The sequence below is a fragment of the Necator americanus genome, chromosome I (assembly GCF_031761385.1).
Source record: "Necator americanus strain Aroian chromosome I, whole genome shotgun sequence".
Classification (NCBI taxonomy): domain Eukaryota; kingdom Metazoa; phylum Nematoda; class Chromadorea; order Rhabditida; family Ancylostomatidae; genus Necator; species Necator americanus.
In genome coordinates, this window is record NC_087371.1 from 35,597,844 (window position 1) to 35,651,727 (window position 53,884).

At 37.9% G+C, this 53,884-nt stretch overlaps 8 protein-coding genes across 13 annotated transcripts; 5 read left to right on the forward strand and 3 right to left on the reverse strand.

Annotated features, from left to right (window-relative positions):
- Positions 1–6,028: 6,028 nt before the first annotated feature.
- RB195_007890 (uncharacterized protein) lies at positions 6,029–6,933 on the forward strand (the record flags this gene model as incomplete). Its single annotated transcript, XM_064181765.1, has 2 exons — positions 6,029–6,085; positions 6,493–6,933. The coding sequence occupies 2 exons, from the start codon at positions 6,029–6,031 to the stop codon at positions 6,931–6,933; spliced, it is 498 nt and encodes a 165-aa protein (XP_064038530.1).
- A 4,797-nt stretch (positions 6,934–11,730) lies between these two features.
- On the forward strand, positions 11,731–12,012 carry RB195_007891 (uncharacterized protein; the record flags this gene model as incomplete). Its single annotated transcript, XM_064181768.1, has 1 exon — positions 11,731–12,012. One exon carries the CDS (start codon positions 11,731–11,733, stop codon positions 12,010–12,012), a length of 282 nt encoding a protein of 93 aa, XP_064038531.1.
- A 2,668-nt stretch (positions 12,013–14,680) lies between these two features.
- On the forward strand, positions 14,681–27,252 carry RB195_007892 (uncharacterized protein; the record flags this gene model as incomplete). 4 transcript variants are annotated; one of them, XM_064181769.1, is made up of 16 exons in its annotated part: positions 14,681–14,741; positions 14,829–14,898; positions 14,956–15,037; positions 15,120–15,193; positions 15,262–15,379; positions 16,391–16,482; positions 16,538–16,595; positions 16,742–16,847; positions 16,944–17,053; positions 17,116–17,206; positions 17,722–17,798; positions 18,686–18,774; positions 18,829–18,951; positions 19,604–19,759; positions 22,732–22,803; positions 22,955–23,123. In XM_064181769.1, the coding sequence occupies 16 exons, from the start codon at positions 14,681–14,683 to the stop codon at positions 23,121–23,123; spliced, it is 1,548 nt and encodes a 515-aa protein (XP_064038532.1). The 4 variants fall into 4 exon arrangements, with proteins under 4 accessions (XP_064038532.1, XP_064038533.1, XP_064038534.1 ...); XM_064181771.1 differs by lacking the exons at positions 22,732–22,803; positions 22,955–23,123 and having other exon boundaries at positions 19,604–19,763; XM_064181772.1 differs by lacking the exons at positions 14,681–14,741; positions 14,829–14,898; positions 14,956–15,037; ... (9 more) ...; positions 18,829–18,951; positions 19,604–19,759 and adding exons at positions 25,163–25,305; positions 25,467–25,586; positions 26,410–26,490; positions 27,025–27,252 and having other exon boundaries at positions 22,757–22,803; positions 22,955–23,046.
- Positions 20,544–20,908, reverse strand: RB195_007893 (uncharacterized protein; the record flags this gene model as incomplete). The annotated part of the gene is made up of 2 exons (XM_013436709.2): positions 20,544–20,708; positions 20,786–20,908. The coding sequence occupies 2 exons, from the start codon at positions 20,906–20,908 to the stop codon at positions 20,544–20,546; spliced, it is 288 nt and encodes a 95-aa protein (XP_013292163.1).
- Positions 27,253–27,856: 604 nt separating the features above from the next.
- On the reverse strand, positions 27,857–32,131 carry RB195_007894 (uncharacterized protein; the record flags this gene model as incomplete). The annotated part of the gene is made up of 5 exons (XM_013436707.2): positions 27,857–27,967; positions 29,627–29,712; positions 29,782–29,914; positions 31,873–31,959; positions 32,042–32,131. 5 exons carry the CDS (start codon positions 32,129–32,131, stop codon positions 27,857–27,859), a joined length of 507 nt encoding a protein of 168 aa, XP_013292161.2.
- A 6,913-nt stretch (positions 32,132–39,044) lies between these two features.
- On the forward strand, positions 39,045–42,763 carry RB195_007895 (uncharacterized protein; the record flags this gene model as incomplete). The annotated part of the gene is made up of 12 exons (XM_064181773.1): positions 39,045–39,165; positions 39,257–39,348; positions 39,604–39,705; positions 39,759–39,826; positions 39,882–39,998; positions 40,332–40,402; positions 40,880–40,965; positions 41,048–41,146; positions 41,209–41,297; positions 41,356–41,412; positions 41,523–41,617; positions 42,693–42,763. 12 exons carry the CDS (start codon positions 39,045–39,047, stop codon positions 42,761–42,763), a joined length of 1,068 nt encoding a protein of 355 aa, XP_064038536.1.
- Positions 42,764–43,579: 816 nt separating this feature from the next.
- Positions 43,580–48,780, forward strand: RB195_007896 (uncharacterized protein; the record flags this gene model as incomplete). 2 transcript variants are annotated; one of them, XM_064181774.1, is made up of 13 exons in its annotated part: positions 44,028–44,319; positions 45,426–45,484; positions 46,060–46,192; positions 46,260–46,417; positions 46,486–46,609; positions 46,741–46,845; positions 46,996–47,075; positions 47,150–47,272; positions 47,351–47,517; positions 47,887–47,983; positions 48,040–48,129; positions 48,303–48,400; positions 48,516–48,780. In XM_064181774.1, 13 exons carry the CDS (start codon positions 44,028–44,030, stop codon positions 48,778–48,780), a joined length of 1,791 nt encoding a protein of 596 aa, XP_064038537.1. The 2 variants fall into 2 exon arrangements, with proteins under 2 accessions (XP_013292160.2, XP_064038537.1); XM_013436706.2 differs by lacking the exons at positions 44,028–44,319; positions 45,426–45,484 and adding an exon at positions 43,580–43,729.
- Positions 48,781–49,130: 350 nt separating this feature from the next.
- RB195_007897 (uncharacterized protein) lies at positions 49,131–53,223 on the reverse strand (the record flags this gene model as incomplete). Of its 2 annotated transcripts, none has more annotated exons than XM_064181775.1 (11): positions 49,131–49,286; positions 49,808–49,935; positions 50,035–50,125; positions 50,185–50,328; positions 50,422–50,563; positions 50,638–50,738; positions 50,929–50,988; positions 51,096–51,244; positions 51,311–51,386; positions 51,507–51,726; positions 53,108–53,223. In XM_064181775.1, 11 exons carry the CDS (start codon positions 53,221–53,223, stop codon positions 49,131–49,133), a joined length of 1,383 nt encoding a protein of 460 aa, XP_064038538.1. The 2 variants fall into 2 exon arrangements, with proteins under 2 accessions (XP_064038538.1, XP_064038539.1); XM_064181776.1 differs by having other exon boundaries at positions 53,108–53,211.
- Between the last annotated feature and the right edge of the window lie 661 nt (positions 53,224–53,884).

Below are 53,884 nucleotides of genomic sequence, written 5' to 3' on the forward strand. Positions count from 1 at the left end.
TAAAAAAAAACTGTGTCTGTTATTTGATTTAATTTAATGTCTATTATTTAATTAATTTATTTTATTGACAAATTTTGCAGAGGAAGTTACACATGAAAGAAATTTTAGAAGTGTTTAGAACTGTTTGTTATTTTTTTCTGTAGGTCTCTCTGAGAGCACGCCTAGATTTCTTGAGAAGTCGAAGTTGATGCCGATAACTCTAATTTACGGATGAGGTTCATATTTTCCCAGGAGGCGAACATAAGCGAAGGATCTAAGGCTAGGACACATTTGACAGGCAAGGGCAGGGACCTTCAGGGAATCTTCTCTTGACCTCCAGCCTCACACGTACATTATTGTCTTGGTAGAACAGATAGGAAGGACATGTGCCACGGAATCGTTGGTTCGAATCCGTCGTTGACCAACTAAGTCTTCCATCTTTCCAAGTCTTAAATCCGTTATAAAATTATAGCAAAGCCACAGGATAGCGACAAGTTTCACTCACAATGAATTTGGAGCCAATTTTTGTAAAATTTTCTGATTCTGAGACAAAGTATGTTTTTTTTCCTTCATTTCTTGTGCACCTTTGCTGTACGTGAATAAATAAATAAATAAATAAATAAATAAAAATACGAATTGAAGGGATATAAGTTCTATTTTCATATTAGTAAAGCACATATATCCTTTCACGCCTTACCTTACATTTCTGTTTTGGATCATCCAAGTTTCAATTTTTGAACTGATCAAAATTCTTCTTTGGTTCCAAATAAATCACTATGAAGTTCATTACTTCAATCAAAAATTTAAAAAAAATCAAATCTTAGCATTGATCAAAGATCAATATTAAGATCTATAAAATTTTTATTCAATTCTTCCATGTGCTTCTGGTAAAAATGAGGCAGTGACGTCATTGTAGCGGAGGAGGGGGTATTTTAAATCGATATTCTGCTATAAATATAAATCGATATTCTGCTATAAATATAAATCGATATTCTGCCAAGTGTAAATATTCTGCTACTTGATAATTGCCTAATTATGAACAATGCGTCACAATCACACAATGTTTTTCTCCACGGGTTGTTGTTGTTGTTGTTATTTACGTAACATCAGTCGAAGTGATTTTTGTTCGAGAAGAAGACGAAGAAGGAGGAAGTGCATCGGGTGAGTGCACCGACCCATCATCGACCGTAGATCTCCGCCAGCAATTACCCGCTCGTAATCTCGTGAAGAAGAAGAGCCCGTACGTAACGTGTGCGGAACCTCGTACGTACGTACGTACGTACGTCGTACACGCTACATGCACTTTGCACATCGTGTCACATCAGATGTTAGATGACGATAGACCGATAAGCGACTTAACATCTACGTATGTACGATGTTATTACGATGTGTATCCGGACTCGGTCCATTAAACTCTCCCGCTGAAATCGAGTATAAACGCTGCAGCTAATGAAGATTGCACTCTACGTACATACGTTCACCACCTACGTACGTTCGTTTGCGATAAAAATTTATGTGTTTGAAAGCGACCGACCGATCGACCGTTGGCCGGTCGACTCCCAAAACTCGAGGCGAAGGGAGTAGGGGATTTGATTGAGGGATTTCGATGGAAAAGACGTTTTGACGTAAAATAGAATGTGTTTAATTTAATTTAATTATTATTTTATTACTATTATATATTTTTATAATTATTTTATTATTTTATTACTTTATTTAACATTTAATTTACTGTACATTACAAGGTGAATTTGAAGAAAAAATAAAGTTACAAGATCATTAAATGCTGAGTTTAAGTCAAACATCGGCAATTCTCGCGGATTTGTGGGATTTTCGAACCAGGAGACCTTCTTTTAAGGTATATAAATGTTTTACAGTGTACATTCGCTATAATATGAAAAAAATGAAAAGAAAAAATTCGGAAGTTGAATTTTGAAGAAAACATAGAGTTGCAGGAACATAAATGAATAATAATAATAAATATAAATGAACAAATATGCTTGCCGAAGAAACGAGTGCTTAATTGAAGCGAAACATAGGGGAATCTTGTGGATTTGACGGGTTTCGGATGAGAAGAGGTTCTGAAATGAAATAAATATATTAAATTAAATGAAAAATGAATGAATGAAACAAGTAAACATGTTAAATTCTATATTCTGTATAATATGAAAGAAAGGAAAAGTAAAAATTTGGAATTTGAAGTTCCGAAGAAAAATAATATCGCCAGGAATTTCAAGAAAGAATATGAGGTTGCAAGAGCATTGAGTTCTGAGTCAAAGTTAAGAAATTTTATTGAAGCCTAGAAAACGGTTTTTTTTTCTCGATCACTCATTGTTTTTCCCTATAATTCAATTTTTTTGTAATATTATTTAATTATAATTTTTATCTGGTCAAAATCAGCCTACTCTTTCTTCCTACAAAGAAGCCTAAAAAGCTGCGGATCATGAGAATGAGTTCCTGAAACTCTGCTATTTCCTTTTATTCGACTTATTTCATTCAAAATAATTTACCTTGGGAGGAAATTTTCCAAGAATTTGCACCTTTACCAAATGGTAAAAGAGTAATCATAATTTATTTGATGAGGACTGAATAAAGAATCGAAGAAGGAGAAGAAAATCAGGAACAGGAAACTTTTAAAAACAATTTTTCTGGAATTATAAATTGTAAGCTGGAGAATCCCATTCTATTTATGTTTTCTACAAGCATTGCATTTGACTCCCCGTAATCGATTTGATTGAAGTTGTTAGAAATTGTTGTAAATTTTCTAAAAACTTCACCACAGGAAATATTTTTTATCCCGTAACAATCGAATGAATTATTCTACGTACTTGTAAGAGTTAACAAATTGTAGAGACACAGAGACTGATTGTAGTTGATTCGTTTCGAGCTTCGATTACAAAAAAAAACGAAATCAATACTAATTTTTTCTGAAGAAAATTATTTTAAAAACTTTTTTCCAAGTTTTTATGTTTTTTTTGGTTCTCTATGCTCACTCTTGACTAAATATTGGACAAAAACAGGACAAATTTCGTTCTTTTTCGACTCCAGCCTAAATTATATGCCAAGAATTAATTATTATTATTTTGTTTAATTTACATTTTCGACAGAAACCGAATAAGTTTTGTCATTTTTAAATTCCATTCTTGATTTACATGCTACAGTGTAACTGAGGTTTTTTCTTCGAAATTTCTTGGCAACCTCAAAAATGTGGACTAAAAATTTTCGTCATTCTTTGCAAAAAAAGGGAAAAATCACAGAATTTCCATCGATACAGTAGGTTTTTAATCGTCATTGATCTCAGAATTTTGTGCTCGTTTAATACTGGTGAGGAAAATACCAAGAATTCGTAGTGAACACGACATTGCGTGTACCCGGAAGTGTGATAAATAACGTTAATCTGTGATAAATAGCGTTAATCAATGCTAGCCGGCATGAAATGATAAGTGGTGCAGTAAAAATTGAGTAAATAGTCGTTAAATGAGTCAATCGTAAAAGTAGAGCAAAACATGGGTGAATTGAATTAAAAACTAAGCAGCTAAATGTAGCCGATTTTACATGAATCTGTCCATTTTTCACATTGGATCCCAATAATCTGAATAAAATTCCTTGACGTTAAATTTTTATCTTCTTATTTGCAAGTAAAAAAAGTTTTGAAGCTTTCACTCTGAAAAAAATAGGGGCAACAAGTGAGAAAACTAAACGGATAGTGTTAGTAGATTAAATTGAAGTTAGTTAGAGAGAAATGTAAAATCCCCTTTGATATTCCACGGGATATTTTTTTGTAATTTTATGGAAGAGGATCCGCAGAAATACACTTGAAAAGGATATTTGGAGGTAAAGAAATTTCTCAGCTATTTTTCGAAGATAGAATCAGAATTAACAATATCCAATCAATAAGCTCACGATTTTTTTCATGCCGGGTTCTTGGAAGCAGTTTTTGTACACTACTCTGGAATTTGGGGTCACTAAAGAAAAATTGGATCTTTTCTCTAATACAGAGAAAACAGTTCAGATTTTTTCTGCGAGAGGATCGTACTTTCCAGAAGCTCTTTGTATTCCTACGTATTTTTTTTTTTTGTAGAATATGAAGATTTATAGAATTTAGACATGAAATGCAAAAGTTCGCAGCGAGCAGGATTCGAACCTACGCGGGCAGAGCCCAATTGATTTCTAGTCAATCTCCTTAACCACTCGGACATCGCTGCACGTTCGGAGATCCCGAGAAACCCTTCTAATACCTTATGATCGGTTCAAGAACATTGGCGAGAGCAATTTTTTCAATTTTCGGGAAATTTTAGGTGAAATTTTATGTCTAGTTTTTCCCATGTCTGAATCTTATGTTCTGGTTTTTAAAAACAGCAACAATTTGCAATACTTTTGGAAATTGAACTGCAAAGTTTTCCTATTTTTTTTTAAATTGGTAGTAGTTTTAGAATTCGCAACTTTCATTCATCCATATTTTACTCCTCTACCTCCTCACTTTTCTTTTCACATTACGAGGAAATTAGGAAAACGCCTTTAAAACGTCCTACATAGTAATTGTCTACTTTTACTGCAATATAATACATGACCATAAGTTTTTATGATTTCCGCTACCATACGATTCGATGGCGTCCGAAACTGGTTAAAGGGATAATTATGTCGTAAATTTCACTAGTCGTGTGGTCCTTGGCTACGGTAATTACAGTAATTGTCACGACCTTATCACTCACAACCACCTGTCCATTGTGAAGATGACCTCGAATAGAATACTTTGCGGGCGTCACGCTGAAAAAAAAACACAGAGAGAATGTTCGGACCAACATTTTTCATTACTGCTACGGAACAATGAGAGAATAACACTAGGGACTGTTCCATTAATCCTAATTGAATTTAAAAAAAAGAAAGATTTTTAGAAATCCAATTAGGATTATTATTAATTTGGTTTTTTTTAAAATTACAAATCCGTTTGTTATAGAACTCTCTTTTTGCTTAAAGATCACAGATCGAGCCTTCGGATAGCGAGAATTTTCGATCACTTTTCGCATTTTTCTAAAGCTAAAGCTTAAAAGGATTTAATTTCTGACTTCGATATCTTGTACTACACATATATTGATCTTTCGATTAGTTGAAACTTAAAAATGTCTGATAAATCGTCCAAGTGCTGTTATCAAAGTCTCTTTCATCAACGCCGATGTTCTACAATATTTTGAATTACTAGATTTTTATTACTAAACTTCATTATCCTATTATATTTTATTATTTATTATATATTTTATTTATTTTATTATTTATTTTATTATTAATCATTTTTTATTTTGTTTATTATTTGTTTTTTGTTTTATTATTTTTTACTATTTTTTAATATTTTATTATTTTAGGCATCTTAATCAATAGTTTTCCAGGGAAGTTTTTTTTTCCTGAAAAGAGAAGAACATCGAAAAATATTTTCTAGTGAGTATGAGGCTCAAAGAAATATGTCTGACTTTTATTTATACATTCATTTATTTGTTTTTTTTTTCACTATTTTTTACTTTTACCTATTTAAGATTGATATTCAAAACCATTGAACTCTGAGCATTATTTTCTCGGAGACGCAATTGAGCGATGGTTTAAATTTACGAAGAAGGGCTTTAAAAAAGAAGAAAATTTCCATGAAAAAGACTTAAATTTGAACGAACTAGACGTTTGGCTTCTCCGAGTGACGTACGTGTCTTTCTGGATTCTTGTTTACTGTAGCTGTGTAGGGTAAGGCCTCATTACATATAATTAGGTCCTAACCTAACACAAATGAGCTAAACCCTTTCATTTCACCGCCGTCAATGAATGAATGAATGAATGAATGAATGAATGGCTTAGCACATGGCCGCTGGGGCTTGGGCCTATTCATTACCACCGAGAGAACACCGAATTATCCTGGAAATGGGAACAATGTTGTGCTAAGTTGATCCACGTTGAAATTACGTGAATCTCTCATGATCGTTTGACCTTTCTCAGCGGGATGTCGACTTGAGGCCGAATTCGCACATAATTCCCCACCTAGACGGATACACTTGTCGACAAGTGCGCAAACATGCTGATCCTCGAATCCGCACGTTGTATAAACATTCCATGGATAGAGGAAAAAATAGTGCTTGAGTTTTAATACAAATTAATTCAACAGTTTTCCCTCAGAATTAGAATTTTCAGAATTTTTCTTCCTCAAAAATTATTTCCTGACAAACAACTTGAAGATTTTGAAAATTTTGAGAAAAATTTGAAAGTTTTAAAAATAAAAAAAAATCTTAAGAATCAAGAAAAGGATAAGGCGAAAAAGAAAGAAAGAGAGAAAAGAAAGAATAAGGAGAAAAAATCTCGACAAATTTTTTCTGACTTGCTGCCGCTGAAAATAAAGCGATTAAAGAATCAGATTTTTTCAAAATATTACTATCTACTGGGAATAAATTGAACGCTGAATTTTAGTGTACGGAATAATTCAACAATTTTGCAAAATTATCTCCGAAAATATTTTCTGCTATTAGATGAAGATTTTCGGAGATTTTCCTTGATTTGCTTACCATCAAGTACACAATCGAACGATTGAATAGTCTTATCGCCAAATTATTATTATTATTATTATTATTATTATTATTATTATTATTATTATTATTATTATTATTACTATTATTATTATTATTATTATTATTATTATTATTATTATTATTATTATTATTACTATTATTATTACTATTATTATTATTATTATTATTATTATTATTATTATTATTATTATTATTATTATTATTACTATTATTATTATTATTATTATTATTATTATTATTATTATTATTACTATTATTATTATTATTATTATTATTATTATTATTATTATTATTATTACTACTACTATTATTATTATTATTATTATTATTATTATGTAATGCAAGAAAAAATATAGCGCTCAGTCCTAAAGCACGATCTAATTCAACTTCAGTTTAAAAAAAAATCAGAAAAACTGGAACAATATATAATATTTACAACAACAATATGTTAGCAATATATTTGAATAACTCCAGACCAATTTTATAATTGAATATTTTGAGGGTATCGTTATTTCTCATCCATTTTTTGGCATTTATGACGGACATGGAACATATAGATGGAAAAAATCCTCAGAAATACTCATCTAATAACAGGAAAAATTTTCCCAAGTGCTCATATTTCTCTTTTACACCGTTAAAGGTACGATAAGTAACATTTATTCGGATAACTTCGGATGCTTGGTCAACCGAGTATGATGTGGAACTCGTAATTGAGTGATTGGGTTGGATTCTCTGACATTTTCCAGGATTCCAGGATGAAGACACCGGAGGACACGAATTGATGGTATGAATCTAATTTCTCGAACAGCGTAGAACGTAATGCTTCCTGAAAAAAAATGATTTTCGAGTGGAAGTATCTTGAAAAACAAATCATTCAAAAATCAAATAAAGTTAGAATTAAAATTAACTGAACAAATTATCCGAAAACTAGATAAAATTAAAAACGGAATTGAAATCAATCAAATTTTTTAAGGAATAAAAATAAGAATTAAAAATAAGAGAAGACAAAAAGGAAAGGAAAGGAAGCAGCACTGGTGGAAGAACAAATCATAAAATGCTTTGCACATTTACGTAAACATCAAAATATTATATAAAAATAAATATAATTTAATATAATTCAAATAGTAAAAATGAATAATAAATAATAAGATAATTTAAATAATAAATAAATAAAATTTTTAAATATTAAAATATTTTAAAAAAATGAACATAAAGCAAATATAAAATAAATAGAATATAATATAATATAAATATGTATTCAAGATCGATAAGTAGTTATAATCGGATGAAAGTTTACAAATGATAATTTTTTAGAATTCGTGTATAAAAAATTTTTTGAGTTCCGAAATATTTTGGAGATAAACGCTGAAATTCAATGGTAAACACCCTCCTTAAATGCATTTAGAAGTCGGGAGCGATTATTTCTTCTCAAACAAAGAAAAAACATAAGAAATTTGTATGCTTTAAGGATTTATATGTGTTTTGTGCACTTGACCATATTTGCGCACTTAACAGCGTTCTACAAATATTTGCATCATCCACTTGTGTCCATAAGGAAATAATTTTCTTTTTTTTTTGTAGGGAATTAAGAATTTTCGATATTATAACCTGCTGAGAAATTGCAGTTGGTTTATTGTTGTTTTCTTAACTTTCAGTAGGAAGTGTTCCTCAAAGAAATGTCAATATATAAATAAATAAATATATATAAATAATAAATATACACGGTAAAATATAATTAATTCTTTGTTGCCGCATTTTTTCGCCTTCTATTGAACAATTGGCGAATTTACTGTAGTTTTTGCAAGGAGAAAATATCCTTAAAAATGTGAGAACTCTTTCTGTGAAATTTTTAAATCTGTTTACACATCATCATGCATATGTATGTGCATGTGTAAATGTAAATAAGTAAACAGTTGCAGATGCGTTTAAGATTTCGTTAAAAAATGAGAAAAAACACTAATTATCACTTTCAAATTTGTCTCCACCACCTGTAAAGCATTTACGGAATTGAATTTAGTTTACGATTGCTTAGGCAGTGATGCGCCAAAGGATTATCGATTGAATTTTTATCAAAAAAATATAATTGTTGAAAAAAGTACTGAACTCCTGCTCTTTCTTTTCCGAATGTAGATAGATGAAGAATAATATTTTTAATTTAATTTATATTATTATTTATTTGCATTATTATCTATTTATGTTATTATTTAATTTTTGTTTATATTATTATATTATTTATATCATATATACTCATTTTTTATTGTTTTACACAGTACTTTATCCTTCTAAAGGTGCATCCTTGCAATCTGAGTTAAGCTTTAAATATGAAAAATATAATATAGTATGGATACTGTAAATATTTCTTTTTTATTGGTAGCAAATTTCACATAAATGGTGATGAGCTCACATTTTTTCAATTGTTCTCTTATTTAAATTTCATCTAACATGTTCGGATTTATTATTCACGTGTTATGGGAATTTTAATTTGTTGTTTATCCGTGTTTAAGGACAGAAATTCTTTTGGGAAACACGTTAAGTGCTTTAAACTCTTAATACATTGCATATCTAAACCACTCTAAACCTTTAAATAGTAGTTTATCGAATTATCTACTATATAATAACGGGCTTATTCTGTCACGTGTGTCTGTGTGTGTGTGTGTGTGTGTGTGTGTCAGTCACGAAATTCAAAATGAGGGGTGCGACGGGTCCACCGGCGTCGAGTTAATGCCTCGAAGCTAGGAAGCTATAAAATGAGGTGCGACGGGTCCATCGGCGCCAGATAGCCTTAGAAGGGGGTGCGACGGGTCCATCGGCGTCGGATACCTATAGAAGGGGATGCGACGGGTCTATCGGCGCCAGATAGCGTTAGAAGGCGGTGCGACGGGTCCACGGCGTCGGATACCTATAGAAGGGGGTGCGACGGGTCCACGGCGTCGGATACCTATAGAAGGGGGTGCGACGGGTCCCACGACGTCGGATACCTATAGAAGGGGGTGCGACGGGTCCATCGGCGCCAGATAGCCTTAGAAGGGGGTGCGACGGGTCCACGGCGTCGGATACCTATAGAAGGGGGTGCGACGGGTCCCACGACGTCGGATACCTATAGAAGGGGGTGCGACGGGTCCATCGGCGCCAGATAGCCTTAGAAGGGGGTGCGACGGGTCCATCGGCGTCGGATACCTATAGAAGGGGATGCGACGGGTCTATCGGCGCCAGATAGCGTTAGAAGGCGGTGCGACGGGTCCACGGCGTCGGATACCTATAGAAGGGGATGCGACGGGTCTATCGGCGCCAGATAGGGTTAGAAGGCGGTGCGACGGGTCCACGGCGTCGGATACCTATAGAAGGGGGTGCGACGGGTCCCACGACGTCGGATACCTATAGAAGGGGGTGCGACGGGTCCATCGGCGCCAGATAGCCTTAGAAGGGGGTGCGACGGGTCCATCGGCGTCGGATACCTATAGAAGGGGATGCGACGGGTCTATCGGCGCCAGATAGCGTTAGAAGGCGGTGCGACGGGTCCACGGCGTCGGATACCTATAGAAGGGGATGCGACGGGTCTATCGGCGCCAGATAGGGTTAGAAGGCGGTGCGACGGGTCCACGGCGTCGGATACCTATAGAAGGGGGTGCGACGGGTCCCACGACGTCGGATACCTATAGAAGGGGGTGCGACGGGTCCATCGGCGTCGGATACCTATAGAAGGGGATGCGACGGGTCTATCGGCGCCAGATAGCGTTAGAAGGCGGTGCGACGGGTCCACGGCGTCGGATACCTATAGAAGGGGATGCGACGGGTCTATCGGCGCCAGATAGCGTTAGAAGGCGGTGCGACGGGTCCACGGCGTCGGATACCTATAGAAGGGGATGCGACGGGTCTATCGGCGCCAGATAGCGTTAGAAGGCGGTGCGACGGGTCCACGGCGTCGGATACCTATAGAAGGGGGTGCGACGGGTCCCACGACGTCGGATACCTATAGAAGGGGGTGCGACGGGTCCATCGGCGCCAGATAGCCTTAGAAGGGGGTGCGACGGGTCCATCGGCGTCGGATACCTATAGAAGGGGATGCGACGGGTCTATCGGCGCCAGATAGCGTTAGAAGGCGGTGCGACGGGTCCACGGCGTCGGATACCTATAGAAGGGGGTACGACGGGTCCACCGGCGTCAGATTGCTGCGCCGGCGTCAGATGTCCAGAAAAAGGAGTGCGACGGGTCCACCGGCGTCAGATACCAATAGAAGGGGGTGCGACGGGTCCATCGGCGACAGATTCCTATAGAAGAGGGTGCGACGGGTCCACCGGCGTCAGATACCTATAGAAGCAGGTGCGACGGGTCCACCGGCGCCAGATACCAATAGAAGGGGGTGCGACGGGTCCACCGGCGTCAGATTGCTGCGCCGGCGTCAGATGTCCAGAAAAAGGAGTGCGACGGGTCCACCGGCGTCAGATACCAATAGAAGGGGGTGCGACGGGTCCACCGGCGACAGATACCTATAGAAGAGGGTGCGACGGGTCCACCGGCGTCAGATACCTATAGAAGCAGGTGCGACGGGTCCACCGGCGCCAGATACCAATAGAAGGGGGTACGACGGGTCCACCGGCGTCAGATTGCTGCGCCGGCGTCAGATGTCCAGAAAAAGGAGTGCGACGGGTCCACCGGCGTCAGATTGCTGCGCCGGCGCCAGATGTCCAGAAAAAGGAGTGCGACGGGTCCACCGGCGACAGATTCCTATAGAAGGGGGTGCGACGGGTCCACAGGTGTCAGATCCCTAGAGAAGGGGGTGCGACAGGTCCACCTGGCGTCGAAATAGTGCGCAATAACTTCGTGTGCATGACGCAAAATATAGATGGTTGCAGCCATTTCATAGCCGTGGCCACTGTATCGCTTTGCTTTACACCCTATATGACTCCTCCGCGTGTCCATCTCCTTCTTCGTTCGCCTCAAGTTGGTAGCATGCCGCTCTCAGAAAGTGGAAACCCGCATGCAAACGGGTGCTTAAATAGTGGCAAGATGTTTATGTGATCTGACGTGGAACGTTATCTTTATCAGTAGGATGATGTCTTTCACGTAATTTTACCCCTAACGTCATTCTTTGATAACTGTTTATAGAACAGAGGAGGAAAACCCATATTTCGCGTGATACTTTTAAATTTTGTCTACAATATATTGATAAGGAGTGTTTGAAGCTGAAGTTCGAATGTTCTCAAAATGTAGAACTGACGCGTTTAGGAAGATGTCTATGAAATGTTTCGCCCTTAGTTATAATATAAAAAAGGAAGAAAGATTGTTGGAGATGCACAAGTCCAATTTCGTAGAAAACGGCACTAATATTAATTTTCGTTCATCAGTGAAGGCGAGCGAAGCAAACTCCACAGAAAGTCTGAAGTCCGGCTTTAGCCGGACGTTCAGACTGGTTAGATTATACGCGGGATACTGTAGCTGCTGTAGATTGACTTCATGCTGTTATCGTTTTGTATAAATTCATGTGGTTTGGAAAATAAATAAAGAATAAAGAAATTTCGACTCCTTTTAATTCACGTGAAATTTTGAGTAAAGTCCACATTCCTTACTGTTCATTTTTATCTTTCTATTTCTTAATTTTCCCATGTCTTTTTTATATCTTTTTTCGTACTTTTTTTTTAAGAAGTTTTTTTAATGTTGAATGTTATGTCCTTTCTTCTTTTTCTGATTTTATGGCTGCAACCACCACTTCTCTGTTCATTTTTATCTTTCTATTTCTTAATTTTTTTTAATGTCTTTTTTATATCTTTTTGTTGTGTTTTTTAAAATCTTTTTTAATGTTTACTGATATGTCCTTTCTTCTTTTTCTGATTTTATGGCCGCAGCCACCATTTCTATTTTATCATATTTTTTAAAAGAATTACGCCTCCAGTTCTCGACGTCTGACTAATTGTGCAACGATCAGGATTTTTCCAGAACGAAATCTCTTGTTTTCGAGCTACATAGTGCGTTCGAGAACAAAATCCATAACAAATCCAGAACATAGCAGTCAGTGCACAATGGAAATAAGGCCATTTGGGGAAGAAATCGGGCGAATTTGCTCGTTTGAATTGGTGACTTCTTCTCTACGGGGATCGATTGGCGATGTAGGGGATTTTATTGATCGCTTGGATAACTGGATGGTGATTCTCGAACATCTGCCGACATTCACTCATTGTGGGTTCAGCAGATGACTCTTAGATTGGCATTGATGATCGCCGATCGAATTGAATGGCTTTCTAATTGCATCGTAGCGTATCTGAAGAATATTTCCTTGAGGTTTTCGTGGATGACGGGAAAATTCTTTAGGGGTTTTCAGGGGAATTCTTCAATGGATTTTTTTTTTCAGTGGGTTTCCAAGGACGATACCACTTCCATCAGAATCCAAAGACGAGTCATGCTTGCACACAACTCGTTTCCTCGTGGTTTTCGTGGACGATGGAAAAATTCTTCAGGGATTTTCAGCGGGATTTTTCCAGATCTGAAAGAGAGGCGAACTAGAAATGGAAGGAAAAATCTTTACTCTTCCAGAACTCACAAGGATCTCGTTTAGTTTTTTCATCGTGAAGCTACTTTTACAATACCGTAATGGATATTTAGAAAGAGAGATTTTTTTTGTTTATTACTAAAAAGCGGCTCAATTTTCGCTCGTTTTCTCTGGAATGGTGATCAGCAGAGTGCTTGTCGTAGATTTTCACATTCGATGAATTGTAGTATTCTAAAGAATTCTGGCAGCGAATTCAGGCACGGCTTATTACATCCACAGCAAATAATTGATCCAGAAAATGATCTATTCAAAATCATACCATCGTTGGAACACAAATTAAGCCATCCGGAACAGGTGTCGATTGTACGGTGATTTATGTGTCGGTGATTGCGCCAATGTGGCGTCACATCGACGACGTCACAATGAAATCCTATCCCTAATAATCGACCAAATCCTTAAACGGGGATTCAGCTGCTTGCCATAAGAAGGGATTTTGAGGATTATAAATTCGAAATCTTCTAGTACTTCTAAATTCTAATGCACAAAAATAAAGCATTTTAAAAGTATTATCTCTATTACTTGACTACTATATTGTATATTATACTACTACTATTTGACGTTTTGCTTAGACCTACTCAAAGAAAAATTGTACTTGAATTCGCTAAGAATTCTTCCGAGAAAAAAAAACACTCCTGAGTCCGCTAGAAATAGCAAGGATCTGTGTCTGGACTCATGACAACCGTTGCAGCCTTGTAGACACAATAAAAAAAAAATTTTTTTTTTTTTTTTTTTTTTTTATTTTTTTTATTTTTTTTAAAAAAAAAAAAAAAAATTTTAAAATTTTTTTTTTTTTTTTTTTAATTTTTTTTTTTAAAAAAAAAATTTTTTTGTTTTTTCCCCTTTTTTAAAAAAGGGTTCTCCAAAAAAAACAATACCTTTAGTCTCAACGAACCTGTAGACTCGTCTAGTCAATGTTTTTTCTATTTTTTCTTAGAATTTAGAATGTATCGGATGTTATTCTCGCACATATTTGGATATGCCCCTGTTAGATCACACAAATACACAAGATTTTATTATATTTAATTTTTTTTTACTAAAACCAACATCCACCACAAAGAACTGAAAGATTAGAGGCAAAAGGGCCCTTTTGCACGATTTTTTTAGCATTTATCATTTACTTTTATCATCTGAATTTTTAGTGAATTTTTAAGCAGTGATAATTTTATTAAATATTTACATAATTCGAAAGATAAGAAGAAAAAAAGCGTTTTGTCCAAAAATACAAAATAAGTAATAAAATTAATAATAATAAGTAATAATAAAATAAGTATTAAGCGGGACAGGCCTTAAGGGGATACATATGTCGGGTTACTAGAACTTCACTAATCCTGTAAGTGGTATCAGTACTGAGCATTACGGTAGTCCGGACTGAAATTTCCGTATCCTAACCACAAGTCGTCTCAATGGTGCTTTTCTCTTGTGAATCCACGACAATTCGGGATGCTTAACATTGAATGGCCTACGCTTAGCGAAAATCCTGAAAATGATACTAGAGAGGGATGATCCAATCAAGCTTATCGAATACTGTATAAAAACAGCGAAAACAGATGAGATCACTCATTTATTCTACTAACCTCACTGACAGTCACTCGTGTAAAAAATGTTTCTGATATCCAGACAAACGCGAATCTCGCCAAGATACCTTTTACGTTGTCGAAAACGTAAGTTTTGAGGTTATAGGGTTTCTTTAGGCTTAGAATTTTCAAAGATTCCAGTGTTTCCAAGAAAATTCACGTGGAAATTTCTAGGATTTTCTCAAGCAATGCTAGTCTCAAAACCACCTATGCATATCAAAGCAACTGCGGACATGGTGATGAGGTGGGGCTTCGAAGTTCACAACCCACAGGAATCAATCAATGATCCTATTTTTTTCAGAAGACAAGCAAATCGAAGAAGTAGGAAACCATATTGGGATCATATAGAAAGGCGACCGTTACGAGATTTTGAAGCTGACGAAGTAGTTGAAGTTCCTTTGCGAGAATATTTTGAAGAAAAATCAATTATTGATTATTATTGACTAATTACTGGCTGATTTACAGAGTCAAGTGGCCTTGTTACCTTCTTTTGGAAAAGAAGACGTGGATAAACACAAATTTCAAGTCCCATATCCAAAGTTGGCTTTTGATCATCTGATGAAGAAGAGAACTTCCATTAATTTTTATCAAAATTTTAAATATTTAGAGAAATTGTGGATTATTTGGACAAGTACGTCATCGGTCAAGAGTTAGCAAAGCGAACATTAGCTGTCGGCGTTTATCAACATTACAAACGTTTAGAAAACAACACCGAGATAAAAAATGTGGGTTTAACAGCAGTTTCATTGCTGACTCTGAATATCTTTTTGAAAAAAGGCTTATAAAGATGAAACGACTCGAATGGATGGAATTTAATTAATCGAAAGCATCCTGGAGAAATAGCCTCTATGGGTTCATCTATGGGTTGGTTAAGAGAGGCAAAGGTGACGCAGGATAATGGTAGATACATCACCTAGATAATCAAAAATAATAGTGAATAATAAGAATGAGTAAGGTGTGACGCAGTAGGCTGAAGGTCCGTAGTAGCCACACGATCGATGGTTCGAAACCGCTCTAGTGCCAACCAAGCGTTTCATCCCTCTGGGGTCGATAACCAGTCTGGAAGGATAAAAAACTTGACGTGATCATCGGCTGAGATCCGGAAGTCACCGTAGAGGTTAGACACCCGTTCCAAAACCTCAACTATTACGAATAGCAATAGAAGGCGTAGGCGCATTTCAAGTGGATAGATACGCAGTGATTTTATCCTAATAATGAGTCATGATTAAAATCAAAAAGAGGTTTGAGTTAGTCACTGCTGGTTGGTTTCCAGGAATCACTTCAAAGGCGTAAGCAGACCTTAGAAATCTAGAGACATAAGATTGCTTAACAGGGAAATTCTCTGATGAGAAAACTTATCAAACACAGCGAAGAAACTAGTCCAAATTCTTCACTTTCGAAATTTCATTTTGCCAGAAAACGTTTTTGAAAATAGGCCAATAGGTGTAAGGAGTTGCTTAGTTAGGCGAATTGATCTAAGATCCATCTGATTCTTTGTTTTTTGGACAACATTTATTGTTTTTACTTTGGCAGTTACTAACTAGGTACGGACTGCAGAAATGCAAGAGGGAACACCGAATATTTCTCTTTTCGAACTTTCCCTTCAAATCCTTAGAATATAAACGACAAACGTGAAAGATTCAGAGCGATCTCATAAAAAGGAAAAGGGAGAAAGAGATGAAATCTAACCAAAGAAAATAATGTAATTACATTTCCTTTATTTTTCTTGCTTTCAGCAGGAGTTCATTAAAAATGTGATTGAATCTTCAATTAACTCTGACAAAAAGAAATCTTCTACTGATGGAGAGGAATATGACGAATATTACAGGTATTTCCATTGTTGTGATTAGTGAAATATTTTTAAAATATTTTTTTCATTTTAGTTCGGAAACACCTCCTCCTCCAAAACGGAAAACAACCTATGAACGGTTGAAAGAAGAGGTTAGAGCAGTCGCTATTCACAAGATCAAGAATAAATAAAATAAAGATAAAATTAGATTATTGACATAAATATATAAATGTGTACAATATAAAATATAAAATCATTAATAATACTTCAATTTAAAAAAGTACTATTCATATCATAGGTGCCTCTTACCATGGAAAAATCTAATATACTACTACTCGGGCCTTCTGGAAGCGGAAAAACTTACCTAACACAATGTCTTGCACGACTTCTGGACGTCCCCATAGGTATGTGACGAGATCATGGATTTCTTGTGCCGCTTAGTACTCCTCATACGATTCTACGGAGCTGTGAGATGAAAAAAATGGAATGACTTTTTTCAGCAATGTGTGATTGCACTACATTAACACAGGCCGGATACGTAGGTGAAGATGTGGAAGCAGTAATCCAGAAGCTACTCCTGAATGCACATGGAAACGTTGAGCGAACGCAAGTAAATAATAATAGAAAACATCCCAGAAAAATATTGAAAACAGTGTCTGCGTTCGTTTACAGCATGGAATCGTATTTCTGGATGAGTTCGATAAAATACGATCATCCAGCGATCCAATACATTCGGTGGGGAATCGTGATGTGAGCGGTAGAGGTACGCGAATCGCGTTTTAACTCTTGAATGATCACAAAAATCCCATAAATCCTCGAAAAAAAAATGGTTAAAGCACAAAAATATTTTAATTGTTGTGAAGAGAAAAAACTAGATCCAAGACCTCAACATACTCTATGATTTATTATTTATTGCTATTTTTGCGATTTATTCGATTGATTTTTTTATTTTCTCTACGATTTTAATCAATTTTTCCGCGCACAATAAGGTGGTGCAGGTGAGAAAATTTCGTAGGGTCCCGAAAAAATAGGAAAAAAAGCTGAAAAAATAAATATGATTATTTCGAATTAGAACCGTATCGTACTGTATATTTCATCTTTTACTTCTTCTTTTTCTCACTTTTTTCTCTCGTTTTTTTTCAATTCAAAACAATTATGTTTTAGATAAGCCCATATACATGTACATGAAGGAAATATAGGTGTACATGAAAAAATGGGAAATTTCCAGAAATCACACTGCAAAGTCGTACCGTATCGCACTCATTACACAATATTTAGGTGTACAACAAGCGTTACTGAAGCTGGTCGAGGGAACAGTTGCAAAGGTGAAACTTCCTGGACATATGGGAAATAAGGTTAGGATCAGCGCTCTAGAGGAGAATTGTTTCAAAAACTCACGGAATAATGGTTTGATGAAGTGAAAATGCGCAAAGTTTCTATTCTTTGAAGAATCGAAATTCGAAAAAAAGAAAGAAATAAATAAGAATAGGAAATAAAAATAATAAGAAAATAATAAGAAAGAAATAGAAAAGAAAAAATCTGAAGAATCGATCGAAGAACCTATGTTAATCCGCGAACAAAGTAAGCAACGGTAAGTAACAAAGCGTCTATTTTTCTTTAAGTTAAAATTGCTCTCTTTAAAGCAAACTTACAATATTTATTTGTATAGTAGAATCATTCATGGACCAATTTGTGAACCTTTCATCATCGACACATTTTTATCACAAAATTCCTGGAAATTAATCTCAATATTTCTTTTATTGAAGGGCGGGTGTAGCGCAGTAGGTGAAAGGTTCCGCTGCCTACACGATCGATCGGAGGTTCGAATCCGCCCTAGTGCTCACCAAGCCTTTCATCTCTCCGGGGTCGATAAATTGGTACCAAACTTGTCTGGGAGGCGAAAAACACTGACTTGACCCATCGGCTAGCCCCGCAAGTCATTCTATAGCTCAGTTACGAGTTCGTGAACTTCAAGCAATTCGGAATTGAAGTGAACGTGGTGGTACGGGTCCCAAGTGGATTGATTAACGCCAGTACTTTATCCGTTATCCCTATCCTTTATAGCAGAATCATTCATAGACCCATTTATGGCCTATCTATCATCATCGACCCACTTGTATTTCACAAAATTCCTGGAAATTCATTTCAATGTTCCTTTTCTAAACGAATTAACAACACTAAGAAGATATGTCAACATTTTGACTCTTCAAAATAAAAAGTGCAAAGGGAAAAAAAATTGTAGGTTGATGTGGACACCACAAACATTCTTTTTGTCGCGTCCGGTGCATTCTCGAACGTGGAACAGATTGTAGCTCGACGAATTGATAAACGGTGAGAATTATTCATGATCCGTAATGCAGCTATGCTACCTAAACGTATTCCTAGAGTGCTTGGATTTGGAGCAAACTATGCAAGTGTGGCTGAGGATCTCTCCTCGGGTGATGCGACAGTTGCTGGTCAAAAGCGAAGTGAACTGCTACAGTTAATGGATCAGTCAGATCTAATGAAGTACGTAGATTTTGCGAGATTTAATTTTTATTTAGGATTTAATCTTTTCCGCAAATATCGCTTTAGGTATCGTAACCATTTACGGTAAGGTAAAAACGTTGCATGAACCCCGGTGCAGTTACGTAAGCGATCACCCACCTCTCCGTAATCTACGGTCCCGTACACGAATACTCCACCTGAAATCCGCGCCACCTCAGATTCGTGAGGTGATGCCTTTAAAAAACGCGAATCCTCCCAGAACCTCGTCGCGCTCGAAACGATGCGGTGGTCCACGTCGCGATGGTCCCACCACGACGCAGCGGGACCTCTAACCGCTACACTACACCCGCCCCAGCGGATTGATACGCCAGAGATTTTATCGGAAGAGCGCGACGAGTTTCTGGGAAGATAAAAGCACTGACTTTGCTCCACGTTGCGATGGTCCCACCACTATTCCACAACCGCGACGTTCGACTCGCGCCGCTTCGAGCGCAACCGCGTACGCAACTGCACCGTATTTCATGACGTCCTTACCGGACTGTACACTTTTACTCAAACATACAGTAGACGACAATAAATCCTACTATCTTTTTGTTCTAGTACCTCAACAATATATTTTAGTTAATTACCATTTTCATCATTCATTTTTTCATTTTTCGTTGTTTTTTTTCAGATACGGTATGATCCCGGAGCTAGTAGGAAGATTCCCGATTCTCGTACCATTTCATTCGCTAGACGAAGAAATGTTGACTCGAGTTCTACAAGAACCTGGGAATAATTTGATCTCTCAAGCACAACAGCTTTTTGCCATGGATCACATACAATTAAGGTAGATTCCCGCCACAATAAGGCTTTTTGATCGTGGATTCTTCCGAACACATTGAAATTTTGTTTTATTAACAAATTAGATTGATATTAAAATGAGAAACGATTAGTTTTCCGAACTTTTTCTTGTGAAAAATGTATGGTTACAGTTCCTATACATGGGAGGAACTAAAAGATAAATCTCTGGCGCGTAAATCCCCTGAGGCGGGTGTAGCGCAGTCGGTAAGAGGTTCCGCCACTTGCACGATCGATCAGAATCCAAAAGGTTCGAATCCGTCCCAGTGCTCACCAAGCCTTTCACCGCTCCGGAGTCCGGATAAATTGATACCTGACTTGCGTGGGAGGATAAAACACTGACTTGACCCATCGGCTAGCCCCCGAAAGTCATTGTAAAGGCCAGTTACACGCTGCTAGACCTCAAACGATTCTCAATCCTGAATTCGAACGTGGTGGCGCTGGTCCCAAGCGGAACGCTGATTAACGCCATAGACACTTTATCCTTATCCTTATACTTAACAACAGGAAATAAAAATACAAATAACTATGTTGTAATATTGTTTTTTTTTTCTTTTCAAAATTTTTTTCTATATCTGATCTTGCAGAAAACCGCTAGCGTTTACTTTTGAGCACCATCTGATAAGTTTATTAATATTTGCGATAATGCGATACTTTTTCAATACTCTACTATTAATTACTATTACAGTGAACGAGTAGTATCTCATAATGCTGTAGAATTTATTAGATTTCTCTTGAAAACATATCAAGGAATTGTTTTGTGGATTTTTTTTTCATGCAGTAGGAAATAAATGAGTACAATCATTGTTAACGATCATTTCTTTGAGTTCCTCATTACTTTTCTCTTTGATTTCCTTCATAACGATAGGACAAACATTGCACTTCAAATTCTTCTTTTTAAATAATTGAGAAATATCCTTGCAAAATTTCTCGAGACACTAAAATCAGCGTATTAACGGGGGTGATGCATTGTAAGTTGTTGCTATGTACATACATAGAACAAGAGTAAACTTACTTTTTCTCTTCTCTCACCGTCTTTCGGACATGCTGGATGTACTCTACCGAGATGTTTTGCTACGGTATGAATACATATGACATTGCAGTAGTTACCAATATTTTTGAGAAACGGCATTAACATTTCCCCGGTAACGATGAGAGAAAATAAAATCGAAATCACCAGGAGCAGCTTCATAGTGTTAGGAAATAATGAGAAATTCGTCAGAGAACCCGTATATATACGCTGATTAATGCGCCAAAATGACTTAATTAAAATCTTATTAATTAACGATAATGAATCGTATGTATTTTCTGATGTACAAAATTATTATTCTGCTTTAACCAAGTCATAGAACAATCATATCATAAAATGGTGAATAATATATTTGTCTAATTTTGTTGCGGATTGAATGTGGCGTGGCTAAAGTAAGGGTTTCAGCTGCACGACCACAGGTGTATAGTTGGGTCAAAACGACATGAAGCACGGACCGTTACGCAAATGACCGCACTCTGAAGCGGTACGGTCGAGACAGCGGTTGGAATCGAGGTGGGATCATGGCGAACTGCAGAGGTGAGTGGCGGCAGTGAGTGTCCTTACGCGATCCCAACCGCTACGCTCCACCGCTCAGCTTCGAGCGCAAATGTCCGTGCTTCTTGTCGTTGTGACCCGACTATAGTCGATGGTTGGACGTAACTGCAGAAAAAAAAACCAAGACCTCTCATCTTCTCTGGATCGATAAATTGGTGCCGGATTTCCCTGAGAGGACAGAAACACTGGCGGCGTACATGGGCTAGTCTCTGGAAGTTATTGCTTAGGCTGTACATGAGGTTATAGGTGTGAAGCGATCATGAATTGAAGTCGAACGAGTCGGCGCAGACCCAAAGGAGTCAATGGAGCCGTACACTTTATCTTTTAACTTTTTTGTCTCCTCTTCCTTTACCTCACGTTTGAGAGGAAGTCATTAAGCGACCTAGGAAGGATAAAGGATAAAGTGCCTGGCGTTAATCGATCCGCTTCGGATGCGCCACCAGGCTCACTTCAATTCAGAATCGTTTGAGGTTTACGAACGTGTAACTGGCCCACACAATGACTTGCTGGGGCTAGCCGACGGGTCAAGTCAGTGTTTTTATCCTCTCAGACAGTTCTGGTACCAATTTATCAACACGAAGCGATGAAAGGCTTTGAGAGCACTAGGGCGGATTTGAACCTTCTATCGATCGTGCAGACAGCGGAACCTCTAACCGATTGCGCTACACCCACACAATTGAAAGACTTATTTGCAACAGATCTTTCACTGTTCTTGCAGCATGAGCGTTTGCAAGCATCTCTCGCTCCGCTAATAGAAACCGCATGTAAGATTGCAAGACGAAAGAGGGTTTCAACCAAAGAGAGAGATTGAATTGAGCATTTCTTCCCGACACGGTAGTTCTGATGCAGTGCAGTGACGGACATAACTGTCTGAGACGAGTTTCTAGAATATTCACTAGATGACAAAGCGGCAAAGAAAATGAGCTGAAAAAAAATCCCGATCCCTCCTCTTGTTCCACCCTTTCGTTCCATCAGTGACCCTATTCATATGTTAAAAACCGATGCCGACAGAACGCATGAACTCGACTAGAGATCAGGCAGTGACTTCACTGGTCGGATGGTTCGAAACCGCCTTAGTGCCAACCAAGCCTTTTGCCCCTTCAGGGTCGATAATTCGGTACTAAATATGTTTCGAAGGATAAAAAACATTGCGTTAATACATTTCTGGGCAAGCTCTGAGGCTGCACACATCCGTTCATGAACCTCAACGAATCCGAATTCCAGTAAGAGATCGTTAACGTGGATTCGAGGCAGATTAAGAGACTTTTTCCTTCTTATTGTTGTTATGAGCGAAAGTTCTTGAAATTTATGGATCTCAAAAGCAAAAGTAACTAAAATTTATAAAATTTATAAAATTTTTTCTATTAATAATCTAGATTCACCCATGGAGCTGTACACGAAATGGCACGACAAGCTGTTCAACGAAAAACCGGTGCTCGAGCATTAAGGTTCGGTGTAAGAGCGAAAATTTAATATATAAAACAAAATAAGTTATAAAATTATAAAATTAAAGGAAATTAGAAATTAAAGAACTAATAGAGAGAAATAAAAAATTGTAAAATTATAAAATGCATTTAAAAATGCTACCACATATTTCAGGTCAATTATGGAAAAAGTTCTTCTACAAGCAAAATATGAATGTCCAGGAACAGCTGTTCAAACTGTTGTGATTACTGGTGCGGTTGTACGGGGTGAATCCACCTACGTTACGCTATCAGGGCCGACAAAAAAAGATGAATGTGATACAAATACAGTGGAGCCGAAATGAACTACTGGTCATATAGTATTTGTTGACAAATAAAAGTTAAACAGTTTGCGCTGAAATGGAATAGGATTTTTTTTCGGAGATTATGGATGCAAATTATTCTAAAATTTCATTTTTCACGCCATGCTTGCCCAAGTACCTGTTATGGGGCTATAAAAGTTCGATAATGAAATATTTGTTATTTTCTGCAAGGAGTTCGATTGGAGCGCGCCAGCCCGGTGCACGCGCCGCTTCTTCCGGACCGTTTTTTACGGCAATTAGGAAGAAATGGACGGAATCACACTCTCTCCATAATCTACTAACTCGTATAAGAATACTTCACCTGAAATCAGTACCACCTCAGATTCGTGGGGTGATGCCTTTAATACCCTGCTTCCAATGCGTCGAGGATTACTGCAAGAAAATTCCTGCATCATTTGAGATGATTTGGGTTCGTTGTAGTGTTTGTCCTTGTTGCCTTTGTTATTTGGAGAATTATAATCGATAAAGGATGAAGTGTCAGGCGCTAATCAATCCGCTTCAGATGCGCCACGACGTTCACTTCAATTCAGAATCGTTTGAGGTTTACGTGAACGTGTAACTGACCCATACAATGGCTTGCGGGACTAGCCGACGGGTCAAGTCAGTGTTTTTATCCTCACGGACAAGTCTGGTACCAATTTATCGACACCGGAGGGATGAAAGGCTTGGTGAGCACTAGGGCGGATTCGAACCTCCGATCGATCATGCAGACAGTGGAATCTCTTACCGACTGCGCTACTCCCGCTCTTGAATTAGAAAACTACGTACCTGTAGACGAAAATCGATCAATTCACACATTTTGCCCAAAACTACTCCACCTATGGTACAATGTGTAGCGGAAGGAGTTGCATTCGAAACGAATTCAGTTCTAATGGCTTACAAATGTTAGCGAACCTATTTCTGTAGCGCACATAATGGCTGACTTGCAGCCCAATGGCAGTAGACTTCAACGATGGTCCTACCACGCAGACTCTAAGTATAGCAGGTGCGTGAGATGCACCACAGGACTTGCAGAACTGTGCTCGGGCGCTTTCGTACCGTATACGTATACCTCTTACATAAATACATCTCCGCAATGAAACAATATATTAGTACATTCAACAGTAATGGTACAGGTGCTACAAGGTAAAGAAATGATAAGCTGTTGTTCCTGCTTCTTCACCGCCCGTATCCGTACAATCCATCGTATCGTGCGCTCTGACGGTTATTATATATTGCCTGTTGTGGGACGGGATTATTGTACACATTTCGATTATCGAACAATTGTCGACATTGTTGAGGGCATACCTGAAAAAGTTCGAATGGTCCTCATTTTGAAATGACCACTATCTAGAAAACTCACCATCATTGACATCGGACGAGAGGTGTGCTTCTGGATTTGTCCGTAAGCTCCGAGTGGGCTGGACTGGACGAACTGAAGTTCTATTGTAATTCCTCAGTACTGCCATAAATACTCCGCATCGACATCAGGCTCGAATGAAACCATTTTTCCTCTTTTCCTTTCCCTTTTTTGTTCAATGTTTATATAAGGTTGATAAGAAAGCTTTGTCAGGGTCTTTGAAACATCCAGAGCTTTCGATCCTTTATCTATATCCATCATATATTATGGGATAGTTGTAGAGAATTCTGGAAGCTTCTCCGCAAAAAGTATGTATAGCCGGGTGTCCTTCCTTAAAGACATCACTCCACGAATCTGAGGTGCTACGGATTTCAGGTGGAGTAATCGTACACGGGATCGTAGATTATGGAAAGGGGATGATTCCGTCGATTCCTTCCTAATTGCCGTAAAAAAACGGCCAGGAAGCTACAGCTTCAAGCGTTCTGGCGCACTATTTTCTACAAGGAGTTCGACTGGAGCGCCAGCCTTGTGTGGCGCCGCATCTTCCGGGCCGTTTTTTACGGCAATTAGGAAGAAAAGGACGACATCACCCTCCGCCCCATAATCTAATATCCCTTATAAGAATACTCCACCTAAAATCTGCACCACTTCAGATTCGTGGGGTGATGCCTTTAACTTCAAGCACGAAGCCAATTTCACAGGAGCAACTTTGAGCCATCATCTTCGATGAATGGCACCGTGACAGTGGAGCGACGCCAAGTCAGTCTCCAATATCAACAGCGCGTTGGAGGACAGCACTATTATCATCAGTACTGCCCACCGCTGGTTCGCTCGCTTCTCAAGGGGACACAACATCTTTGAAGAGAAGCTCTAGTCTGGACCCTCCCCCCACACTGTGGAAGAATCCGTGTTCCTCTACGCAGAGACCCGCCAGCCCACTCAAAATTGGACGTGGACCCTAAGAAGGCCCTGCTCTGTTGCTTTAGGTATTCGAAGCGAATAATGTCCTACGAGCCGCTTCTGCAAGGACACCGTTACCTCTGTCATTTACGCCACTCAACTCCAGAACCTCACGGAACCTGTTCGAGAAAGCGGCCGACGCAAGCGTTGGTGCATCTCCTTAATGATAACGTCAGACCCCATGTAGAAGACCAGTCAAAAATTGGAGAGCTAGCCTGAGACAAAGTACTCCTCTTCTCCTGACATAGCCCTCTCATTTATTACGTTTCCTTAAAGCTTTCCTGGCTAAGAAATCTTTCGCCAAGATTGATGAAGTTAGGTTCTTCAACTTCCAGCCTCCTCAGTTCTGGGATAAGGGGATCGCTTACTTCCTTAATAGGAAGAGCTCTATAGTGACTAACAATGGTGATTATATTGTTGATTGATTTTCATTGTATACTGGATGTAAAATTAAGAAGTAAAATAACAAAACTGACAAGACTTTCTTATCAACCTAGTATATATGTGTACATTTAGCTTCTAATGAGCAAATTTTCCCGATGAGGTAACCTTGTGATTAAGAATGAATGTAAAGTAAAATGAGGGTTGAGTCTCTATGTTTTGACTCAGATCTTCTAAGTTTTTACAGCTGGAATTTCAGATTTCATTAACACTTCTTTTACATTCTTGCAGTGCAGGGAAACTATGGATTGGATTTTCCAACGGTGATATTTGAATGTTTGTTCGCTAAGTGTATTCCTTTTGGAAGGTTACCTTCAACAATATTGGTGTTAATGGTTCAAATGGGAACTACCGCACCGTTCCACGATATAAACACTGCAACAGCATATAGAAGGGAAATTCCATAAATTGCATTTTTACGATCGATTACAGAATTTAATGGTAGCGTAGCACGAATCTGACGTTCTGAGGTCCGCAGCAGAAGCTAGAGGTGGGGTTGCAGATTGCGGGATCTAACGAGAAGAATAGGGGGAAGAAGAGGAGGACGAGGAGGAGAAGGAGGAAGACGACGAAGAGAATGAGGAGGAGGAAGAAGAGAGAATTGAGGCGGTTTCACTCATTCCTCCCTAATCATCGTAAGAAATGGCCCCCGCGGATCTTAGAAAAATCCACTTTGCTTATTTCGAGGTACGTTAAAACGCTCCTCTTTCCACACGTTCCGGTCCCCTTAGCAGTGTATTCATTAAAAAGTTGTGTTGTTTTGAAATTTTACCGTATTTCGGCAGATACTTCCAGAACACCTTAATATTTTGCTTGAATAGGTAGGTGAAAAGAGAGAATACATCACTGATCATCGACCGATCACAGTTAAAAAAAGTCTCGTCTTCCACACCGTTTCTTACGACGATCAGGGAGAGATGAGCGGAACCACTGCTGATCCTCCAATCTACAATTCTAATTCTAGATTTTTCCTGTTTTTTTTTCTCCAGATTTCTTCTTCGCTACGTCTCCATTCATGGTCTTTCTAGGTCTGGCCGCTCATAGCAGTAGTAGTTAGTTAGTTAGTTGGAAAAGTAGTTATAATAAACAGAGTTGAAGAAACAAATTGGACGATTAATAAATAAATCAAATAATATAATTCAGCAAATACTAATAAATAGTACTATACTGGATATTAATACCGAAGAAGAAGAGGAACAGGAGGAGGAGGAGGAGAAGGAGGAGGAGGAAGAGAAAAAGGAAGAAGAACAAGAACAAGAAGAAGAGGAAGAAGAAGAAGAAGAAGAACAGGAGGAGGAGGAGGAGGAAGAGGAAGAGCAAGAGGAAGAAGAAGAAGAAGAAGAGGTAGAATCGGACAGAAATCCGATCTAACTCATTGGAACTGGCAGCTTAATACCATGAAAACAAGAAGCGCAATGAAAAAAATAACTTAAACGTAATTTTACGTCATGCTTGTTGGTGAATTCAAACTACATAAATGAGTGAATGTATTTATTTATTTATTTATTTATTTGTGTTGATTTCCCAGTTGTTCTTTTGTTAGCACTTTTATCCCTAGAATGATATTCATCCACATACACACATTTACGTTCTTGCACGATCTGACTGCAACCGATTCTGGTTCTCAACGATGACCTTGTCAGATGCAAGAAATACGTAGTTTTTTCACCCGTTTTTTCATTTCATTCTTTTTTTTTCATTTTTCACTTGTCATCCGCATATCATACCGTTGTTCAAGGACACGGAAGGAACACGCCAGCCGTGTGATATCATATCATAATCATTTTTTTACTTCTTTTTCTTTACATCTACAGTGACAGCTGGGTGGGGGTCAATGTCAAATGAAGTGAAGGCAAGGATAAGGCATGATTAATTAGGCGATGACGAACATATTAGCAATTGCATAACGGGGAAAATAAACCGGTTTAGGTGGTGGTTATGCAATTAACACTTGGAACCCGAATGAACGATAGAATTAGTCGTGAATGATGCTCTTTTTGCATTCCTTCGGACACACTTTCACTGGCACCGGCTTCGACGTATGCGTCCCAATCTCGCCATTCTCCAGTACACCTTCTTTCACGAACTGAAATAATCGATCATGCAAGGATATGGTTTGGAATGGGATGTTCACATGTGCATTCAACTTAATTATAAACATTTTTGTGTGAATACAGGAGAACTGGGTTAGTTGGGAATAAGAAGGAGGAAAATACGAAAAATTCCAGAAAAGAGTAGTAATTCTACCTAGAATCCTTGAAATAATCGAGATATTTTCAACATTTTCTACGTTCATAAAGGCATCACTCAGCGAATCTGGGGTGATGCGAATTTCCGGTGAGGAGTTCCTATACGAGGTCGTAGATTAAGGAGAGGGTGGTGATTCCGTCTATTTCTTCCTAATTACCGTAAAAACGGCCCGGAGGATGCGGCGCTTGCACGAGGCTGGCGCGCTCCAATCGAACTATAAGAAGCGGAAAATAGCGCGCCGGAACGCTCGAAGCCGTATCTTCCGGGCCATTTTTTTGCGGGGATTAGGAAGAAATGGACGGAATCAGCCTCCCCTCCATAATCTGCAATCCCGTATGCGAATACTCCACCTGAAATCCGTACCACCCCACATTCGTGGCGTGATGCCTTTAAGAATTCGTGAAATAATTGAATTATGAACGAATTAATTCAATACTTCTGTAAACTATTCCTTCCGTAACTCCAATGCCTACAATATAAAGATACCTGAGGTTGAAAAAAAAACAAACATTTCAAAAGTTAGAAGATTTCCCCTAGGAAAAGAAAATAACTAAAAGACTCGTCCACATTTCGTTTCTCTACATCTTTAGACGGATTTCTTGTCATGGAAAAGAGAAAAGACGCATTATTTTTTATTTTTCTTGTATTCTTATCATGAATTCTAACGAAAGAGAGAAATCCTGGATGTGTTTGATTCCTGTGACCAAAAAAAAGAAAAAAATTTAATAGGTTCAAAACTACATGAGGCACGATGCAGTCGCGTAAGCCGCTGCGCTCGCTCGAAGCGGTGCGACGTTGCGTAGCTGTTAGAATCTAGGAGGGACCCTTGCTGACACTATTCCTCGCTCGAATTTGCGATGGTCCCATGTGGATTCCAACCGTAATCTCCAACGTGCCGCTACAAGCGCAGCCGCTTACCGAACCACACCAGGCTTCATGTCGTTCTGACCCGTCTATATCCGGTTATTCTTTGGATTTTAGGGATATTCTATGGGATCTCCCAACAAATGCATGCATAGATATTCATAGTTGGATTTTTTTGCGTACATAACTGCGAAACCCAGGAACTATAAATGAAAATAGCAAATACCATCGGCCCTAATATGTCCTTAACGAAAAGAGCGCTATGTGTGATCAATTCTGGCAGAGTAGAGAGAAAAGAGCATGCGAGGCGGCACACGCGTCGCGGTAACCCGGTTGAACGTCGCCCCCACTACATGATCTTTTTGATATTTTTTTTATTTCAAGGCTGACAACACAAATTTCTGTACTTTTGATGGATGTTGTATTTTATGGATAATTTATTCACTGTTCAATTTTTCTTTTGCGGTATTTTTTAAATAAGTAACTTATACTTTTAAATTTTTCCCTGATTCTCTGTCCTTGGTAGCTACATATATTTTTATATTACATATATTTCCAATTATTTTATCATTTACAACTACCTATAGCTGCAGGTTAGTTAAAATTAATAAAAAAAAATAAGTTGACTCACGTTCCACTGCTGGCACTCTTCCAAATTATGATTTCGCTCGCCATTTGCACCTAATGGTCGAGTGAATCGGAAAGTGAGTTGATTACCTAGAAATGCAGTCCTGTGTGGATCAGGGTAATCTCGCTGGGATCAATACGACCCCATCCATGACTTACTGTTAAAGCTGAGCAATTCTGGGGCAACGTTAGCGGTCTTATCCAAAGCTGGTGTTTCATATCCAGACGTGTGACCAGTTACCAGCACTGGTTTGTTATCCTCGATTTTGACGACAACAACTTCAAGATTTTCCTTAAGAAGAGACATGTAAGTATGAATAATATAAAAACAATAAAAATAATAGTAAAAATAAAAATAATAATAAAAATTGATTTCATTAGCTTATTGACTATTAGAATTGTGCTCTTAAATTTTTCAGTAGAAAACATCTTGTTTGAGGCTCATCATGATCCACGAGTGGATTCGCTCAAAAATCCACGAAACAAAAGGAGTCACTTATTTATATCCAAATTTTTTTCCGAAATTTCCTTCCAAAATTCCATTTTTCTCTTTTTTTCCTACTTCTTTTTTTTTCAAATTAATAAAGTTTTCATTTTTCTCCGGCAGTAATAATAAAGAACTTGCAAAAGACTTTCCTAAAAAGTAGCAATAGATCGTGAAAATTCGTGTATTCGTGGATCTTAGGTCTTACAAAATTATAAAACAGAAAAAAAAAATTATTCCTAATATTCCTGTAGATGCTGTTCAACATTTCTGTGTCAGCGATATTTACGAACCCTAGTCAAAAATAGACTTTTGCCAAATAATTATAATAATATATATATATATATATATACATGAGTATAAATGTATATATTCTTAAAATAGAGGAAAAAAACTGAGACGCCACTGGGGCATCATAAATTGCGAAGAAATAAATAAATTACGAATTTCTGTTATTCAGCCGACAGTAAAACTTGCAGCGAGATTCCTTGAAATTACTGTTTCCAGTTTTTTTTTTTTTTATAAAACACCTCTTGTATTTTTTGTTCTGTTTTCAGAGGCGACGCACTAACAGTAAATTGTTTTTGCTAAAGTATTTCTTTAAATTAAGTTCAGGAATCTTAAAAAAACCAAAGAGAGCACTATTTGTTCTGCTAGGAATATGGCCCAAAATAAAAATGATTTTTTTTTCTGCAGTTTGGAAGTTTTAGTTTAGAAGAAGAACATTCTCGAGAAATAACCAAGCTAATATCAAACCAGCTACAGCATGAATATGTTGCTAAGTAAGTTAAGTAAGGTGTGCACAAGTAAGATTCCTTCTACCAATTATTTCAAAAAAAAAAGGTTAGCTCAAAAAAAACTTCCAGCAGTCTGCAGCTTGAAGTGTGCCATTGAAAAAGTGGAACAGGTTCAGCGACTCTTTTGTTGACCCCGGAATAATAGTGGATGAGAAGAATGTCCTCGTCTTTTTTTCCTTACAATCATTCAGGCCCTTATTCGAGTTCCTAGCATTCCATCCGTGCAGCCTCTGGTTGAGGAAATGAGGGTAACGAGGCAGTTATGGCACCGTTAGACGATGTAATTAATGTATTAGCCAAAAAAAGCGTTTACTAGAGGTTTATGAATAAGTATAGAACTAACTCTATTAAGTCCAAGTGACTATTTATATTATTATTTTATTTATCAGCACTTCCTTACTACTGGCTTTATCTAATAGAACCCACAGGTTTTCACCTTCTGTTTTCTTCGAAGATTCTTTCAAGCAACACTTTTATTCGCAAACTTTGAGTCATAATGAATTTCCAGGAATTTGCAGGAAATCGTATTTTTATTATGTAAACTTTTAATTACGCATACTTTAATTTTAATTTTCTTAATCCGTATCAAAACTTATTACACTTTCAGGGGATTTTCTGAAAAAAATCGTGAAATTTCTGAAAAGAAGACCTATTATCCTTTCGCGGAATTTTTTTAAGGAAAAAAATCTTCAGTCCTACGTTTAACGATGTGCTGTAATGTATCCAAATTCTTCATTGAGAATAGCTATTACTCGTTTTTCTTTCCGGATTGGTTTCACTAGGAAGGGTAAATGATAGGGAAACAAAGAAGAAAAACCCCTCATAACCGTGCTGGCTAAAAAATAAAATAAACCAAGAAAATTTAGCAAAGTGACGTTTCTTTGTGGTTAATGGAAAATTCCTGTAACATTTCATTTATTTATGGTCTCGTTAAGAACTCAGAAAAACAAAATAAGAAATCAAACCCACCATATTAGGTCCGAAGCCAATTCCTGTCCATTGATTGTTTCCAATTTTTTTGTTCACAAATTCGATGGTTAATTTATTATCGGTCACCTGAATAAAAATGAAATTTGCTAGATGAAGTATTTTGCGCAGTATCACAGTGAGCGAACAAAAATTTCTCCAGAAAATTTACCTGCCAACGAGCGCTCACATCACCGCCGCTGTACGTACATTCCGAAGCCACTGAGGACACAAGAAACGCAGCTACGAGGAGTCGAATCATGCTGAAACACCTAGCTGAGGTCAAGGAAAGATCTGGCTGAATTCGAATGCTGGATGCAGCAAAATTTCAGTGCAGAGCTTTCCGGAATATTATATAATATCTATAAATTAACACAGCTGAGAGGAAAGTGAAAGGTTGAACTATGAGATCTGTGAACAACATCTGATCGAAGGCGGAGCAGTATCGCCGACTAAATACTCTTTGGAAGGCGGTCCCAACCGAACCGTTGACACTCGACAAATACTGGTGACGATAGTTGGAACAAACGAGCGACCACGGTTCGGGGCAAACTGTGGATTCGTGGGTGTTTGTTCCCCAGAGAGTTCAACGAGTTGAAAATTTCCCGTTGTTGAAGCACCGTGAGAACTCCTCCTCCTAACTCGAACTTTTATATGCCATCGAAGAGGACCGACCCTACTTTAATGTGGGCGGAGTTATTAAAGGTGAGGTTGTCAACATTAATCATAATCTTCCCTTTCTACAACAAAACCTACATTGTCCAACTGCGTCGTGATGGAAAAAGTTTGGAAATATGTCCGGAACAATGAGAAATTTCCCCCGGAGAACAACTTAGAATGTGATTTTGAAAAAAATTTGAGCACCGTCATCGTCCTTCACTTCTACTCACTCGACCAATTTTTGACAATTCAGGCTTTGAAACACTTACATAATTCCCTTCTCCAAAGAGATTTATTACTTGTTAAATGAAAAATGAAGAAAAATACCGTACCTACACAACTCATTTTGCAAAATTTTATTGTCTAAGGTGTTTAAAATTTGGGAGAAAATAGACTCAATTTTTGAGTTGTTTTTGTTATCACACTTGAAAATTCCAAGACGGCCTTGTCTCTTTTTTCATTTTTTCCTGAAGAAATTAGCTGTTCAGAACAGGTTGTCATTTAAAATGGTGGAACTATAAATTAACTATTCCTTTCAGAAGAGAAGAGAACAATCAATTCGGATGATGTCCAAATTTTAACAATCTAGGATGGTTTTTAATAAATCCCAAAACATAAGGATTTAATAGATAATAAATAAGCAAAATTTTAGGCATAAATGCGTAGAAAAAAATAAAAAATAGAAGTAGTTGCATGAGATTAGGTTTAGTAGTATGTACTTTTTAAGAATTAAATAGTAGGCGCATTTGCATGAGATTCTCCTAGTCTTTTCCTTGTCTTTTGTCTTTTTTTTTCTTTTCCTGCATTTGTTCTTCCAACAGGAAGAGTTCAGTAGTTTTTTTTTTTAAATTGAATTTTATCGATCTATTCTGTATTCTTTCCATTCCTCATTAGCAGCTCTTCTAGGAACTGAAGGAACTGTTCTCGCGGAAGTGAAACCAATTAGGTATTTATCAAGATAGTTCAGATAAGCAAGGACAATTCGAATTAGCTGTGCTTTGTTTCCATTTCCTTCGACTTTTTCCTTTCTTTTCTGCGAAGACGTCAGTGTCAGTGTATGTATGTGGTGTTGACCTTGGTCTGATGTCTGCTAAACAAGTTTACTGCGAAATGGCGATCTGTAAATGACCCACTTTTAAACGGTTTTGTATCGATATCGGTAAACAACGAATATAAATTTCCTTTCAAGATATTTTATATTAACATTTGAAAATTTTATCAGGGATCAGAATCATTGTCGCTTGGGTTGCTTTGCTTTCCAGTGGCGACTGTTATAAGTGGAACAAATCGCTGCGAGAAGTGAACAGTGGAGTTTTGGGAAGGACAGGGAAAATCTGGAAAAGAAATCGGCTCCACTGCGACATATTATGTGTAAATATATATATATATATATAATAAAAATGTAAATAATCGTGACAAATATATAGATGATAATATAATAAATATATTAGAAAATAAATATGTATATATAAATGTTTAAAATATTGCATACGGAAGGATGTGGGGAGAAGTATGGGGCGCAGATGAAAGGGCAGTTCTCTTTAACATCTATAAATGTTGCTTCTAGGTTTGACTTTGAAATTTTTATTGAGAAAACTCTTTGCTTGCTGAAAATCACTTTTCTCTAGGATAAATTTTTCTCTTAACTATGCCTAAATATTTTACAGCTTTTTTTTTCTACTTTCGGTTCCCATACTACGGTCATATTATCACAGATAAGAGGCTATGAATCCATTATTAATCTCCAAACAAGGAAACCTAAAGAATTTAATTTATTAGCTGTTCTTATGTGCACATATTCCTTAGATGTGATATCTATCAGCTTCCACGCTTGTTTTGATCTACATGTACTTTTTAAATGCAAAAATTTACGTATACTCTTTAATTTTGTGTTTTTTTTTGTGTTTTCCATTAGTATTTCAAGATAAAAACTATAATTAGGGTCATAAAATGACCCCTATCAAAAAATAAGATTTCCGACGGATATAAGGTATCGAAGAAGCTGAACCGATGCGAATTTACTGGTAAATTAAGAAGGCTCTGTGGAAATTTACACAAACGTTGTGGATAAAAACCAATAATCTTTAGTGGATAAGTTTCCACCGTTGATTCTCCAACTATTCCCGTAAAATCTGTAATATTCATAACTTCTTTTTAAAACAAGAAATTATGAATATTACAGATTTTACGGGATTTAACAATTAAAACACTAATTCCCTAGTCAACAAATAACTCAAATACTCTGATCCTCTTCTGTAATTATCGCCAACTTACCTCTATTCATTCTTCTTGTAAAGTTAAGAAAAACCGGTGCTTCAGAGATAAATCCGACCTTTTTCAATTTATTTATACCGTAATTAAAGGGATCCATCCGCTGTGGAAAAAATACTGTGCCAAAGAAAATAAAGATATGATTTTATGATCGAATAGAAAATTTTATCCATATATTATTGGAGTAGATAAGTAAGATACAATATACAATATATACAATACACAATAAATTTACAATAGTGGGAAATAAATAACAACCAAAGAACAGACAACAATAAATAAACACAATATATACATATAGTGGAAAAATTCCAAAAACTTTTCTAAAATGACAAATTTGAGACTGTTTAGTTTCCTCGTCTAATCCTAATCCCTGGCATTGCTTGAAGGGTCCTGAGGAAAATAGCCACCGTTGCCGAGCTGGCTATGCATGGAATCTTTCATGAGACTGTTTTAAGATTCAGATTTTTAGATTGTTGTAAATGTACTGCTAAAGGAGGATTTTTCAGGATCTTATCTTTACTCAAGTTACTTACATGAGTTTTGTGCATTTCTTATTCTGCAAATACATTTTATCGGCAAGTGAACGATTAAGAACGAATTTTTGTTGTCAACACACAGTCGCGCTGATTGAGTGGTTGGAAAGACTCATTATAGGTGGACTGAAGAACACTTCTAACACAAAACAAATTCCAGATGCTCCAGAAGAATTTTGTAAAGTGTTCGGCGTTTACAAAAAGTAATTTTGCAGAAATTAAAATCAGGTTAGGTACAGTATTCCTTATTTACACAGAAAATTTGTGACATTCATAAACTAACATCAGCAATGATGCGTCAGTACATGGAACAATTTGATCGCTAAATTTATTGCCCATAGAAATCCTGAAAAAAAAGAACTTTGAGTCAAAATTTCTTCTCAGATCATCAATTTTTCCTTTTCCTTGAGATCATCAATTTGTTTCATTGGCATCGTACCATTATTTATTTAAGGAGTCGATTATAACAGAAAAAATAGTAATAGTAATAGCAACGACAAATAATAATGAGTAAAAAATAATTTTTTTAAATAATTAGGTTAATAGTAATAATAATTAAGTTCCTAAATAAATAATAACGATATTATTTATTTAGGCACCTAATGTGCTGATTTTTTTGTCCATTTATATGTGAACAATCAGCGGTTACCGATGCCATCGACATTGTTTCGGCTCACCACAAGAGATCACAAAACGGATCGATTGGGCTAAGCTGATCACTCTCTTAAAGAGAAAACATTGTAGAACTTTGAAGTTTTTCCTCACTTTCCCAGGATGATTACTCTATCCTGAGAAGCAGTGAGGACTCCTACTATATGGCAGTAGTATGCAGTCTCATACGACTATTATAGGATACGTTTAAAGAATTTTCCACGTCTCCCCTGGATATTTTTACTGACTGTTATCGGATGGTTTTTAACCAGAAAAACCAAAGGTGAGACCACAAATTCGTTAAGAAAACAAATATAGGAAAGAATGTTTACGTGAACCCGCTCATTTCCCAACGGAAGTCAAAACAACATTGTGTACGAGTATAAATATTTGTGGATGCAAATAAATTTTTTGTTACAATAATTTTTACGAGGTCTGATCTTTGAAATAAAAATAGAACTACGTGATGAAGTTATTATAAAATTGTTTTACCCTCTTCTTCAACATTTATGATAATTTTTAGAATTTTAAAATAACTTTGAATTTTTATTGTTTTGCCTGCTTGAATTGATGGAGCGAAAACTATACTCTTAAGAAAGAGGAAGAAAAAACTATCATTTTAAGAAAATGAAAGAATTTTTCAATATTTTACGTAGTAGTAAAACATAACATTAACATCGCATAAATGTTAACAGTAAATTAACTGTTAATTTGTACCAGCCTGTATTACTGACCGAATACGCATGATTGTGTTCATTTTTGTGGTTCTTGGGATTTTTCTTTTTATTTCCTCGAGCTTTTTTTTTTGTTGGACTGGTAGTCTTCTGTTGAGTTCTGTTACTAAAATTAAATAAAACTATAACCCCCGTGTTATTTGAGACCACGTTTTTCTAGGAATAAAATAAAACAAAAATCATTTCACAGTTTCTTTTTCTATTTTACATTGCTGTTTTCATCGCCTTTATGAGCTTTGCACTTAGATGTGGATAGCAAAACATCAATTGAATTAAATTAGGTTTTTTAATTAGGTTTTTTCCTCCCTTCAATGGCAGTGGGATGTTATTGTGGTTTTAGTAGTGGATTTCAAATATACTAGACTTGAAACATCCTAGACAAAATAAAATGTAAAAGAATATAAGAAAATGTATAAAAAAAAACAAAATGGTCTTATTATTGTTCAGCACTGTACTTTGATTTTGCATTGGTAGAAGATGTTCCAAGAAAAAGTTAGAAGGAACTTTTTAAACTTCACTCCAGGAAACAATCGACCGATCCGAGTCATCGGTGAATGAACAACTATTTCTACTCGCCACCACAAAACTCGTCACTCGTCCTCGACTTATTTGCCTAACGACTCAAAACATCGACTTGTGAATGTGTATGAATCGAAGATTATCGTAACATTCGCTACTCGTTGCTGCTATTTTCTTACTTTTTAAGGAGCATTGTTATACGGGGGGAAATTACGGACATGATAATGTTCTAGAAGAAACACTATAGTGTATGCTCTATGCTATTGTTCTTTCCTGTATCAATAGAACCTGTTGTACGCAATCTTCACAACAGGATATGATGCTGAAAAGTAGATGCATATTATTAGGATTTTTCCTCAGTTCATTTTCTTTTTAATGTAGTAAATACCCCTAGAAATTCATCTTATACAGTACGCTACGCATAGTACTGCATCAAAATTGTCGTATCGAAAAATCCTTAAGTCAACCTTCTTCCTTAGTTAAAGGCATCACCCCCACGAATCTGAGGTGGTACGGATTTCAGGTGGAGTATTCGTATACGGGATGGGAGACTATGGAGAGGGGGGTGATTCCGTCCATTTCTTCCTAATTGCCGTAAAAAACGGCCCGGAAGGTGCGGCTTCGAGCGTTCCGGCGCGCTATTTTCTATGACGAGTTCGATTGGAGCGCGCCAGCCGTGTGCACGCGCCGCATCTTCCGGGCCGTTCTTTTTACGGCAATTAGGAAGAAATGGACGGGATCACCCCCCTCTCCATGATCTACTATGTCGCATACGAATACTCCACCTGAAATCTGTACCACCTCAGATTCGTGGGGTGATGCCTTTAAGTCTAGTGATGAGTCTCCACATACATGCAGCTCACTTACCTTTGAATGGTATTTCCAAAATTCAATTTTACGCACTTCCAAGTGCTCCAGGCGCAAAAAAAAATTTACTTTCTGCGCTTCTGGCACATGCTAATCACGAATATGATGACCACTTTCCCCAAAAAGTGCTGGTTGAATTTTGTTTCTAAGGCTGTCCGCAGAGTTCACAGCCGCGCGGGCAGCCTAATGCGCCCTCTGCCTCATTTAGTGAAATTCTGCTCAGGACGTGACGCGGCTCCTTGTTACCACACGTTTTATGCCGACTGCGACTGTCATGTACAACAGTCACAGTCGGCGTCGAACGTGGTGTTCAGCTGACGACGACGCGACGCGCTTCCGCATCGCACGCCCCTTTTCCTCCAGATGCGAACTCCTCTTTAACTTATTCCAGTCGAAGGCGCTCAAGCGGATGCGCGTCCAGAAGCGAGCGGTCGAAGATGATCTCCTCACCAGCATACTGAAGTAAAACCAACGATTACGGTGCTGAGGGGACCAGAGCGTGAATAAGATTGCGCGTTCTAACATATCTCGTAGCAAATAAAACGGTTCCCACGCCCTACTAAAGCCGTTCCTTAGCACGCCAAGGGGGATTAGGTGGAACCACGCTCGCTTTCATAATCTGTAACCCTGTAAACTACGCTTTCGTTTTGGGTTCCGTATAGCGTCAATTTCGTGATACGCTGCCTTTAAGGCCTGGGTTCCCCCGCAATGTGCACCGACCCCATATGACTCTTCTATTCAGAATTCGTCCTTCAAATCAGAGAAACGGATAGTAGTGCAGATCGTTAATGAAATAATACGCAAAATAGAGTGACATTGTTGAATCACATCAATATATAACTCCTTCTCTATATACATTCATTTCATGCGCAACTTTTCGCTAATTTTTTTTCTCCTTTTCATATTCGTTCTTAGTGGTTATTGTCCATTCTCTCAGATGGCTGACTTCGTGCATTGCAATTGTTGTTATATTCTACCGTCTGCCCCCACAAATCCGAAATATTTCCTAACGAGCTGCTACCACCTACTTTGTAAAGCTTGCCTTGAGAAAGAAACAGGTATCTACAGAAATTCATCGTTCTATGCACTTTTTTCTTTTTTGTTTATATCTGAGATGGATTACCATGTTCTACGCCGTCTTCGTTACAGGAAACCCTTTGCTGTGTCCAGTTTGTAATCGCGAGATGCGCACGATAGAGATTAACTCGGCCATGGACCCAAAACTACAGGAACTGTTCAAGGTTTTCTTTTCCTCCTGCTTCTAATTCTTCCTCATTGGTAGAAGAAGACATAATTTCAAATTTTGCTGTTTCTAGTTAGCTTGCTGCTTTTGTCATGGTTTTCGTTCTTTTTTTTTAATCTTTTGACCACCAGTTTGCTATCATCCTCCCGATAGTCTGGAAAGGGGTTGGGAACGGCAGCGGGAGCTCGCTGCTGCCGGTCGACTGTCACAGCGAAGTAAAAAACCACTAGTGTCTATTCATACTCCGTTTTAGCCACCTAAGAAGCTTATCCAGGAGAAAATGGCTGCACTGAAGAAAAAGTACGACTTTCAGCAAATGCTTGTTAAAAGCCTTCTAGAACATCTGAAGAAGCAGGTATCTCAAATCTTTAGAAAAACGTCTGAAACCCATTCCTACTTTGTTTTCAGCGTGAGAAACTAAGTCAACTAACAAAGTATTGCCAGAAGCAGACACAGATCTCCAAAGAGCAATTGAAGTAGGCGGAAACGACTAGATTTTTTAGAGGAATTTTCAATGTGTTCTGTCCACAGGGAGATGGACGAGTTAAAGGAATGGGTGAGAACTGCCGAAATTAAAATGAAAGAAAGTGAAGAAGATAAAGCCAACTTAAGAAAGGAATTAGAGGGCATGAGGAAGTTGTGTGAACGGTGAGCTTAACTTCTGTGCGTCATATACGAGAAGAAAAGTTACTGGAGAAAGAAAAAATATAACTCTCATCGTGTGGAAGCAATTTTGTCATGAGGGGATAAAAATGCGGTCTCTACAGTTCCTACCAAGATGATTCCACATGGATAGTTGAGTATTTGCAGGTATTTAGAAATAAATAGACCTATATTATATTATTATTACTTACCAACTCCTCTTCCAATATTATCAGCTCTTTCTTTTGTCATTCATTTGACTGCCAAGAATTGGTTTTCCACTCTATTTTCCGGCTGTGCATCCACAAACAAACGAGCAACTGGAAGATATACATTCAGATTTGCTAAAGATGGTGCCTACGACTCTAGCATAGACAAGATTTTCGCAGTTGCTGGAGATTCTCGCACTAGTGAGTTATGCTTCGGGGATTGTTTTAGTATTGTTATTTAAATAATATGCAGCCGATGCGATAGATTTTCAAAGAGTAACACAGGATCACTTGAGGTACTGAATTTTTGGGTCACCAAACTCCCAAAGTAGGATGAGGAACAGGTAAACAGAGCACATTTGCCGAATCAGTTGAGAAAGTCTCTAGAAAGCCGGTTGGTATGAGTGGTCGGGTTGGTGTTAAATGAGATGATTGGAAGCCAAATGCAGCGTAGTGGAGCTGCGCTCACGGGCGGTTATATTTTGAAGTTTGGCAAGACTGAAAAGGCAAAGGCAAAGCAATACGGCAGATCAAAAACACTTGATCGGCAGCTCTTGCCGTTGATCATCACGCCGCGTGAGTGCGGCCCTTTTTTCTTCCGCGATTTTCTCCTCTCTGCAGCTACCCCAACTTATCAGACGGCCACACTTGTTTACCGATCAAATGTTCTATTTCAAGATGATACCGAATCAATGTCAAATCTTTCGTTCACTGGAGTGTTCGGCTGTGGATCGAAAGCTGAGATTCCTTCCTTCCTGCGAACGGTAATACGATTTCGATAACATGTCTTTTGTACACATGGATTTCATTGGAGATGCGTTTTTTCACCGATTTATTTCTGTTTAGAATTCGGAGGCTGATGGTATAAACAGCAGTTTGGGTTCATTTGGGTGCAGTTTAGAAGTCAGCCCACAAATGTCTGCGAATGGCAGCGTGGCATCGGAGGTTAGCTTGGACAGTTGGTCTTTACCTTTACCTTCTATCCGCCTGTTTTTCTTTTTTCTCAGTTAACCACGCCAAAGATGCTAGGCCTCCAGAAGAAGGGACTCTGCCATTCCGAAGGAAACTTACACTCTTCGAAAAGAACTCCATCCAAGTACTTTGTTGTCCTCAATTTTTCATAAGGATAGTGCTTGTGAAATAGTTCATTGCAGTATGGATACCCAAAATCCTTACGCAGAGATCTTTAATCGCTCTTCATCATTACATAGGTAAGCTTTAGAATGTATATTTTCTTGTAAGTTTTTTATTGGTTTATTTCGCATCTGTGTAAATGACTTCCCTCTGTCCAAGTTGACTCTCCGACTCTCCTTGACTTAAGGTACAACGATGGGAACTACAGGGTCAAAAAGGGTTCGCCTGCCTCTGGCATACGTAGCATTCCTCGCTTGCAGTCGAAATCTCCCACCACGTCAGGTCAGTCAAATTGTTTTCTAGTTATTATTGCTATTGTTTATTGTTGTTTTATAGTTAGTTTATTTTCATTGTTATTTGACTACATTTAAGTTTTGCTGCTCCAGTTGATGTCTGTTTTTTTGTGTAATACCCTTATTAAGCTGTGTATAATGTGTATAGTCGGGTCAAAAAGACATGGAGCACGGTACTGTTGCGTAAGTGGCTGCGCTCGAAGCGACACAGTGGAGCTAGCGGTTGGAATTGAGGTGGGACAATCGCAAACTGCAGCGATGAATGGTGCCAGCAAGAGGCTTCTATCAATCCTGACCGTAACGGTTCCTCAAACCGTTTCGAGCGCATTCACTTACGTAACTGCACCGGGTTTCATGTTTTGATCCGACAATAACAGAGAACTAGTATATCCTAGAGCGGTTTCTTTTTCTGTGAAAATGGTCAGTGCTGTTTTATGTTAGGTGACCTGCAATTAATTGATGCTACTTGTTTATTCACTAATATAGAACTGGATACAATTTACTGAGGATTAAATCGCTGTCACGATTACTAGATCTGGCTAAAATTTATTCAAGAAAATGACAAACTCGAGTACAGCTTTTGAAAATTTCGAATTCATCGGAGGTGAGGTGAAGACAGAACCGCATTTTATAAAAAAAAATATCGCCCTCTTATGCACTATTTCTTTACCGTTTACCTGATCTGAAAAAAAAAACCTTTGAATTGAAAACAAATAGCATAATAGTGCAAACAAATGAAGTGCCAAATTCTTTCTTTCGTAAATTTAACAGTGCTTTTATGCTGAACGTAAGATTTTTGCGCATCGAAGTAGTTGTGGCATCAAAATAAAAGGCTCATAGTAACTCAAATTGAGAGAAGGTGCACAAAGCTGGCAGAAGAGGTCGGAATTCAAAGTAGAGCGTTATAACGGATCATACACTTACGAGTCTTATGTAGCAGTTTCTCCTCAGATTTGATTGTAATTTTTAAGCACTAATTTGGAAAAGACTCGCTCGTTTCGTAGTCATTATAATTTCTCCCAATGTTTTTCTACAGTTTTTTTATTATTTTATTTTTTTATTAGGGTACGTCACGCAAGGGAAAATCATTCCACATGTTAACACTCCTTCTGGTATGCCACTGAATAGGTTCTGAATGTCCAAATCGCCATAGTTGCTGAAGTGTAGAGGACTGTGGTGATTCGGAAATCTTTAACTTATGAATGATTTTATCTATTCGTTGTACATCGTACTGTGTTTTTTTTTTTCTTTTGCATGTAGAAGTTGGATGCGTGACAGGAATTGGATGTGTGTGATATCTTTTCTTTGAGCTCTCCAAGTTCCTCACATTCTCTTTGTGTTTTCTGTTCTTTTATTTCTGGTTCTTTTGTTCTTTTTTGTTTTACTACTTTGTTATTTTGTTTTGTCCGTTCATCTTTCATTCCTTCTAATTTCTGTTCTTCATTGTATTTGCTTAACTTAATATGTAAGAATGTTAGAAATGTTTCCGTGTAATTGATAGTTTGTTCTTTTAGTGTCCATTGATTTTTTTCGAACATGCTGTAGAGGTATGACCCTGTGAATTATAAATTGTGCACTTGTCGTTGTTATTCCATGTGAAATGAAAAAAAAAACAATCAAAAATCTATTCAAATTACCTGTGTGCAGATGACCACACTCCGTCATTTCGGTTTCCACGTGAACTAGAATTTACTATTATAGCAATTTAACAATCGAATTCCCCCAAATTGCCCCAGATAGCAATGGATCAAAATTCCTAGAATCCTTTTTTTTTCTTCTTAGTTATTGGTTCACAGTCTAATGTTTAGATGTTCGTTTTAATATCTGTAATCATTTTAATTAATTTTGAAACTTGCTAGGATGGCAGTCCCCACACTCGGAGGGTTCTGTAAGAATTACGGGGACTTAAACCAGAATAAAGTTAGTTGTTACAAATTTAGTTGGCTAAGCTATGAAGTCATGGAGCAAAAGCGACCTTGTGCCTGCCCTAAGATGCGTGGATGGTGGATTCAGGGGCAAGTTCCTTGTTTCTGTTGTGCCAGGATCGACTCATAACATCCTTGCAAGCTGCGCGTCGGTCCGGCCAAAAGCCCGCATTCAAGTGAGTGAGAGGCGGAAGGGAGTCGCCTCCAACAGAAATGTTCCACTTTTCCGGGACATTCTCCAACGCAACATTCTCCGCAAACTCATGACTGGAGGCCGAAAACTTGCCCATGAGTTTCAAAATTATATGCGAGATAATAATATGAAAGTCTCTTGACTTCGGAGGAACGACTGATAGGGTAGCGTCAGGAAGGACGGGATGGCAAGAGTCATCTAGGCTACCGAAACGGAAAAAAACCTGGATGACAACTTGTATTTAATACGCACGCACGCATGCATCGCCCGTTGAACATCTGATGTTACAAGCCACTATGATAAAGCACGTCATCCGAACCGAGTCGAGACGACGCCAGTCTCTCAACGCCTTTGTGAAGCTGAAGAAGAACTGTTCTTGGGACAGTAAAGGAGTTGGTGGAATTGTTATCCTCATCAACACGAGTCTGGCGAAGAGCATCGACTCTCAAACAACTTACGACCAGAAAAAAACGTTCCTGGATGAGAAGATGTGGTTCAGCGGCAGCTGTGACAATACTCGTCGCTTGCGCTCCAACATCAAGCTACGAAGAAGTCAAAACTTTCCATACACTGGTGCGATAGGAAGGTGCCAGACCTTCTCAGGTGAAGGGGGTCGAGCTCATGTAGTGCAGTTCAAGTGATGAGGATCCCTTCACCAACCGTACAAAAGTGAAGGGGGTCGAAGCACCGGGCCCGACTATCGCATGTATGTTTCTATATGGACATAGAGAAGTTCTACAAAGAAGACCATATCTTCTACAAGGTAATTGCTGGTGATTTTAACGCCAAAATGGGCCCCGGGAGAACGCCTGAGGAACTTCTCATCGAGACCCACAGCCTACAATGGAACGAGCAGTAGGAAAGGCTTTTCGAGCTTATCATGACGACTACGACGACCCATGGGAACTTGCATTTCCAGAAGCCTTCCTCTCTTCGCTCTACGTGGGACTCATCCGGTTAAAAAGTTCTGTGAAATAAGTAACCGAGCAAAAATCCCCAACTTTCTATGTCGTTCAGACAAAAAAAGCTAGCAAATCCTGTGAAGAACAAGTTGCAGTACAGTGTTCGTAGATTCGTTTGAAAGATTCAGTGTGAAGTGAAAATGTAGGTTTTGTAATGGTCTGTGTTCACACTTTGCTACGCGACTTGACCTCACGCGTAAGCGAACTATCACATACGACAGTTTCGCAACGCTAAAGAATGCATGCTCCGTTCGCATTGTGCTGATTGTCCCAAAAAAAGAAAACGGCGCGCCGCTGTGTTACACTTTGTTTCCTTTTTTCTCTTCGGAAATTCTTCGCTGCTGTTTCTGCCCTCGCATTTTGACAAGAACAAGCCAATGGACATTGTTCCGTATTCCGTATCCTTAACATGGCATTTTTCCTACGCTTCCTGAGCTTGGTTTTATCCTCGGCATCCTTATGTTCTTGTCTTAGAACGAAGACATTCGACATTTCTTTTGAGAACTAGCTGCGCTGTCATTTTTAAGTCTAAGCACAAAATAATTGTATGTTATTACCTAATAAAGGCTCTGAGCATATGCTGAATTCTTCAGTTTCGTCTCAAGACCTCACAAAATGAAAGCCATAAGCTCGAAATTCGAAAAAAAAGGAAGGAAAACATCGCACTTCGGATGCGCACGCGCAAAGAATGACTATAGTAAGATTTTTTGTCTTGAGTGGTCAAAGTGGAAAAGAAGATCACACCATCTTCAGCAAGAGAAGTTACAGGACGAGAAGTTAGTTTCTTTGACGAATGAAGCACAAATCGATAATAATTATTGCACAAATATAATTGTATAGATTAAATACCTAGAGGGTTTTATTAGTGACACATCCTTTCCTTGGTTAAATTTAACATCCGAGAAAAATGAGGGTTGCTCTTACTACGTTATTGCTCTCCTGGTAGCTGATCAGCTTCACCTGTTCAATTCCAAGGGTTCGAAAAGTAGAAATTTATTAGGGGCCTAAGTGTGCATTTTTTAATGCACTTAAATAGCTCTCGCAATGGTTACGTTCCCGAAGGGAAATTTGGGCCGCGAGGTAAGGTAAGATTTTACTCAAGATGCGAGCTGATGCACTCGGCGACGAAAATCTGCGGAAAACGCGACATTGCGTACCGACACGATTCAAAATCATTTTCGAATTTTTTTCCGCGGGGAATTGCTTCAAGTACTTCGTCACCGTTAAAGATTACTCCTGCAATTTTAGTGTAAAGTATTACCTCAAATATTTCCTTCTCTCTCCATTTCATTGTACAGCTTGGTTTTAGAAGATTATTTTTTTTCACAATTTCAACTGATATACGTTACAGATGGCTGCCATCGGTGAACAAAGTGAAGCTACCATCGAACAACAATCTGAAGATGCTAAAAACACCGAAGAAGAAGCCATGGGTAATACCAGTAACAACGAAACTTCTAATTGTTCTATGCAAAGTGTGGAGGGTTGGTTCGTTACGAAATCTTTCCTTAACCACTTGGAAAGCCCTTCAAAAGCCATCAAATCGTTTAGGATTCTCTACAAGATATTTGAACGAGAAATGGATTGGTCGTTATGATGACACTGGTCAATATATGGAATATCACAACAATCAATGGCGTCCTCTTCCTGAGGACGATCTTGTGTTCGTACAACAACTTTGGTTAGAACAGGAAGCGGCGGAAACACAGGTTAATTTCCTCCTCTTTCTTTAAGAAATGACAAACTATTAGAAATCTCCTTTTCTTAATATTTCTAGGTTGTGAACGGGGTCAAAATGAAATGGAACGCAACAGCACAAGAATGGCAGAGAGCTGATCAAGAAGTCGACGAAGATTTCATTGCTAGCTACCAAGCCAACTACGGTGTCCAGTACGACTATAGTGAGATTTTTCCACTTTGACGAATTAGGTCTCCGTTCATTGAAAATTTCTTTTTTCTCTAATTGTTTGTGAGCTTCAACTTCTCAATTTATCGTTAATTGTTGCCATATTTTTCTTTTCTTTTCTTCTAGGTAAAATGGATGAGGAGAGAAAGGCCAAAGAAGCTGAAAAACTGAAAAATAATCCAGCTGAGAAAGAGGAGAAGAAAAAGGGAAAGGTTCCATCGGAACCTCAAGGTACTACTCTTTTTACTCCATTCCTCAATTCTTAATACTGGCAATGGAAAATTTGTCCACTCATTGGAAGATTCTTTGATTGCAACATTTTTCGATTTTTCTCTCTTTCTTCGGTTTGTTTTGCACTCCCCTTTTCTTTTTTGTTTGAAGGTTGGGTGGATATGGAGGAGAAAGTGCATGCCGTGTATGTAAATAATCTCCCTTTGGACATAACCCTTGATGAATTCAAGGTACTGTAATGAACTGTTTTTGTGAAGCGGTTAGACTGTTTTTTTATAAACGCCTGCAAAAGTTTCGATTTCAGGAGTTCATGTCGAAATGTGGAGTCATCCAAGCAGATGCACGAACTAATAAACCTAAACTGAAGTTGTATGTTGATGAAAATGGTGATCTAAAAGGCGATGGAAGATGCGTCTATATAAAGAAGGTCAGTAGTGCTTTATACTTTTGCTGATCCTTCTGTGGCTTTTTCTTTGTTTTTGCTTGCATTGTTCATTTGATTAAGGAGTCAGTTGATTTGGCGCTTTCTATCCTGGACGGATTTCACCTACGGGGCAAGGAAGTACATGTAGAGAAAGCTAGGTTCGAGATGAAGGGAGAGTTTGATCCAACCAAGAAAAGGAAAAAGCTCACGAATGCACAGAAGAAGAAATTTATGGAAAACCAGAACAGGTATGTAATAGGAGCTGAGTTTATGAATTTTTGCAAAGCAAGGTTACGACTGCTGCTATCCATAATTTTATATTATTTTTGGTAAAATTCCATTAATCGCTCAGTTACGAATTAAATCTCCTTTCCTGTCCCTCTAAATTAATTTATCATGTCTATGAGTTGACTAATCGGAATTGTCACTGGAATATTATGTAATTGAATTCTTAGGAGAGCAAAAACAAGCAGAAACGTTGTTTGGTAAGTTTTATTTATATTACGTCGATGATATGAACTGACGAGAGACCGGATTGTGGATCGGCTCTTTTCTTATGTTGTGATTCAAGGAAGTTTGTCGTTAGACTATCTTGTGTATTAGCTGTCATTCTTCAGGATTTTTGAATGGAAACCGGAGAAACCTCGTAACTATCGACCCATTTCTGATTGTACTGTGGTTATCAAAAATTTATTCACGTTGCAGATGATGGAGGTGAGTTCTTCTTTCAGTCATGTGAAGGTATTAAAATTCTTGTCCTTTCCTTGTAGAAAAATGCTGCATTAATGATGGACTTAAAAGAAGAGGTTCAGCAAAGCTGTTCAAAATATGGTGCCGTCAAGAAAGTCATTGTTTATGACGTAAGTTTACTTCAGGAAAACACTAAACAATTTTCAAGCCCTACAAAGCTACTAGTATTGAGAATCATTACAGTATTTGCTGCTAATTCTGTCATGGCAACTTTGTTTGAACCGTGCCGTTGCGATTTTTGTTTTACTGCCAAATTGTAGTTGAGGGAATACTCTCTTTTCAGAACAATCCTGAGGGTGTAGTGACGGTGACGTTTGAAACTACTGATGAATCCGATATGGCTGTGAAGATGTTGAATGGGAGGATTGTAGACGGGAGACGGTTCGTCTTTTATTTCCTCAACATGTCCAGTTCTGACTCTGTCCAACTCTATGTAATTATAATCTTTATATAATTTAGTAAGAAATCATGCAACTACATTTGAATCTTGTTTTAGGTTGGAAGTGTGTCTCTGGGATGGAAAAACGAAATATAAAGTCCAAGAGACAGAGGAGGAACGTAAGAGACGATTAGCGGCTTGGGAGAATTACATTAAAGGAGATAGTGATGACGAAGATGAAAGAAAAAATGGTCCAAGTGAACAAGATTCTTCACCAAAATCATCATCTGCAGAAGGGAATTCAGAGGACAACTCTGAGAGATGTGATCAAGGAACTACACCGGAAAAAAGGCCGAAGCTTACTGACGAAGGCGAGCAGTAACAGACGTTTTTTAAAACTTTTATTTTCATAAGTTGTGGACCCAATTTCCCAGTGATCTTGATGTTTTACGGTTAAAAGTAATGAAAATATAGAATCTTTATTGGTTTTCATATGTCTGAAATATAAAAATGACAAAAGAAAGGAGCAAATACACGTCAAAACTTATAATGCGAGGTCATTAAGAGAAGAACAAAAGTATATCACAATAAGACTGACTGGTCGCACCATCAGCAACTACATATAGCTATAGATGTTAAGATTGTTAGTATATTGCATAAATTAGTGGTGAAATAAATACTGTGCAAGAACGTAGGGCTATAACGGATTTAAAAGCTGTGGCAAGTAATGATTCATGGGGAATTTGCGGGAAGTCGAGACCTCAGATCCTTTAAAGCTCTGTTTACTTGAGCTCGAGTCTCCTCGTAAGCCCAGAGTGAGCAGAAAACTACGTGACTATGCGCAATACGATCTTTGTTGGAGAGTTGACTTCTTATACGAGCTTCTGCCTGAAATAAAACTGCATTGTTCCATACTTTCCCAAGGTTACATATCTCGACTTCTTTTGAAAGGAGTTGACTGGTAAAATGTTCTCTATTTCCTTAACTTTGATGAGTTCTGCGGAGTTCAAACAATTCAACACAGTGTCCCACTGATTGTTATTAGAAAGCACTTGAGGAAAGTGAATGATCAAGCTTTACCATTAAGCACGAGATGAAATAATTGTAGCGAGTATTATATTTTCTTAGTATTATATTTACTGGTGCTTTATTTCTTCCTTCATTAAATTTACAATTTATGCATACTCATGCATTCAGCAGTTTATATTGCTAGTAGCTGATTTCTAGCTAGCTAAGAGCGACTAAACGATATGCCAAGCTGTGGAATCGAGTCCTCTAGTTTTCCATCTTACTCATCATAGTTGTATTTGTGATGTTATATATGAGTAGTACACAGCAATAATGTTAAACAGTATAAAAGACAATTTTTAAAAATAAAGAGGAACACATTAAATAATTCTGCAACGTACCTGTTCTTTCGAAAGGCTATCCCGTTCAATTATCCGTCTGATCATCTCCTCATGTGGAACGAAAACCGTCCATAACTCATTCATGTAGTGATGCCAATTCGCTTCGACAATCGCTGCTGCTTCTATCACTTCAAAGAAAATCAATTAACGTGGGAAACTGGTGATGAATATCAACAGATTAAAACAGAAATCATGAAGATAAGACCACCTTCTTCAAGAAAACTAACCTACAACGTCACTTTTGGAGACAGCGATCATTTTTTCTATTTTCTTCATGAGTACGGGCCAAACTAATTCACACAACATTCTTAATTTGACCTAAACGTTGACAGTGATGCAAATTTTGGAATCGATGAAATGATAGCATTAGAATATACCTCATTTCCGAACACGATTTGTCCCAAAAGCTTTCTATCTACTACACCGTCCTTCACGACACCATCAAAATTTTTGGCTATTGATTCGGTGAGTTCACCTCCAGGCTCATAGCAGCTGTGAGCCAACTTGTCGCAATCAATAACCTAAAGCGTTTAAAGGTTAAGTTAACCTACAAATTGGTCACCTTAATCGCAGAGGTCATCTCTTTCATGGAGAATACCTGAAGCGATTTTCACCTCAAAGCCTGGCTCTTCCCGCAGATATTTTGCAATATTACTCTTTCCGCACGCAATTCCGCCGCATAGTCCAAGTACATACGGTCGATTTGGCCGTTCAGGGTGAGGTGTAGGCGGCTTCAGAAGCTTGCCGAGATCCTCCCTAGGGAAGCAAGATTTTGGCTAGGTGCACAAAAACTGACATTCGAAAAACGCAAAGTTTAGAAGTAAACGAACCTCCGTCGACTTGATGAACTAATTTTAGTTTCCTTCAGTACATCATCGATTGCTTCCAAGAGATCGATGGTTATCATGACTAATTCGGACATATTTTTCTCCTGTAAATACTAGTCTGTCAGATGACGCAAAACATCTCATGAGAATCCTGATAAGCGTGCAGTTCCGCATACGGAAAGAAGAAAGCACACAGAGCAGTCATGATTGTTCGAACAATTCATGCGCATCGGCAATAAAACGAGTATCAGATAAGGTTCAACGTATCATTGAAAGAAAAAAGACAAAACCCGCCTTCCGCATTCGATTAACAGCTTCTCCTCCTTTGATTGTTTCTTTGCTCACTACTATTGCCTAAATAATCTATCATAATTATATGTTTGCCGCGAATACCAATGTTTTTATGAGTGAAACGCACAGAAACTTTTTTTTTTATCAAGGCTCTTCCGTGATCAACTCACTTCCAGATCGGGAATCCTTGTTGACGGCCCAAAAGGATCCTCAATCGGCTCCGCTAAACACACTACAGAATCAGAAACGTCGGCTATAAAATCTTCGACTGCTTCGATTCGAGTGGACACTGGTTCGATCAATTCCCACAAAGACTTCTCTGCAAAAGGTATGCATTAGGAGTTCATTTTTCTTCCTGAAAGAAGATGATCTGCCTGGAACTTACTTTCAATCATAGCTTTGTCTGTTACCCCACAAACTACACTTTCACTGGCTAAGAGAGCAGCTTTTGACAGCAGAACCTAAACACTACAATACGAAGAAGAGCAAAAGTCATTCCTATCCTTATGAAATAACCAGACCAGAGAAATTAAGGAAAAAAAAAGAAACATTAAGAATGGAACTAAATTGAATGAGCTTACTTTGTGACCATTATGTAGCCTATCGAATGTGCCACCAAGGACCACTTTTTTGTACTTCGGTATGGTGATTGAGGGGTCCTGTAACGTTTCCTCGCCGATAAGACGCCCATAATTGGGGACTTTCTTGCCGAGTAAAACGCGCACATCCAAATGAGGACAGTGAATCGATGATTGAAGATATAATGATGGAAGTACTGAATCCAAACAAGCTCCTTGCACTCTGCAACAGTCTGAGCATAGTACTTCGGAATGATAGTTAAACAGTTACGTTTTCGAGTCGATCATGGACACTGCAAGGCTTTTGTTGTTAAATTTCAAATTTCAAATACTTCAAAGATTAACTGAATTTCAAAAATTCCATGATTATAATAAGGTACTGAAATAATCCTAATTGCCTTCTTTATTAGGTTTTTTGTTATTCTCAAAATGTTCACACTCGACACACGAGTTTTCCTCCTTATATTCATAAAATATCTCGTTCAGTGACAAATCTGGAATTCTGATCACCGTATAAAAGTTCCTTTTTTATTCATCTTTAATCGGGCAAGAATGGGCAATGAACTGGGTTCGGCAGTTTCGTTTTAATTTTGATGACTGGGATCCCACACAGAATCGCAGACCAGTTATGTAATTCTTCTCTGATCGGACTCTTAGATTGTGTCCAATCAAACTTGAAAATTGACTACTTGTCTACTCTTGACATACATTTTTGTCGAGTTAACAAACGTCTTACACAGGGAACACTCGTCTCCTTTGATGAAGAATTGCAGAAACAAGAACTATTATGTCTCGAATAATAAGGAATGATGCAGTAGTTCTAACCCTGTTGTACCATAAGAATACTGCTGTAGCCCTTGCACAGTGTGACTCTTTTGCCAGCTTAACTACGAATCAGATTACTATGACTTATAACTTACAACACACATAAGAGCTACTGGTAAGAGTAAGGAAAAACTCACACTTAAGAAAATAACTAGCGAATGTGTGTCAATATTTAAAGATTAAGTAAGTTTTGGATTTGTGTTTTATAGCTATTGTGCTTTTTTTAAACTTTTCGACGGGTTTGCCTCTTCTTCAGAGGCTGAAAGGATGAAATCGAACGTGATTTATCCGATAAAACGGTCTATTTGCTCAAGAAAGAACCTAAGTCTACCTTTGGGGCGGATATGTAGAATGAAAATTCCAAAAGAAATTCCAAAGGTTCCGACCCAAACGTATATAAAGCGGTGTGAATGTTTGAAAAAAATAATGTTACTTTCGGGCATGCTCAATAAGAGATTTGAAGGATAGATCAAAAAGCCGTTACACTCGCACAACCACTATTACTGCTACCATATCCCTATATTAGTGCTACTAGGTCCTATTGTTAACGCAGGTAGTGATAATCAGGCTGTAAATCTGTTCGGTAATCGAATGTACCGACCAACAATCAACTAGAAGGCAATCAATTTTCTTTTCTTATCTAATTCGCGACGAAAACACAGAGCACTTTGGGACGATCTGTGAGAATACTTGACAAACAACATCGATCCGAACGTGACCGAAAACGAATGCAAGGAAAAAAAAACATAGTTGTGAAAAATAAGGGAATAACGACTAACCGTATATAAAGACGTGATGAGACCGATTGAGCGGCAGTGGTGAGTAACGTTTTCAACTTTGGTAAATTTCTTGTCGATAGGACAAGTAGTCCAACGTCTGGCATACCTGACGACATGACGAATCAATCAATGGTGGATCGGTGGTGGTGTGAAAGGGTCGATTGCAATCTTATTGTACGAGATTTGAACGTGGATGAGAATGAATGAGGAGATCGTGATCGAAATGTGTGTGTGATCGTTGAGTTGACCAACCAACCATGCAATCGCTTATCACTCCTCCTACGAGACGGTCCACTTAAACTTGCTGATGCAATTCACACATTTGATGGCATCAATCCTTTTTCTATTTACGTTTTTCTCGTTTTTCATGACTAATAGTAATCCTATAATGATTGTGATTCCTCTATATAAATTCAGTTTTACCTTTTTTTCCTTCAAAACAAAGATAGGATTCATACACTTAGCCAAAGTGAATTTTTCGAAACGCGACCTTTTCCTACTTTTTTTTCTCCTCTTATCAACTACCATTAACTGCTTTTTTATTCTTCGAGAAGTTGTACCCCAAATGTAAGCAAATCATACGGAGGTTTGAGTTTTAATTCTAAAGAAATCCTGTTTGAGCTCGTTTGAGGCTTCCAGAAACTAATCCAGAGAAAAAAAGCATTCTAATATGTCTTTGCTTCTTGCTCATTGCAAACTGTACTTACTCTTGGAAGGTAAAGTGCAGTTAAGGGAAGGAGGGGGGTTCACTAAGTCGCGCTCCTATTTCTGGAGGTA